This window comes from Bufo bufo, chromosome 1, assembly GCF_905171765.1.
Source record: "Bufo bufo chromosome 1, aBufBuf1.1, whole genome shotgun sequence".
In the NCBI taxonomy this organism is placed as follows: Eukaryota; Metazoa; Chordata; class Amphibia; order Anura; family Bufonidae; genus Bufo; species Bufo bufo.
In genome coordinates, this window is record NC_053389.1 from 240,783,999 (window position 1) to 240,856,087 (window position 72,089).

The window sequence follows — 72,089 nt, forward strand, 5'->3', positions numbered from 1 at the left end:
ACGCCTCTGTGTTAGAATATACTGTCGGAAATGAGGTTTCACGATCTAACTCATATCCGACAGTATATTCTAACATAGAGGCGTTCCCATGGTGATGGGGACGCTTCAAGTTAAAATATACCATCGGATTGGAGAAAACTCCGATCCGATGGTATAAAAGGGACTCCAGACTTTACATTGAAAGTCAATGGGGACGGATCCGTTTGAAATGGCACCATATTGTGTCAACGTCAAACGGATCCGTCCCCATTGACTTGCATTGTAATTCAGGACGGATCCGTTTGGCTCCGCACGGCCAGGCGGACACCAAAACGACTTTTTTTTCATGTCCGTGGATCCTCCAAAAATCAAGGAAGACCCACGGACGAAAAAACGGTCACGGATCACGGACCTACGGACCCCGTTTTTGCGGACCGTGAAAAAAAACGTCCGTGTGCAGGAGGCCTTAGTCTCACTGTAAACGCTTCTGACGAGGAGTTGTGCTGTGTCTGTGCAGAACTGCAAGTCTAAGCAGCCATCTCACTCTGCGGTCATGCTCCGCCCCCCGGTTTTACACTTTTTATGATGTAAGGTGACAAAAAATGGCTTTTTTTACACCGATTTCTTTGTAATTTTTTTTATAGCCTTTACCTGAGGGGTTAGATCATGTGATATTTTTATACAGCAGGTCGTTATGGACGTGGTGATACATACCTAATATGTGTACTTTTTTATTTTATTTAAGTTTTACACAATAAAAGCATTTATGAAACAAAAAAAATCATGTTTTAGTGTCTCCATATTCTGAGAGCCATATTTTTTTTTTTTTTTTTTGGGCGATTGTCTTAGGTAGGGTCTAATTTTTTGTGGGATGAGGTGATGGTTTGATTGGTACTATTTTGGGCATATGCCTTTTTGATTGCTTGGTGTTGCACTTTTTGTCATGTAAGGTGACAAATTTTTTTTTGTTTTAGCAGTTTTTATTTTCTACGGCATTTAGGTGAGGGGGTGGGTCATGTGATCTAGAGTCAGTTGTTACGGATGCTGCAATACCCAATATGTCTGGTTTTCTTGTTTTTTTTGTTACAATTTTTATGTGTTTTATTTTGGGAAATTTTTATTTATTTTTTTACTTGAAACTTTATATTTTTTTTATAATGAAAATGCTTTTTTTTTTGTCCCACTCTGGGACTTCAACTTCTGGGGTCTGATCCCCTTTGCAATGCATTACAATACAACCTGTATTTTAATGCATTGGCTGTCAGCTTTTATGCTGACAGCCTGCCTGTGAGACCTAGCCTAAGGGGCTAGATCTCACAGGCTTCCGTAAAAGGAAAGCCCCGATGCCTATGGAAGGCATCGGGCTTGCCTTCTCTGCCATCGAGTCCTCGCTACTGCAGCGTGGGGTCCCGATGGGGAAGTGGAGGACACCCATACCCTCAGCGAACCCTCTGCGTGCCACGGTCAGCTTTGACCGCTGAATACAAGGGGTTAATACGCCGGCATCGGTGTTTTCACTGATGCCGGCGTATGCAGCAGGGGCTCGGCTGTTCGGTGACTGCCGGGACCCGGCTGATTGGGTGGGTGCAGGAGCTGCATGTTGATGTACGGCACTGGTCCTTAAGTCACGTCCACCAGCACCGTACATGTACGGCGGAGGTCCCCTACGGGTTAATACATGCCAAAATACAACAAATGTCATTAAGACTACAATCGCTGGAGCCAGTCTTGTTTTGTCCATCAAATCTTCTTCTTATTCAACCATTTATTAATTGATTTACTTGTCTACTTTCGTTAGCTTGTTGCATCACTCAATGTTTCTTCAGCTTCTGGTCATGGACACTTACATTCTCCTGTAAAATATTTTCATACACCTTAAAAGTCATTGCTCCCACAATGATCACAAGATGTCCAGGCCCTGAGGAAGCAAAGTAGCCCCAAACCATGATGACCCTAAAGCATGCTTCTCAGTTGGGATGAGGTTTTTTTGTTTTGTTTTTTTCTTCAAGCATAACATTGTGCTAAAAAGTTCCACTTTTGTCTCATCTGTCCAAAGAACATAGCATTCAATAGTATTGTGGAGCTTCCAGGTGGTCTTGTTTTTTGGACAGCAGAGGCTTTCTTTGCGCTGTCCTTCCATAAACATCTTTCAGTGTATTTCTGATAGTGGACACTGTATTCCACAAATTCTAATAGTGGACACATGAACCGTTTACAGTCTTTAGACGTCACACCTCCTTTAAATACTCCATTTTACCTTCCGCCAGAAGGCTCTCTCCATCCAACACCAGCCTCACTGCTCCTGTCCTTCAAGTCCCAAACAGAAGTGAGACATGCTGCCAGTGGGGGAACGATTATGCTGGGTATTTTGTACTTTATGGGGATATTTATTTGCCGCTGTTGGGGAGATATTTTGTGCTGCAACGTGGTATTTATATGGCGAAGTTTGGAAGGGATTTTGGAAAGCACGCTGGTATCAGATGCTGCTGGGGAGGTATTTTGAACTTTATCATGGTATGTGCTGTTGTTGGGGAGGGTAACTTATGTCCCTGACCACCTAATTAGGTGTTTTTGTGTTCCACTTTTATTTCCTTTCTTGTATTGATGGTTTACATAGAGGCATGACCAAGTAAAGCAAAAGTCACCTCTGCAGGGTGCATTGCGCACCATTATTTTTATGCAATATCATATGTGGGCTGGTGGGGTTTCTGTGCCATGGCTGTTTTGTAATCCCAGACCAGCCCTGATGGCTCACTATATAATAAGCAGCAGCAAGCACAATTCATAGAGCAAAGGGAGGGGCCAAGATGGGGCATGGACGCACAATTCTAATTCTTGCTATGGGGCCAATGATTTCTATGTACTCCCAAACTGGAACCAATTCATATTGTAACTTGGGGGACCACTGCACTATAATACTTCCTCCTATATACAAGAATATAACTACTATAATACTTCCTCCTATATACAACAATATAACTACTACAATACTGTCTCCTATATACAAGAATATAACTACTATAATATTGTCTCCTATCTATAAGAATATAACTACTATAATATTGTCTCCTATCTATAAGAATATAACTACTATAATACTGCCTCCTATGTACAAGAATATAACTACTATAATACTTCCTCCTATATACAACAATATAACTACTACAATACTGTCTCCTATATACAAGAATATAACTACTACAATACTGCCTCTATGTACAAGAATATAACCACTATAGTACTGCCTCTATGTACAAAAATATATTTTGTACCGCCCATGGCCGGCGCTATATAGAAAATGCCTATTCTTGTCCGCGATTATGGACAAGAATAGGACATGCTCTATATTATTTGCAGGCCACGGAATAACGGATGCAGACAGCACACGGTGTGCTGTCCGCATCTTCTGCTGCCCCATTGAAATTAATGGGTCCGCACCCGTTCCGCAAACTGTGGAAAGGATGTGGACACATTCATACGGTTGTGTGAATGAGCCCTTAGAAATTGCCCTTTGCAACTGGTAATGAAGATGTTTCGTGGTGCCATATGAAAATGCGCACCTAGACTGCATGGCACCTCCCACAGCAGGAGTCTAGGTGCTTTTCAACTGAAATACCAGAAGATGAGGAGAACATATCATACATAAACTTTTAAAAAAGAAAAAAAAAAGAAAAAGAAAAAACTAATCTCTGGTATAACTCACCTACTTATCACATTAATAACTGCGTTCAATGTAATGTGGGCGTCGCAAGGAGTCCAAGCAACAAACTTATGCCACGTAACCACCCCATCATGTGAACCTGGTGCCACAGTTTATCTTCCCCGTTTGTCCAGGATTATGTTTTTCGTGTTTGATTATGTTATATAAAGTCTCGTTTTGTCTTCTCTGTTCCATTTGACTAGTTTTTGTATGCTTGTGATAATCCTTCTTTATTAATGCTCACAGCAGAAAAAAAAAGTATTGTTCAATTTTAACGTAAATAAATAGAAAAGAAAAGAAAACTGTAGGGACTACACTTCCCAGCAGCCCTTGGTCGTAGCCACTCCCATCCTAGGCTCTATAAAAGGACTGCTCTCACTTATCTCTTCCTCTTTCTTCGTGTAAGTCCCAGATATCGAAACTAGGTCTATCTCTGAACTTCGTCGTTATCTGACAACTCTTCGGCCAGCCGGCCTAACATCTCCGTATCGGAAAATGGCTGTGTCGACAGCAACTGGTCCCAACGGGGACAAACCAACAGAACCAATTCGACCACTGGTCGTCCGGAAGGTTGAGCATCATTCGATTAACAGGTCGTCTGCATGCCGCTGTCGTGACCTTGTTCAATAACCTGAAATAAAATGTAGAATCGTGAAAAGGGTTGGGTAGGGAGGGAAGATACTCGCCTCCTGTCTTCATATAATCAATATTTTCCGTCACAGGCTAGGAAAATCTCAAATTATATATCAGACAGGAGGCTCATATCTTATGCAAGTTCAAAGCTTAACACCTTAGCATCTTAACAAGATTATAATAATAAATAAATGTAATCATCCTAAGACTGACATGGAGACATGGTCCTCCGGTCTGAAATAGAAGAGGCGAAAGACTGTCTCGGAAGACCAGTCGGCCGCTATTAAAAGGTCTGTGAGAGAGCCCCCTGTCGTGACCACCTTAGTAGCCATGGCACCTCTGGAGGAGTGTGCCCCAAACAGGGTAATGTCTATGCCCGCCATTGCCATGGCCGACCTAACCCACCGCGCCAGAGTGGCGGGGGTGACTGGGTGATGAGGTCTTACGTAGGATATCAGAAGTTGAGACAGCCCCTGGGGTCGTAGTTCCGTAGTGCGAGTCTCGTAGGCCTGTAGGCATCTAACCACGCAGAGCCGTGGGTGTGCAGGAAAATAGGGATAAAACACCGACTGTAGGCCCGTCTTGGTTCTACGGACCACCGTGAATTTCACGCCCTGCGGTGAGAACTGGCGTCTGGAAATGTCCAATGCCCTAACGTCAGAGACGCGTTTGATGGATATTAGGCATAGAAGGACCGTTAGCTTAAACGACAATAATTTGAGGGGCAAGGTATCATTGTCCTCCCAGCCTGAGAACATGTCTAAAACCTTGGAGACATCCCAGGTAGACTGGTACTTAGGGCGAGGGGGTCGTTTGAATCTAATGCCTCGTAAGAGTCTACAAATCAGCGGATGTCTGCCGATTGGGAGAGAATTTACAGGGTAGTGGTAAGCTGATATGGCTGACCTGTAAATATTTAGCGAGCTATATGATTTGCCGGATCCGAAAGAATCCGCCAAGTAGTTCACTATGACAGTCACAGGGGCATGTATGGGATCAACCTGCCGTTGATCACACCAACGTACCCAGAGCCTCCAGGCTGATCGATATGCCGATCGAGTCCCGGGGGCCCAGGCCAGGGCGAGGAGATCTCTAGCCGAGTTTGAAAGGTCATCGTGTGCTCTTGGCACCCCGAAACCAACCACGCCAGGAGAATCAGTGTGCCCTCCTCTACCAGAGGATGTGAGCCTTTGGTCGGATGGGAGAGAATGTGTGGGAGCGGAGGCAGAAGCCTGGGGTAGTCCAAGGCTAGTTCCAGCAGGAGAGGGAACCATGGTTGCGTTGGCCACCATGGGGTGATCAATACGACCGTCGCCCTCTGGTTCGCAATCTGCAGCAGTACTTTGGGGATCATGGAGAATGGGGGAAACGCGTAATGCGTCTCCCCCGTCCAGGAGTGTCGGAAAGCGTCCACCGCTGCTGACCCTGGGTCCGGCCTCCAACTGAAGAATCGGGGTAGTTGGTGATTGAGGCGAGAAGCGAACAGATCTATGCCCAGGGGACCCCAAAGTAAGTTCAACCTGACGAAGGTTGGGCGGTGCAAGCGCCAATCGCTGGAGTCGCTGAGGTAGTGGGAATTCCAGTCTGCTACAGAGTTGGAAATGCCCGGAATGTACTCCGCCATGGGGGTGATGTTGCGAGACAGACAGAAGTGCCAAATCTCTGAGGCAATATCTGCTAGAATTTTGGATCTGGTGCCTCCCAAGCGGTTGATGTATTGTACCGCTGCAATATTGTCCACGCGTAGTAAGACGCAACAATTTGATCTTTCCGCCAGAAAGCTCTGTACAGCAAATAAGGCCGCTGAAAGTTCCAGCGCGTTGATGTGTAAGAGGGTTTCGTCCCTGGACCAGGTCCCTCCCGTCGAGGTCTCTCCCAAGCGAGCTCCCCAGCCTCGGCGACTCGCGTCCGACTCTATGATGATGTCCGGGCGGGAATTGAAAATCGTTTTGCCATTCCACTCGACGGCGTGTCGAAGCCACCATTGCAGTTCGACTTTGGCCTCTGTAGAGAGCCGTATCACGTCCGCGTACCGGAGACCCTGACGCAGATGGAGGATCTTCAGTCTCTGGAGGGCTCTGTAATGGAGAGGGGCCGGAAAGATGGCTTGAATGGAGGCCGCCAGCAGGCCTACCAGACGTGCCAGGATGCGTAACGATAAGTAACCCTTGCGTAGTATCGCTCTGATCTCTTTGCGGATCAGAGCTAACTTTGCGTTGGGCAGGCGGAGAACAGCCTGGTTGGTGTCTACCAGGAAGCCTAGGAATTCCATCTCTTGCGCCGGAATAAGAACCGACTTTTCCTGATTGATCAAGAAGCCTAGACTCTGTAATAGGTTGATCGTCCAATCCATGTGGCGATAAGCTAGAGTTTTGGAGCATGCTATGACGAGAATATCGTCTAAGTAAATAATCAGCCGTACGCCCCTGCTCCTCAGTGATGCCACTACTGGCTTCAGGATTTTTGTGAAACACCATGGGGCGGATGATAGGCCGAACGGTAGGCATGAGAATTGCCAAGTGCGCCCCCACCATCTGAAACGGAGTAGGTGTTGGGAGTCCTGATGCATGGGAACGGTGAGGTAAGCGTCCTTCAGGTCCACCTTTACCAGCCAGTCCCCCGGCTGGAGGAGATCTCGGAGGCAATGTATCCCCTCCATTTTGAAATGTCGATAAGCGACATGTTGGTTTAAATCCCGCAGATTTATGACGGGGCGGTAGCCCCCTCCCTTCTTCTTGACTAAGAAGAGGTTGCTGATAAAGCCTGGGGAGGAAGGGTCGACTTCGATCACTGCTCGTTTGGATATCAATTCCCGGAGTTCGTTGTCTATCAGAGCAACGTTTTCTTCCGCAAATCGAATCGGGGTTGGTAGGATACCTAGATTTGGTGGTGACATAAGTTCTATGTGGAACCCTGCAACTGTGTTTAATATCCATGTATCTGCCGTAATCGCAGACCAAGCGTGGATAAAAAACATTAGACGTCCCCCAATAGGTGTGTGAGGTAGTGGAGTGTATGCGGTACTCACCGGAGTATGGGCGGGAGCGAGGGTATCCTCTGTGGCCGCGTCCTCTCCACGGTCTACCACGGGGTGGGAAAAAAAGGTGCTGGTTGCGCCGTTGTGGTATATGGAGGGGGAGCCTGAGCATATTGTGGTTGGGTCGGTCTGTGGAACGGTTTGCCGTTGTTATTGCGGCCGGTAGAACGACCCCTACCTCTACCGGCCCGGGGAAAAACTCTAGAATTTCCGGTTCTCTTAAGTGATGTCTGAGCCTTGTCGAGGCTGTTGAAAAGCCCCACAAACTTGTTTATGTCCTTGGCTAGGGACTCCCCAAACAGCATCCCCTCGGCCGCGGGGCCTGGCTCTGTTTCGGCTAAATGTGCTAATTGCGGGTCAAGCCGCATTAGGATGGAACGTCTGCGTTCGATGGAGCAGGCGGTGTTGGCGCTGCCCACTAAGCAGATGGCCCTTTGGGCCCACCCACGTAACTGTGTTAAGTCGATCGTCTGGTCGTTTGTCACAGCCTGTTCTGACAAGTTGAGGATCTTAGTTAGTGGTCCAAATAGGTCGAGGATCCGATCCTGTATGGACTTAAACGATCGGTCTATCCCCTTTTTGGGGAATTTTCCCGTCTTCATTAAATACTTGGAAAGAATAGGGTCAATGTCAGGTGTCATGACCACTTTCCTTGGGATATGCGGTCGAGGGCATTCCGCCCGTAATTTGTTACGGTTTGACCGCTCAAGTGACCTACGTGCCCAGAACTCCACGTACTGGGACACGTGGGGTAACGGGGACCACTCTCCAGAACGGGGGTGGGAGATGGCATCTGGGTTGAACAAAGGTTCTCCCAGAGCATCAATAATTTCTTTGCCCTGATTATCAGGGGTGGCGTCGTGTAGGATCGCCAGTGCCCCAGCATCCTCTACTTCGTCATATTCAGACTCGGGGACTCCGGACCCGTCCGACTCATCGGATGAATCCTCGTCTGACTCTATGACGTAAGAGTCTGGTTTGGCCCGTTTAGCGGAGCCGTGCCTCTTAGTTGACTCCCTGAGGCCCAGGGGTTGAAGAGAGTCTGCAGGGTGCTTGGGGTGGCAGTCCGTGAGGGGAGCTGCTCTATGCATATTGTTTGCTTCCCTTGCCAGGGAGTCATGTGCCAGCAATGCATGTTTCCTCTTATGCAAGGATTTGCCGCCTTTCATGCGCTGCTCACCGTCTAGTGGCGGCGGTAACGGGGCAGGGATAACGGCCTGCTGCGTATCGGATTTTGTGATAGCTGCAGCCAGTGCCGCTTGCACTGATCTATTAATAATGTCCTGCAATTGGACAGGGCTCAGAAGTTGAGTTGAGCCCAGCGTCAACTCATCCTCATGGGTAGTGATGGGGCCCCCTTCTGCCATAATGATACAGAGTGTCAGGTGAGGAAATAGTTAGGTATATATCTTAAGTTACCTAACTCTATTAAACTTGTGATGGTTTGGAAAATTCCTAGCGATCGCTAACTGGCTAACTGAAAAGATAAGCAGCTCACTAGCTATCTAGATCAGGCTCCTACCTCCGACCACTGGCGTTGACTGGCCTGCGGTGGGAGGTGAAGCTAGTGAGATGGATTTCTTATTGGTTGTTGGCTGAGAGGGGGCGGTCCGGAGGTCCGCCCTTCCCGTCTGTCTGAGAAAAGGGCGCGAAGGGAGCAGGAGCGCGCGCGCATGTAGTAGGCGCGGCTCCTGAGAAGAAGAAGCCGCGCCCGAGTACAGCAGTCGAATGCCCGAGCGAGATGACGCTTAGCAAGATGGCGTCATCTCGCGAGAATGCGGGTTCCGTGAGGGGATATAGGATCGGAACCCCGGGGGGAAGAAAAACGTCCGCACGGTCCGGGTATCCATCAAAGGTTAGGACAACTGTGAGGGGGGGGATGAACGGTCGCTGGTGACAGCATCCGTCCTAATTCCGCGATCAGTGTGAGGCGGCTAAGAAGTAGCAGCAAACGGGAGGGGGGGGGGGGAAACGAAAATAAGGGGGGCGGGGGGCTCCGCCTGCGAATCCCGAAATTAGGAATAAATTAAGGATAAAGCATAGCAAGTAGAACGATGTCTACCAGCATACAGTATAAACAGTAGTGTTAAACGGGAATAGTAGTACTTATCTGTCCTATGCCGTGAGCAGAAAGAAAGAGGAAGAGATAAGTGAGAGCAGTCCTTTTATAGAGCCTAGGATGGGAGTGGCTACGACCAAGGGCTGCTGGGAAGTGTAGTCCCTACAGTTTTCTTTTCTTTTCTGTTTATTTACGTTAAAATTGAACAATACTTTTTTTTTCTGCTGTGAGCATTAATAAAGAAGGATTAATGCATAAGATATGAGCCTCCTGTCTGATATATAATTACTATAATACTGCCCACTATGTACAAGAATATAACTACTGTATGCTGCTTCCTATATACAAGAATATAACTATTAGAATACTGCCTTCTATGTACAAGAATATAACTACTATAACACTACTTCCTATGTACAAGAATATAACTACTATAATACTGCCTCCTATGTACAAGAATATAACTACTGTAATGGTGCTTCCTATATACAAGAATGTTATTACTATAATACTGCCTTCTATGTACAAGAATATAACTACTATATTACTACCTCCTATGTACAAGAATGTCCTCTGGATAGATCATCAGCATCTATTTTTTTTGGGGGGGGGGGGAGCGACTAAAAAATAGCGAATAGACTTTTTTGGACGTGGCGAGATGGAATATGTTTATTTTTTATTGCTTATATATTTTACATCTAAAATTGGGAAAGGGTGTGATTTAAACCTAAGATTTTGGTGTTTTTCTTAAACTTTTTACTTTTTATTTAATAACCATTAGCCACCTTAGGGGCTAGAACTTGGGATCTTTTAATCCCTATTAGCCCCCTTAGGGGCTAGAACCTGGGATATTTAAATTCCTTGTCCTATTCACCCTTATAGAGTTCTATTAGGGTGAATAGGACTCTACACTGTCCCTGGGCCTTGGGCACACAGCAGCAGGGAGCTCACCATGGCAGCCAGGGCTTCAGTAGTATACTGGCTGCCATGGTGACCGATCGGAGCCCCACGATTACACTGCTGGGGCTCTGATCGGAGGCTACCACTGCCACCAATGAGAAGGGGGGGGCGCCTGTGGCCACTGCCACCAATGACTATAATACTGGGGGGCCACTAATGAAGATAATTAACCTTTTAAAGTTTCATTCCAACAAGTCCTTCTTGGTGCGTTATTTTTCTTGTCAGTGTGTGCGTGTACAGCGGCGTCTTAAAAAGATTAAAATAGACAAATCCCAGGAACCAGATGGCATACACCCCCGTATCCTAAGAGAATTAAGTAATGTCATAGCCAGACCCTTCTTTCTGATGTTTAAGGACTCTATACTGACAGGGAGTGTTCCACAGGATTGGCGCATAGCAAATGTGGTGCCAATATTTAAAAAGGGTCCAAAAACAGAGCCCGGAAACTATAGGCCGGTAAGTTTAACATCTGCCATGGGTAAACTGTTTTAAGGTTTGCTAAGAGATGCTATCATGGAGTACCTCAATGAAAGTAAGCAAATAACGCCATATCAGCATGGCTTCATGAGGGATCGGTCATGTCATACTAATTTAATCAGTTTCTATGAGGAGGTAAGTTCTAGACTTGACAGCGGCGAATCAATGGATGTCGTATATCTGGACTTCTCCAAAGCATTTGACACTGTACCACATAAAAGGTTAGTATATAAAATGATAACGCTTGGACTGGGAGAAAACGTCTGTATGTGGGTAAGTAACTGGCTCAATGATAGAAAACAGAGGGTGGTTATTAACGGTACACACTCAGATTGGGTCACTGTCACTAGTGGAGTACCTCGGGGGTCAGTATTGGGCCCTATTCTCTTCAATATATTTATTAATGATCTTGCATAGTAAAATATCAATTTTTGCAGATGACACTAAACTGTGTAACATAACTAACACTGAAGAGGACAGTATACTACTACAGAGGGATCTGGATAGATTAGAGGCTTGGGCAGATAAGTGGCAGATGAGGTTTAACACTGACAAATGTAAGGTTATGCACATGGGAAGAAATAATGCAAGTCACCCATACATACTAAATGGTAAAACACTGGGTAACACTGACATGGAAAAGGACTTAGGAATTTTAGTGAACAGCAGACAAAGCTGTAGAAACCAGTGTCAGGCAGCTGCTGCCAAGGCCAATAAGATAATGGGTTGCATCAAAAGGGGCATAGATGCCCGTGATGAGAACATAGTCCTACCACTTTACAAAGCACTAGCCAGACCACACATGGAATACTGTGTACAGTTCTGGGCTCCTGTGAACAAGGCAGACATAGCAGAGCTGGAGAGGGTTCAGAGGAGGGCAACTGAAGTAATAACTGGAATGGGGCAACTACAGTACCCTGAAAGATTATCAAAATTAGGGTTATTCACTTTAGAAAAAAAGACGACTCAGGGGAGATCTAATTAATATGTATAAATATATCAGGGGTCAGTACAGAGATCTATCCCATCAGCTATTTATCCCCAGGACTGTAACGAACGGACTCGAGGAAAGAAGGATTCTACACAAACATAGAAAAGGATTCTTTACGGTAAGAGCAGTGAGACTATGGAACTCTCTGCCTGAGGAGGTGGTGATGGCGAGTACAATAAAGGAATTCAAGAGGGGCCTGGATGTATTTCTGGAGTGTAATAATATTACAGGCTATGGCTACTAGAGAGGGGTCGTTGATCCAGGGAGTTATTCTGATTGCCTGATTGGAGTCGGGAAGGAATTTTTTTCCCCTTAAGTGGGGAAAATTGGCTTCTACCTCACAGTTTTTTTTTGCCTTCCTCTGGATCAACTTGCAGGATAACAGGCCGAACTGGAAGGACAGATGTCCTTTTTCAGCCTTATAACTATGTTCATATAATATAATATGTACACACACACACTGTATATATATATATTCCTTATGACCAGAGCGTTAGATTAGGATTATATTTACAAAACGGTTTATTCCCACAGTAATGACCTGATTTTTTTTTTTCTATAAATCCATTTTCTTTCGAGTCTTAAAAATGTCCAAATACAACGCAGCGTCCTTGCATTTCATGGGAAGCAGCAGTAACAGGAGTGTCGCTGATTTTTTTCTGCTCTTCCATAAATAAAAATTCCTTTTTTTTTTCCTTTTCGGTCCTCCGTGCAGGATACAGCAGACGGCGCAGGCGCCACGGATTCTGCGGCCTCAGACAGACTCATGTACGAATAATAAAAAAAAAACACAGCATCTTGTAAATAAAGATTTGTCCATGAACTTCAATGACTTTTTTGGCTCCGCCCACCGGACATGATGAATAAAGTTCAGAAATGGCTACGAGCGAGCGTAACAGGCTATTTAGTGTGGTGTCCAGATGACTCCGCCTTCAGCGCCGCTCACTCACACCATGTTGTTACTCTCTCCGGCTTTATCTGCAAGCTGAAAGAAAAGAGAAGAAACAGATCAGGTGATAGAAATCGCCATCCGATGATTCCGCCATCATCTAATAGAAAGATTTCTAATCCAGCAGCTCATAAAAAATGGTGGGATCTGGGCTACAGTCTGGGACGGCTTCTGCTGTGGACAGTTAAGCGGCAGGAGCCATTGTGCAACACTATATTCCATGGGAAGGTACCAGACGTGACGCTGCGCAATGTAGCAGCCGCCAGTACCAGCAACGGTCTGCATATGACAGAATTAGTCATTTAAACCGAGCTCCATATAAGTTATGACTGCGTAATTTTCATCACTTTCTAGATGTGCAGCTATCGTAGCTTCCGGTGTGAGGGTCAGTACGTGACGGTGGAACGCGGTGCTGCGCAGCAGAAGTCGCCTCCTCACTGTAGCCTCAGCCAGTGACAAGATAGTGATGACACGTACACAGCTCCCATGCAGCAGCAATAATAGAAGATGACGTTACTGACCAGCACTGCGCTCCGGATCACTCTAGGTGGGCTTTACGAGGGGAGAAAGAAACATTTTTTTTTTTGAGAATTCCTCCATATGCAGAACGGTGTTACATCGCTCTTAGTACGGTCAACAGGCAACACACCCCCAGCCATGGGGTGGGGGGACCCCTCATCTTTCCCTCCATTTAATATTATACACACTGTCCTGACTACCAGGGGTGGGAGGAGCTCAACTACAGGACAACTCCCGCATCATCACATGGGTAGCAACCACACAGCTGTTGCAAAACTACAACTCCCAGCATGCCCAGACTACCTACAGCAGGTATGCCTAACCTACAGCTATCAGCTTACAGCAGGGCATGGTGGGAATTGTAGTTTTACAATAGCTGGAGAGCCGCAGGTTGGCCATCCCTGCTCTAGACATTGTAATAGATTCGTCAATTCCTCAACATTTAAAGCGGCTCTTTCACCTGGATCAACCCTATCCAACCTATAGCCTGGTAGGGTTGCTGACGCTGATTAAAACAATACCTGGAGCACCAGGAGGCGGGCTTATGCGGTTCGAGCACCGCTCCAGCGACGCCCCTGGTGCTTCATCCTGATGCCCCTCTCCTTCAACTCACACCCCCCTCCCTTTAGATTGAGATCTCATGCCTGCACAACCGCTGTCTAGAACGGAGCATGTGCACATCATCTTCTGCTTCATCCCGATGAGAGAAGATGCATACAACGCATGCGCTGTTCACATCACTGAACCCGGAAGTGGCGACATGGTCAGCTTCAAGCCTGCCCCCTGGTGCTCCAATAGCTCATTAGCATATTTATGAAAGTTCACATTTCTCCACCACACTACTACCTACAGATAAAAGATAGGTATGGTTTTAATCAGCGTCCGCAACCCTACAAGGCCTGGTTGTTTAGGGTTGATCAGGGTAACAGAGCCCCTTTAAGATCTCTGCTTGCTGTCATTGACTGGAAACATTCATTATTTACATCCAGAAACTGAAAACTCAGCCGTGTGGTCCTGAAGCCAACTTAAAAGGGCATACTGGTTGTGACCAGTTATCCCCTATCCACAGGTTAGGGGCCATCGGTGGGGGTCCTACCTTTATGATCCCCCAATCACAAGAACAGGGACCCCATAACCCTCAGGGCCCTCTGCAATGCAGAGCAGCAAGTCGGAAACATGCACTGCAGTCCCATTTATCTCTACAGGAGTTCTAGAAATAGCCGAGCACCTTCTCTTGATGTGTTAGACAGATGAATAAAATCTACTGCTCCCAGTTATCAGCCATTCCGGCTGTAGAGAAGCCGACTGTAGGACAGGAGAATACAATCTATTGCTCCTAGTTATCAGCCATTCCGGCTGTAGAGAAGCCGACTGTAGGACAGGAGAATACAATCTATTCCTCCCAGTTATCAGCCATTCCGGCTGTAGAGAAGCCGACTGTAGGACAGGAGAATACAATCTATTGCTCCCAGTTATCAGCCATTCCGGCTGTAGAGAAGCCGACTGTAGGACAGATGAATACAATCTACTGCTCCCAGTTATCAGCCATTCCGGCTGTAGAGAAGCCGACTGTAGGACAGATGAATACAATCTATTGCTCCCAGTTATCAGCCATTCCGGCTGTAGAGAAGCCGACTGTAGGACAGGAGAATACAATCTATTGCTCCCAGTTATCAGCCATTCCGGCTGTTGAGAAGCCGACTGTAGGACAGGAGAATACAATCTATTGCTCCCAGTTATCAGCCATTCCGGCTGTAGAGAAGCCGACTGTAGGACAGGAGAATACAATCTATTGCTCCCAGTTATCAGCTATTCCGGCTGTAGAGAAGCCGACTGTAGGACAGATGAATACAATCTATTGCTCCCAGTTATCAGCTATTCCGGCTGTAGAGAAGCCGACTGTAGGACAGGAGAATACAATCTATTGCTCCCAGTTATCAGCCATTCCGGCTGTTGAGAAGCCGACTGTAGGACAGATGAATACAATCTATTGCTCCTTGGAGGCAGTCATTTCAGTCTTGAAAAAGGCTGGCAGATAAACTGTTGCTCCCTGTTATCAGCCACTATATGCTGACTGATATAGCCGCTCTTCTTATAAACCGCAAATCACTATTATCACAATAGAGACATAGGAATACGAGATCTCACCGAGCTGATCCCAGGTAGATTCAGGATGGATCCTAGGATGGGGACTCTCCGTATGAAGCCGATCACCACCGGGAAGAATCCCCTGTACAAACAAGAGAGCAGATATTATTTCCCAGAGAGCAGACCCTTCCCCATCTACCATCCGAGAGGCAACCCCTTCAGTGTTACCTGAAGAGCAGGAAGAAGCCGTAGATCTCCAGGACCATCCCAATGAGGGGCCAGCCAATAAGCACCACAAACACTCCCCCGAGGAAGAACGCAGTGGCTTTTACTTTATGTTTCTGGAAGAAGAAGCGGAACGTCCTCTCTAGCCCGATGACAAACGCCAGACCAGCCACAAACAGAACCTGGAACAAGATGGCACATGAGAGTTCCTGTCCCTATCACGTCAGTTATACGTCAGTCACAACCAGAGATTCTCTCACAGTTCTGATGTTCCTTCCTGTCATACTCCTGTCACATCTAGAGCTGCACTTACATTTACATTGTGACATGTCCTATTAGGCTGCACCTGCACTGTGCTGACAGGTAACCACAAAACACTGTAAGTGCATCTGGATCAGAGTAATGAACAGTCCTTGGTTTAACTCTTTCCCTGCCAGGGACATTTTTCGTACATCCTTGCAAGGTGCCACGTCAATAGCCAAGAACATCCTTGCTGTTGATGACTATCTCAGGTTGCATAGCAGGTCTCGTTTTAATGGGGCAGTCCAGAATTTTTATATTGATGGCCTACTCTTCAGATAAGCCATCAATATCAGATCGGCGGTCATCCGCCACCCTGCAGGCTGTTATTTTGTAGCGCTGGCACCTGAACTACACAGCTCTGTGCACTGGACGGAGATGGTAACCCCAGCACTGCAATCACCAGATCCGTACACTGTATTCCGGCACCTACACTACAAGGTAAACACTATTCGGCGGGGGTGCCAAGTGTCAAAATCCTAGACAACCCCTTTAAAGCTGAAACTCTAAGCTATAAAACAATACTGGGATGGTGGTGCTTATAGCTATACAGCAGGATTCTGACAGGTTGTGTCTCTGGCTGTATGGCAGCTATCTTCACAATGCGACATGTATGACCTCCTCACATCCTACAGTGCGACATGCATGACCTCCTCACATCTTACAGTGCGACATGCATGACCTCCCCACATCTTACAGTGCGACATGCATGACCTCCTCACATCTTACAGTGCGACATGCATGACCTCCTTACATCTTACAGTGCGACATGCATGACCTCCTCACATCCTACAGTGCGACATGTATGACCTCCTCACATCCTACAGTGCGACATGCATGACCTCCTCACATCTCACAGTGCGACATGTATGACCTCCTCACATCCTACAGTGCGACATGCATGACCTCCTCACATCTTACAGTGCGACATGTATGACCTCCTCACATCCTACAGTGCGACATACATGACCTCCCCACATCTCACAGTGCGACATGCATGACCTCCTCACATCTCACAGTGCGACATGTATGACCTCCTCACATCTCACAGTGCGACATGCATGACCTCCTCACATCTCACAGTGCGACATGTATGACCTCCTCACATCCTACAGTGCGACATGTATGACCTCCTCACATCTCACAGTGCGACATGTATGACCTCCTCACATCCTACAGTGCGACATGCATGACCTCCTCACATCTCACAGTGCGACATGTATGACCTCCTCACATCTTACAGTGCGACATACATGACCTCCCCACATCTTACAGTGCGACATGCATGACCTCCTCACATCCTACAGTGCGACATGCATGACCTCCTCACATCCTACAGTGCGACATACATGACCTCCCCACATCTTACAGTGCGACATGCATGACCTCCTCACATCCTACAGTGCGACATACATGACCTCCCCACATCTTACAGTGCGACATACATGACCTCCTCACATCCTACAGTGCGACATACATGACCTCCCCACATCTTACAGTGCGACATGCATGACCTCCTCACATCCTACAGTGCGACATGTATGACCTCCTCACATCTTACAGTGCGACATGCATGACCTCCTCACATCCTACAGTGCGACATGTATGACCTCCTCACATCCTACAGTGCGACATGTATGACCTCCTTACATCTTACAGTGCGACATGCATGACCTCCTCACATCCTACAGTGCGACATGCATGACCTCCTCACATCTTACAGTGCGACATGCATGACCTCCTCACATCTCACAGTGCGACATGCATGACCTCCTCACATCCTACAGTGCGACATGTATGACCTCCTCACATCTTACAGTGCGACATGTATGACCTCCTCACATCCTACAGTGCGACATACATGACCTCCCCACATCTTACAGTGCGACATACATGACCTCCCCACATCTTACAGTGCGACATACATGACCTCCCCACATCTTACAGTGCGACATGTATGACCTCCTTACATCTTACAGTGCGACATGTATGACCTCCTCACATCCTACAGTGCGACATACATGACCTCCCCACATCTTACAGTGCGACATGTATGACCTCCTCACATCCTACAGTGCGACATGCATGACCTCCCCACATCCTACAGTGCGACATGCATGACCTCCTCACATCTCACAGTGCGACATGTATGACCTCCTTACATCTTACAGTGCGACATACATGACCTCCTCACATCCTACAGTGCGACATGTATGACCTCCTCACATCCTACAGTGCGACATGTATGACCTCCTCACATCTCACAGTGCGACATGCATGACCTCCCCACATCTTACAGTGCGACATACATGACCTCCTCACATCCTACAGTGCGACATACATGACCTCCCCACATCTTACAGTGCGACATACATGACCTCCCCACATCTTACAGTGCGACATACATGACCTCCCCACATCTTACAGTGCGACATGTATGACCTCCTCACATCTTACAGTGCGACATGTATGACCTCCTCACATCCTACAGTGCGACATACATGACCTCCCCACATCTTACAGTGCGACATGTATGACCTCCTCACATCCTACAGTGCGACATGCATGACCTCCCCACATCCTACAGTGCGACATGCATGACCTCCTCACATCTCACAGTGCGACATGTATGACCTCCTTACATCTTACAGTGCGACATACATGACCTCCCCACATCTTACAGTGCGACATGTATGACCTCCTCACATCCTACAGTGCGACATGTATGACCTCCTCACATCTTACAGTGCGACATGTATGACCTCCTCACATCCTACAGTGCGACATGTATGACCTCCTCACATCCTACAGTGCGACATGTATGACCTCCTCACATCTCACAGTGCGACATGCATGACCTCCCCACATCTTACAGTGCGACATACATGACCTCCTCACATCTTACAGTGCGACATGCATGACCTCCTCACATTTTACAGTGCGACATGCATGACCTCCTCACATCTTACAGTGCGACATGCATGACCTCCTCACATCTTACAGTGCGACACGCATGACCTCCTCACATCTCACAGTGCGACATGCATGACCTCCTTACATCTTACAGTGCGACATGCATGACCTCCTCACATCTTACAGTGCGACATGCATGACCTCCTCACATCTTACAGTGCGACATGTATGACCTCCCCACATCTTACAGTGCGACATGCATGACCTCCTCACATCTCACAGTGCGACATGCATGACCTCCTTACATCTTACAGTGCGACATACATGACCTCCCCACATCTTACAGTGCGACATGCATGACCTCCTCACATCTCACAGTGCGACATGCATGACCTCCTTACATCTTACAGTGCGACATGTATGACCTCCTCACATCTCACAGTGCGACATGCATGACCTCCCCACATCTTACAGTGCGACATACATGACCTCCTCACATCTTACAGTGCGACATGCATGACCTCCTCACATCTTACAGTGCGACATGTATGACCTCCTTACATCTTACAGTGCGACACACATGACCTCCTCACATCTCACAGTGCGACATGTATGACCTCCTCACATCTTACAGTGCGACATGCATGACCTCCTCACATCTTACAGTGCGACATGCATGACCTCCTCACATCTCACAGTGCGACATGCATGACCTCCTTACATCTTACAGTGCGACATGCATGACCTCCTCACATCTTACAGTGCGACATGCATGACCTCCTCACATCTTACAGTGCGACATGCATGACCTCCTCACATCTCACAGTGCGACATGTATGACCTCCTCACATCTCACAGTGCGACATGCATGACCTCCCCACATCTTACAGTGCGACATACATGACCTCCTCACATCTTACAGTGCGACATGCATGACCTCCTCACATTTTACAGTGCGACATGTATGACCTCCTCACATCTTACAGTGCGACATGTATGACCTCCTCACATCCTACAGTGCGACATGTATGACCTCCTCACATCTTACAGTGCGACATGCATGACCTCCTCACATCTTACAGTTTTTTACAGACTATATTTTATTTGCACAAGAACTCTGCTACAGTATGTATTGTAGTTGCAAATTAGAATTATTCTCCAATTTTTCCTAATTATTGTTCACTGCAAAGATTTTATATTTTTATACATGCCGTGTTTTCTGCTCTCAGAAAATGTAGATTTTGGTAACATAGAAGGTGTTTGCCATGTACAGTATATATATATATATATATTATTAGGTGTGCATGATGACCATATATGACAAGGCCGCTGTTCCAGTTTTTTTAAGCATGTACATGCTTGTGGTACACATGAGGTCTGTGCACCTATTATTTTTACATTGTGTTTACGTGTAAACTTCTGCCTGGATTTTAGTTTTAGATGAAAATGTTCAATGCATTAAAAAAAAATATAATAATAATAATAATTCCTTTACGCAAAGTTACATGAAGGTAGACATAGTTGTCAATAGTCCATCAAGGTCCCTGCAATCATCAGGTTGTCTGCTTCCAGGAAGTACATAGGTCTTGGGGTGCACTTACTTTTCAAGGACTGTAATCCCTGTATTTTACAAGCTGTTCCTTTTTAAAAAAAAAATAATTTCCAGCTTAAAACTAGATTTTTGGTCCTCCAGTTCTGGTGATTTTATGAAGATTTGTGCATGTAACTTTAGACCCAAGTGGTGTATATAAACTCTGCACAGGCTGAAATGTTATAGGAGGTGTGCTCCATATAACGTTCCGCTTGGGTCTCACTTTTACCCACAAATATCAACTTTTATGCACATTCTATGAAAATTACGAATTTGACGCAAAATTGCATGAACGTGTCTATGTGTATACAGTACTGAGTGGCATTTTGGCATTGTGCCGGGTGTCTACTTTCAGAAAATATGTCGGTACGGGGGGTGGGGCATTTGGCGAGAGGGTTAAACATGAATTCACCCACAATGCAGTGCTGCAGAGAGAAAGCTCTAGGCAGAATGACGTCTATTTATATGTGTAGCACGGGGATCAGCACTCCAGCTGCTGTGAAACTACAACTCCCAGCATGCAAACATGCATGGTTGTTCTAACTCCCATAGAAGAGAATAAAGGACTCTGGGAGTTGTAGTTTCTGATCTCTGGTGTAGCAGATCAAAATCTTGTTCTGTGTCGTTCTCAATGGTTCCGGTCCGGTCTCCTGCACTGCAACATGTGCCCCCTCCCCCACACTCACGTTTCCTATGGCAAGCAGAGCCTTGTCAAAGAAGAGCAGCATCCCGAAGAAGAGGAAGAAGACGCCGAAGCCGGTTAGGCCCATCCCGATCTCTGCAGAAAGAGGGAAAAACGAGCGGGGGTTAGTTTCTGACTTCTTGTGTGAGGATGATGATGATGCAGGCTGTGCTCCCGCTGCTGATCACTAGTGGGCGCCGCCTTCTGAGCAAAGCCGGCAGCAATCACTTGCAGAGCAGGCACCAGTCATTAGGGGTGTGACCCAGAGAAGTCCATGAGAATCAGTCCAAGGGGGCCAAGTTGAATGAATTGGGAAGGGGGTGGACCTTGAGCACGAGCGTCGTTGGAATCCCTATGGGACAGGGATTTGTGATGTCATCAATATGACGGGTCAGTGTGTGACATCACATACTGACCCCCCCCAACGTTTACACCAGTCAATGGCTACAACTTATGAGGTTGTCAACGTTATTTTAGCGCCAATTTGTTATTGCCATATTCTTTTTCCCGGCTGACTAAACTTTTGATTTCTATTCCTCACCATTTTCAAGATGCGTGTAAAGGAAAGCAGGCGCCCACAGCAACCAATCAGATTCCATTTTTTCAGAGCTCATTTGGAAAATGAAAGGTGGAATCTGATTGGTTCCTTTTGGCAACTAATCCAGTTCTACTTTACACCAGTTTTGAAAAATCTCCCCCAAAGTCTATTAGAAGTCAGCAGAGCTTTTCCTTTTACAGTGACAGGTCCATATTCCCTGGACAGGTGTTTGTGTCAGGGGCGTTCCACTCACACCTGTCACACCGTCACTACAGTCTCACACCTTATCGCTCAGGCGTAGTAAACACACCTTGTGTCATGTGATGTGGTGGAGGGGTCCCAGATATTGTGTATGGGCCCCTGACACTTATATGTGGCCCCTGGACCTGCTGATCATATCCAGTTTCTCTTATCCGCTCGCGCACACAATCCCTGGTGACAGGCGCAGTGTAAGGGTTCCTGCCATACTTGTCTGATGATGACTCCCAGCCAATAGGATTTATGACTCTCATCATACGTCGATAACCAGTTTAGAGGGTCAGCTCCTGGGTCTGATCAGAGTGCATTTATTGGTGATCTGCTTGGCTGCTGGGGTAGAACTACAATTCCCAGCAAGTTCTCAGAGCTGAAGGCTATCACTGCATGCTGGGAGCTACTGTAGAGCCGCAGGTCCCCATCACAGTACAGACAGAGATAATGGGGAGTTCTGGGGAAAAGAACCCTCTTTCCATCTAAGATGCAGTGCCTGTCAGCCCCATGCTGCCCATCGGGCGGCGCTATACAAACAGAACGATAAGCATCTCTTACTCTGGGTGTCGGTAAGGGAGATCATGATGGCGGAGTCCTGAGGGGTGACCGGGAACCAGGGGAAAAAACCGGCTGGACACAACAGCCACGTCTTCCGGAAACACGCACAGCAGCGCCGAGCCGCCAACCAATCAGGACTCTTCGTCACAAACCCCTCCCATCGGCGGGAAGAGAGAATGCGTCGCAGCAGCCAATTGGAGATTGGAGCGGCTCTGTCAGACTGACCAATCAGGAGCGGCGGTTTTCGTGACGCGTAAATAGAGCGCGCTTTGTGTTGTGATTGGTCAGTATTAGAAAAGATGCCGGCTGCCCGCGGCTGCTGGAACCTGCGGGGAAGGGCTGTCATATTCTCCTGCTAACGGCCGGTGCAGATTAGGCTTCGTTGTCTGGGTCCTATCATACATTGTGCCCTTTAGTAATGGTTGCATCATCGACCTGATGGGAATCTCCTGGTAACTAGGTAGGACCACTGGTTGAGCACATTCCCCGTCACCCAGGAGTGCTCCTGGACCCCCACCCTGCCAGTGACAATGGGGGCAGAGCAGCTGCTTTCGGGCACGGTTTGCTGACTGCTTCTTTTCTGATTTCCTAGTGACGTATAGGTGAACATGGCGACTGGAGACCTGTCAGGTTTGTACCACTCCTCATGAGAATGTTGTTGGTCTTGTTCTCCATTCACACACAGAACTAAAGTCACCGTCCTGCTGGTGTCCTGTCTCCGTAGAGCAGTGCGTTATGAAAGTTATAGCGGTGGTCTCCCTTCAGTAAGTGCCATATATCATGTAGAGAAAGCTAATACAAGCCCCTTACTAATGTATTGTGATTATCCATATTGCTTCCTTTCACGACTGGATTCATTTTTCTATCACATTATACACTGCTTGTTTCTATGGTTACGACCACCCTGCAATCCATCAGTGGTCGTGCTTGCACAATATAGGAAAAAGCAGTAGCCTATGTTCGCTCCCATGGTCCCGGCCACCAGAGAGGCTGATGCTTTTTCCTATATTGTGCAAGCACAACCACCACTGATAGATTGCAGGGTGGTCGTAACCATGGAAACTCAGTGTATTATGTGATGGAAAAATGAATCCAGCCAGCAAAGGCAGCAATATGGATAATAACAATATATTAGTAATTGCCTTGTGTTAACTTTCTCTACATGATAAATGCTATTTGCTGAAGTGAGACAGACCTTTAAAGGCTTTTTTTTTTTTTATAGAAAATTCCAGAGTCTTCTGAGGCTACTTTCACACTTGCGGCAGAGGATTCCGGCAGGCAGTTCCATCGCCGGAACTGCCTGCCGGACCCGGCAAACGGATGCATTTGTGAGGCCGATCTGTCTGATAAATGCATTGCAATACCGCTGTCTCTCCGCTGTCATCCGGAGAAACGGATCCAATATATTTTTTTCTCACATTTTTAAAGGTCTGCGCATGCACGGACCGGAAGAACGGATCCGTCAACGCGGCAATTTTAATGCCAGATCCGGCACTAATACATTTCAATGGAAATTAATGCCGGATCCGGCATTCCGGCAGGTGTTCAGGATTTTACCCGCCCGTTGTGTCGCCATCTCCTCACATGACTGAATCAAAGAATAAGCCAGCGCAGTTTTGACTTTCACTTTAGGTATAAACATAGAAGAAAGCCTCATAGAGCGCAGTGCACTACGCATTTTATGTAGATGTGAAGATTTCTTTAAGGCCTCATACACACTGCCGTCGTTGGCCTGTGCCCGTGCTGCAGACCGCAAATTGTGGTCCACAATGCACCGGCACTGTCCATGTGCCTGCCACTTGAATGGGGTCCGCTATCCGCATCCGATGATCCGCACCAAAAAAAAGTAGTGCATGCACTACTTTTTTGCGGTGTGGAGGCACGGACAGGAAACCCACTGAGGCACTCCGTAGTGCTTCCACGGGGTTCCGCACCGCAACTTCCGGGTTGCAGACCCATTCAAGTGCATGAGGCCTAAAGCAGATTCACTTATGGAATGGATGACTAGACAGTTGGTGAATTTCCTTGCTTGTTCCCGCTCCAGCGCTTGTGGATGAACTGGAGAATGTGACCACAGAGCTGCAGGCCATAGAGGTCCAGGTCCAGGAGCTGCTGGAAAGACAGCAGGAGCTGATCCAGAGGAAGAGCGCGCTGAAGAAGAAAATCCAGAGGCTGTCGGAGGACGCAGAGGCCGGAACCAGCGCTGAGGCAGAGTCGTCCTCTGAGAACTGGAACAGACAAGGTGCGTCCTGTAGTCACATATTGGTGGGTGCGGGGTCTGTACAGGCAGTATTATGTGCTGGGTGACAATCCCTGTAAAAGCCGTGATGGCAGCCATGTTGGTCGTAACCCAGCTGTCTTACACTACTGAAGGGCAATGCTGCTTGTTATGCATCAGAATAGGAGAGCCCTGACTGTATAACATGACTGGTTTACTGATCTAAGAAAACTGGGTAATGACTATGGAGCTGTCGCCTAGCTATAGCCCTTAGAGCAAGGTTGCACAGCCCACGGGCTCCTCCTGGGCTGGCACGTTGATCTCACACCTGTGCAGTCAGCTGTGTCTTAGTATAAAGATGGCTGGTGCCAGCCTCTGCAGGCGCGTTCCTTTGCAGTGAAGAAGCATTGGTTTATACTGGCCTGACACACTAGGATGCTGGTCAGCGGTCTCCTCACCTCTGCACCATAGAGAACACAGGAGGTAGGGCAGGTCTGTGCCCACAGCCTGGGAGCACCAGTTGCTGGCACCTGTAGTAGCTACTCAGGAAGACGAGATCAGCCGCCATGCCCTGTAATTTGTGGCACCACATGGCACAGGTTGCTGTCTCATTGTCAGGAAGTTATGCTTGATAGGGATATATGCTGTTGCCTGAGCTTGTTAACCCTTATTGATCACAGATCATATTTCATATAGTTTTGACGTATTTGCTATGTCGATAAAGCCCTCGTGATACATAGACATGAAAGAGCACCAGCTTTACCCTAGAGCACGGAGACTGAGTGATGCTGATCTGAATGTGATGGGAGTCGATGGCTACACAAAGTCTACAGTCCTACGGGGCGCCAGTTGTCATGTGATGTCTTGTCCCAGATCATGATTTTTCAGCATGGCAGTATTCCTATACACCAGGGGTACACAACCTGTACTGCGGTCTGTGTCCCGAAAGGCATGGCGGTGAAAGCTCCAGACCAAACTGTTACCTGCCGGGTGTAGTCCTGAGAGGGGGGAGAGATTCTGTGTGGTGATCTGTGAATTCCTTTGTCATGCTCCACCCCTTGGGTATTCCAGTCTAAGAAATTGATGGTGTATTCTCAGGATAGACCAGGAGAATGTGGGTCCCTGGTTCCCTATTCAGTCCCCAAGGGAGCTGTCTCTGAACTACATGCACACTCTCCTCCTCTATGAGGGGCCAAACATGGAAGTAGTGGACCCCCCATTCACCTAATAGGTGGAAATCCCTGAAGATGTGTGACCTAGTATTTATAGGACATATTTATTTTTGCCCTAGGGAGTTGTATAATCTGACGGTGAATCGGACAAGAAAAAGTTGTGCACTTGTCACTGCAAAATGCAACGTAACATAAAAGAAGCAGGTTATAGAGCAGGAGAAGCAGAGCAGATATATAGGGGGGCATTTATCATGAGGAGAATATTGAAGTCCGTTTTGCTTGAGTCTGTGTTGGAGAACTTTATTCCATATTCATCACATGTCACAGGTTGTCTGATAAATGTGGCTTGTTCTTACACCCAACACTTCTTCTAGAGAAGCTCCTCCAGTTTTCCTATTTTTCCCTCCTAGAGTGAGATTGCGACTTTTAAAAAAAAAAGTCTCAATGAGAACTCTGGAGTGAAACTCATTAACATAGCTAACCACACCCACTTTGCCACCCAGATTACAGAACTGGAGTGAGTGGTGTAAAAAAAAAAAAATTTGCCCAAGCGAGTGTAGAAAGTTGCAAATGTGAGTGCAAAAAAGTCACAAAAGCTCTATTTTGCGGCTTTTTGACTTCTGGAGTGAAGTTACGATAAATCAGGGCCGTGGGTTTGTGGAAAAAGATTCAGTAAAGCCTGGAATTTATACACGTAAATCACTGCTTTTTTTTTTTTTTTTTTGCAGCCCTGTGAAAAGCCATCGGTACACATAGGCAGTATCAGTGACTGACAGCTATCTCTATGCACACTTATACACACAGTGCTATCAATCACTGATAAACCCTCCCTCCTGTACCAGTAGGTATTCACAAGAAGTAAATAAAAAGATATACATTGCAAGTTTTACTGAATCTTTTCCTAGTAAAATATATATCAAACTACGCCGCTCCTCCTGCGCTATAACATGGTGCTTTAAGATTGCACTGCATCTTGTGGTGAGAGGTCCTCTTTAACCTCTTAGGGACATATGACGTACCGGTATGTCATGATGCCCTGGTACTTAAGGACACATGACGGTGATCTGAACTGGGTGCCTGCTGAAATCAATCAGCAGGCACCCTGGGTCAATGCCGAGGGGGAGTCCTGTGACCCCACCCCCTACTCACTGTAGTATACGAACAGGCAATGCATTAAAATACAGATGTATTGTAATGCATTGCATAGGGGATCAGACCCCTAAAAGTGAACATCAGAAATAAAGTAAAGAAAAACAAAATGTTTTAAATAAAATTATTAAAGTAATCAAATTAATAAAGTAAAAAAAGAAGGAAAAAAACGCCCCTTTCCCCTTATTTTATAATAAAAAAACGGAAAAAACAAACACACACATATTAGGTATCCCCGCGTTCGTAATGACCGGCTCTATAAATATAAAAAAATTGAAAAAACTGTGTCACGTTACATCACAAAAAGTGCAATACCAAGTGATCAAAAAAGCGTATGCCCCCCAAAATAGTACTAGTCTAACCGTCACCTCATCCCGCAAAAAATGAGCCCCTACCTAAGACAATCGCCCAAAAAATAAACTATGGCTCAGAATATGGAGACACTAAAACATCATTTTTTTTGTGTTTCAAAAATGCTGGTATTGTGTAAAACTTAAAGGGGTTATCCCATCTTAGACAATGGGGGCATATCGCTAGGATATGCCCCCATTGTCTGATAGGTGCGGGTCCCACCGCTGGGACCTGCACCTACAAGGAGAAAGTGGAGGAGAGCGCACTGCGCATGCGCAACCGCCCTCCATTTCTATGGAGCCGCCGAAAATAGCCGAGCGCTGGCTCGGCTATTTCCATCGGCCCCATAGAAATGATTTGGAGCGGCAGCCGCGCATGCGCGGTGCCTGGTGGTGGACGGACCCCGGGAAACCCGAGGTCCTCCACCCACAACTCTTCCCGGCTCCGTTCTCCTTGTAGGTGCGAGTCCCAGAGGTGGGACCCGCACCTATCAGACAATGGGGGCATATGGGACAACCCCTTTAAGTAAATAAAAATAATACACATACCTGCTCTATAAAAATATCACATGACCTAACCCCTCAGATGAACACTGTAATTTTTTTTTTTTATAAAAACAGTTAAAAAAGCAAATTTTTTTTGTCGCCTTACATCACAAAAAGTGTAATAGCAAGCGATCAAAAAGTCATACGCACACTAAAATAGTGCCAATCAAATCTTTATCTCATACCGAAACAATTGAGCCCCAACACAAGACAGTCGCCCAAAAAATAAATAAAACTATGGCTTTCAGAATGTGGAGACACTAAAGAATAATTATTATTTTTTTAAATGCTTTGTTATGTAAAACTGAAACAAATAACCAAAAAAAAGTTGTCATAACTGTGCCAAAACAGCTATTTCTTGTTACCTTGCCTCACAAAAAGTGTAATATAGAGCAACCAAAAACATATATACTGTAAAATAGTACCAACAAAACTGCCACCCTATCCCGTAGTTTCCAAAATGGGGTCACTTTTTTGGAGTTTCTACTCTAGGGGTGCATCAGGGGGGCTTCAAATAGGACATGGTGTCAAAAAAACCGTCTATCAAAATCTACTTTCCAGAAACCGTATGGCATTCCTTTCCTTCTGCGCCCTGCCGTGTGCCCGTACAGCAGTTTACGACCACATATGGGGTGTTTCTGTAAACTACAGAATCAGGGCCATAAATATTGAGTTTGGTTTGGCTGTTAACCCTTGCTTTGTAACTGGAAAAAATGGATTCAAATGGAAAATCTTCCAAAAAAGTGAAATGTTGAAATGTGATCTCTATTTTCCATTAATTCTTGTGGAACACCTAAAGGGTTAACAAAGTTTGTAAAATCGGTTTTGAATACCTTGAGGGGTGTAGTTTGTAAAATAGTGTCATTTTTGGGTGGTTTCTATTATGTAAGCCTCACAAAGTGACTTCAGACCTGAACTGGTCCTGAAAAAGTGGGTTTTAGAAATTTTCTGAAAAATTTCAAGATTTGCTTCGAAACTTCTAAGCCTTGTCACGTCCCCAAAAAATAAAATGTCATTCCAAAAATGATCCAAGCATGAAGTAGACAGACATATGGGAAATGTAAAGTAATAACTATTTTTGGAGGTATTACTATCTATTATAAAAAAGAAATTAAAATTTGCTAATTTTTTTTTTAAAAAAAAGGTAAATTTTTATTAATAAAAATGAATGTTTTTGACTCCATTTTACCAGTGTCATGAAGTACAATATGTGACGAAAAAACAATCTCAGAATGGCCTGGATAAGTAAAAGCGTTTTAAGTTATCACCACTTAAAGTGACACTGGTCAGATTTGCAAAAAATGGCCTGGGCAGGAAGGTGAAATATGTCCGTGTCCTGAAGGGGTTAAAGAGATAATTGTATTGCTCATGGTCCCTACCATAACTTCTGCACACCAGAGGACGTGTACATGCATCCTGAACCTTTATATTGTGGAGTTGCTAGTGCTTTTCTTTTGTTATTGTCGTCTTCTAGACTTCTCATGGTCACAGAAGGTGAAGGAGGAGCTGCAGAATTCCTTCCAGCTTGATACCTTCCGGAACTTACAGCTCGAAACTATCAATGCCACAATGGCTGGCAAAGATGTTTTCCTGATTATGCCAACGGGTGGTGGAAAGAGTCTCTGCTACCAGTTACCGGCGGTATCCTCGAAAGGTGAGACCCCAAAGTCCTGCTGCTTACTGATGAAAATGAGCCTCTCCATCATGTCTGAGATGTCACTGACATAACACAATAAGGCCTGTATTACACCAGATCATCAGACAATCATTGGTCAGATGGCCAATTACACACATCAACTGTTGGTCTGATTGGACAGATATTGGTCAGATAATCTGTTGGTGTAAAACAGCCCTTACATTATGATCCGACATGAGACCACACACCTTATACTACAGTAACAGCTATTCCATCTATTACTGCTGACAACCAGCCTCTATATCATGTCTGAGAGGTTGTCACAGCCCCGCCCCCTGTTAATGACATCACTGAATATAATAGTAATATAATTACATTGTGATCAGACATGAGATCGACACACCTTATACTACAGTAACAGCTATTCCATCTATTACTGCTGACAACCAGCCTCTATATCATGTCTGAGAGGTTGTCACAGCCCCGCCCCCTGTTAATGACATCACTGAATATAATAGTAATATAATTACATTGTGATCAGACATGAGATCCACACACCTTATACTACAGTAACAGCTATTCCATCTATTACTGCTGACAACCAGCTTCTATATCATGTCTGAGAGGTTGTCACAGCCCCGCCCCCTGTTACTGACATCACTGAGTATAATAGTAATATAATTACATTGTGATCAGACATGAGATCCACACACCTTATACTACAGTAACAGCTATTCCATCTATTACTGCTGACAACCAGCCTCTATATCATGTCTGAGAGGTTGTCACAGCCCCGCCCCCGTTACTGACATCACTGAGTATAATAGTAATATAATTACACTATGATCAGACATGAGATCCACACACCTTATACTACAGTAACAGCTATTCCATCTATTACTGCTGACAACCAGCCTCTATATCATGTCTGAGAGGTTGTCACAGCCCCGCCTCCTATTACTGACATCACTGAATATAATAGTAATATAATTACATTGTGATCAGACATGAGATCCACACACCTTATACTACAGTAACATCTATTCCATCTATTACTGCTGACAACCAGCCTCTATATCATGTCTGGGAGGTTGTCACAGCCCCGCCCTCTGTTACAGTGAATACATAATATAATTTTGTGGGAGGTCCAGACCTGTATGTACACTCATTGTCAAAAATGTAATGCACCAAGAAGGCGCTGTTGGAATGGAATTAAACATTCTATATGTGAATGTAATGCTATATATAAGAGATTACAAAATTACAGATCTGAAATCTACTGAATTACACTGGCATAATGCTGTCAGTGCAATACAATAGATTTCTGGACTTTCTCTGGATCACACAGCATTATAAATCAGTATAATGCTGTGTGATCCTGTCAGAGGAGCACAGGTCAGAACAGGACCCCTCATTGACACATTCTGTTCCTCGCATACAACTCACTCGTGCGTGTCTGGCCTTAGTGTCCCTCATAGCACTACTAGGGGTGACCGACTGTCATATGCGATCGCTCCTCTGATCATCACACCAGCAGGTGGGGCAGTGTGTTGCTCCACAGCAAGGCAGGATTTGAGCACTCAGTACAAGGCCTCCATACTTGAACCCGATCATCATCTCCCAAACAGAACCTGACACCAAACTTCCTTCCTTCTGTTGAGCATCTGAGAAGGGTACAGGCAGAGACAAGGACGTGTAAGGAAAGTGTCACCTGTGTCGGGATGGTGGACAATGAAACTGTAGGAGCTACTCATGCTTGTCAGTGACTCAAACAATCCTCTCTACTGGTGGTCTGTCTGGTTTGTTTGTTCATCATGTGTGCATGCCCACACAGAACCAATGCCCCCTACACCTCTTAACAGCCTAGATGGCTAGCAGTTTGTTGAAATGATCATCCTGCTTCTCTCAGTCCAATGATGTGTTTCCTCTCAAAGTCTACAACTAGGCAAAATCTTTTTGAGTGCATCATACAGGCGTGTCTAACAGTTGGTGATCTCTCAGCAAGAGGTACACTACCCAAAAGAGGCTTCTGAGAGTCTTTTTATAGGGCAGCGGGGGAAGCACTTGTTCCTCTCTAATCGGACCACACCTGTAATCATTTACATATCTGTCTGAGACCTAACTGCATGCTAAGTTTTGCAGCAATTCGACATTCGTATTTAGTGGGCTTAATCAGGAAAGTATTGGGTGAGGGTCTTTTTGTCACCTACACTGCGTGCAGAATTATTAGGCAAATGAGTATTTTGACCACATCATCCTCTTTATGCATGTTGTCTTACTCCAAGCTGTATAGGCTCGAAAGCCTACTACCAATTAAGCATATTAGGTGATGTGCATCTCTGTAATGAGAAGGGGTGTGGTCTAATGACATCAACACCCTATATTAGGTGTGCATAATTATTAGGCAACTTCCTTTCCTTTGGCAAAATGGGTCAAAAGAAGGACTTGACAGGCTCAGAAAAGTCAAAAATAGTGAGATATCTTGCAGAGGGATGCAGCACTCTTAAAATTGCAAAGCTTCTGAAGCGTGATCATCGAACAATCAAGCGTTTCATTCAAAATAGTCAACAGGGTCGCAAGAAGCGTGTGGAAAAACCAAGGCGCAAAATAACTGCCCATGAACTGAGAAAAGTCAAGCGTGCAGCTGCCAAGATGCCACTTGCCACCAGTTTGGCCATATTTCAGAGCTGCAACATCACTGGTGTGCAACATCACAAGGTGTGCAATACCCAGAGACATGGCCAAGGTAAGAAAGGCTGAAAGACGACCACCACTGAACAAGACACACAAGCTGAAACGTCAAGACTGGGCCAAGAAATATCTCAAGACTGATTTTTCTAAGGTTTTATGGACTGATGAAATGAGAGTGAGTCTTGATGGGCCAGATGGATGGGCCCGTGGCTGGATTGGAAAAAGGGCAGAGAGCTCCAGTCCGACTCAGACGCCAGCAAGGTGGAGGTGGAGTACTGGTTTGGGCTGGTATCATCAAAGATGAGCTTGTGGGGCCTTTTCAGGTTGAGGATGGAGTCAAGCTCAACTCCCAGTCCTACTGCCAGTTTCTGGAAGACACCTTCTTCAAGCAGTGGTACAGGAAGAAGTCTGCATCCTTCAAGAAAAACATGATTTTCATGCAGGACAATGCTCCATCACACGCGTCCAAGTACTCCACAGCGTGGCTGTCAAGAAAGGGTATAAAAGAAGAAAATCTAATGACATGGCCTCCTTGTTCACCTGATCTGAACCCCATTGAGAACCTGTGGTCCATCATCAAATGTGAGATTTACAAGGAGGGAAAACAGTACACCTCTCTGAACAGTGTCTGGGAGGCTGTGGTTGCTGCTGCACGCAATTTTGATGGTGAACAGATCAAAACACTGACAGAATCCATGGATGGCAGGCTTTTGAGTGTCCTTGCAAAGAAAGGTGGCTATATTGGTCACTGATTTGTTTTTGTTTTGTTTTTGAATGTCAGAAATGTATATTTGTGAATGTTGAGATGTTATATTGGTTTCACTGGTAAAAATAAATAATTGAAATGGGTATATATTAGTTTTTTGTTAAGTTGCCTAATAATTATGCACAGTAATAGTCACCTGCACACACAGATATCCCCCTAAAATAGCTAAAACTAAAAACAAACTAAAAACTACTTCCAAAAATATTCAGCTTTGATATTAATGAGTTTTTTGGGTTCATGGAGAACATGGTTGTTGTTCAATAATAAAATTAATCCTCAAAAATACAACTTGCCTAATAATTCTGCACTCCCTGTACATTGTCCCCCATTTCTCTTTCAGGGTTCACACTGGTGATCTGTCCCCTGGTGTCTCTTATGGAGGATCAGCTCATGGTTCTCAAGCGCCTGGGAGTCTCGGGCACCAACCTCAATGCTGCGAGTGGTAAGGTCTGTATCCAAGATATGGGTTTGTCTGAGTGCACAGGTCCCTGGGAGGACATCATCCATGCAGAGCACTGCATATCTCATTACCTCTGTGTCTGCGCTGCAGGATCATGTCAAGTGGGTGCATGGGGAGATGATTGACAAGAATTCCCAACTGAAATTACTCTACGTAACTCCGGAAAAAATTGCAAAGAGCAAACTGTTCATGTCTCGGCTGGAAAAGGCGTATCAGGCAGGGCGGCTGGCTCGTATCGCCATTGACGAGGTTCACTGCTGCAGCCAGTGGGGACATGACTTCAGACCTGGTGAGCACACTATAAGCTCCCTGGAGCTCAGGATTGATGATGATGATCAGCATGTGACTGTCTCTCTCCAGATTATAAGACATTGGGCATCCTGAAGCGCCAGTTCCCCAATGCTCCGCTGATTGGACTGACCGCCACAGCCACCAGTCATGTTCTGAAGGACGCTCAGAAAATCCTCTGTGTGCAAAGGCCACTGACATTCACTGCCTCCTTCAATAGACCCAACCTGTTCTATGAGGTATGTCAGGTTTATTAGCTACAGGTTGTCTTGAAGATCAATCGTCCGTGCCAGGATATTGCGGAACTTCTCATCATTGCTGATGTCAATGGGTGTAATATATGGATACACAAAGTCCTCCAGAGTCTTCTCCTCTGTTAAATAGATCAGGGACCCCTCCCCTGCTGTTTGCTCCATACACCAGCTACCAATAAGTGAGGATGCAGTCACTATAAGGGTCCATTCACACGTCCGTGTGTGTTTTGCAAAACACGGACACCAGCAATGTGCGTTCCGCATTTTGCGGACCGCACATCGCCGGCACTTAATAGAAAATGCCTAATCTTGTCCGCAATTGCGGACAAGAATAGGACATGTTTTTTTTTTTTTTCGGGAACGGAATTGCGGACCCGGAAGTGCGGATCCGCAATTCCGTATCTGGGCAGCACATCGTGCAGCCCCATTGAAATGAATGGGTCCGCAATTCAGTTCCGCAAAAATGCGGAACAGAATTGCGGACATGTGAATGAACCCGAAGTCTCCTTTCACATCTCCATCGAAAGCTGCTTTCGGGGATTCGTCTCAGAATTCATTAAAATAGTGGAGAGAAGTGCTGCATGCATGTTCTCCTGAACAGAGGACTAACTATAGTCATTCTATTAGGGTCCATTCACACGTCCGCAAAATGGGTCCGCATTCGTTCCGCAATTTTGTGGAATGGGTGCAGACCCATTAATTTTCAATGGGCAAGGAATGTGCTGTCCGCATTTGCGGATCCGCACTTCTGCATCCGTGCTTCCGTTTCCTCAAAAAAATAGATGTCCTATTCTTGTCCGCAATTTGCGAATCCACAAAACACTTACGGACGTGTGAATGGACCCTTTGGGTTCTGTCAGGCTTAGTTTACTTCAGTTATAGGCCAAATCTAACACTTCACTTCTTTTTGTTCCTCTGCTCCTATAACGCAGCAGCAGAACGGAAATAATAAGCGCAGATATCAAAGCAGCCTAACACAGATATTGTACTCCCTAAATATCCATCATCTCCTGTACAACAAATAGGAAGTTACAGGCGCAAGGCCTGAGGCTGCACTAGTGAAATTCTGGTAACTCGGAAATCGGTGAGCTGCAGTTCGGGTGTGAATAGCCCTGCTCAATATACTGCTCTCAGATCACTGACCACGGGGCTTTGTCCTCCAGGTTCGTCAGAAACCGTCCTCCTCCAGCGACTTTATAGAGGACATCGTGAAGCTGATTAATGGCAGATACAAGGGGCAGTCAGGTGATGTGTGCAGGTCCCAGTGGCCCCTCATACAGTCTGCAGCCTCACACACAATTCCCTGATTGACGATTTTTATTCTTTTTCAGGAATTATTTACTGTTTTTCTCAGAAAGACTCGGAACAAGTTACAATTAGTTTGCAAAAATTAGGCATTCAAGCTGGAACCTATCATGCCAACATGGAAGCACGGGACAAGACCAAAGTCCACACGCTCTGGACTGAAAACAAGATCCAGGTGGGCTCACTTTCATATATCTGGACTCTCGTTACATTATCTGCCTCTAGAAAAGCTGGGTGATGGTGGCAGAACTGGCAGTCTGGGAAAGCTGGATGGCAGTTCCTTCTGAAGCAATTGGTTGTCACACAGTTTTTCCAGAGTCAGTTCTATATAGTTTGTGATTTTTGCTTTATGACTTGTAGGTGGCGCTGTTGTCTGCGCATCATTACTTACTGTAGTCCTAGAACTGCTGACGACTGATGTCATGTCGGGGGGTGCGTAAAATAATGTCCTCACTGACCGTGATGCTGTGTCTTCCTCAGGTTGTTGTGGCCACTGTGGCGTTTGGTATGGGAATCGATAAACCAGACGTACGATTTGTAATTCATCACACAATGAGTAAATCAATGGAAAACTATTACCAGGAGAGTGGACGAGCAGGTAACAAACCTGATGCTTATATCTATTACTGCTGACAACCAGCCTCTATATCATGTCTGAGAGGTTGTCACAGCCCCGCCCCCTGTTACTGACATCACTGAGTATAATAGTAATATAATTACATTGTGATCAGACATGAGATCCACACACCTTATACTACAGTAACAGCTATTCCATCTATTACTGCTGACAACCAGCCTCTATATCATGTCTGAGAGGTTGTCACAGCCCCGCCCCCTGTTACTGACATCACTGAATATAATAGTAATATAATTACATTGTGATCAGACATGAGATCCACACACCTTATACTACAGTAACATCTATTCCATCTATTACTGCTGACAACCAGCCTCTATATCATGTCTGAGAGGTTGTCACAGCCCCGCCCCCTGTTACTGACATCACTGAATATAATAGTAATATAATTACACTGTGATCAGACATGAGATCCACACCTTATACTACAGTAACAGCTATTCCATCTATTACTGCTGACAACCAGCCTCTATATCACGTCTGAGAGGTTGTCACAGCCCCGCCCCCTGTTACTGACATCACTGAATATAATAGTAATATAAATACACTGTGATCAGACATGAGATCCACACACCTTATACTACAGTAACATCTATTCCATCTATTACTGCTGACAACCAGCCTCTATATCATGTCTAAGAGGTTGTCACAACCCCGCCCCCTGTTACTGACATCACTGAGTATAATAGTAATATAGTTACATAGTCCCTCATATGGTTGTTACCCGCACACAGTGAGTGTATATATTTTCACAGGCCGGAATGACCAGCGGGCAGACTGTATATTATATTCGGGGTTCAGCGATATTTTCCGGATAAGTTCGATGGTCATTATGGAGAACGTTGGGCAGCAGAAGCTCTATGAGATGGTCCGATACTGCCAGGACTTAGAAAGGTCAGTTCTTGCAGTAAGGGATGGGAATGTATTAGAGGTGGGGGGAAGTATTGGCTCACCCATCACAGTGACATCATTGCTTCTTAAATAAGAAGACAACCAATATGGCTTCCATCCTTGCTCCCAAAGTTATTGTCGCCTACTGTAGACTTCTATGATTTGCCAGCAGTCATATAAGAGTCACAGTCAATGTTTCATGTGAGGCGTGTTCTCATGTCGTGTGCAGGTGCCGACGTGTCCTCATCGCTAAGCATTTTGATGAAGTCTGGGATTCAACGCAGTGTAATCAGATGTGCGATAACTGCCACAGCAAGAAGAGTAAGTCTGTGCGGGCCACTTATACCCCAAGGATGTGAATGAGCTTGTTTCATCACCACCAGCGAGGTTTGTATGTCGCCAGCGGGTCTGATCTCACCTTCCGTACATTACGTTTCCAGGCTGGGAAAAAGTTGACATCTTGGATTATGGCAGAGACATTGTGAAAATCCTGCGGCAAGCTGATCAGATGGATGAAAAGCTGACACCGCTGAAGCTCATCGACGCATGGACTGGAAAAGGTGCCTCCAAGCTGCGTGTTGCCCAAGTCCTACCCCCAAAACTGCCCCGCACCGAGCTGGAGAGAATCATTTCCCACTTGCTGCTTCAGAAATACATCAGGTAAGGAAAACCCTACCAGTGTGCATAGGCTCAGTCCGCTGCTGTGTTTACTTAGTCACTGTAGCAAACCCTCAGCTGTGAGAAGTAGAATGTAAACTACAACAGCAAGCAGAGTTCATGAACATAGTGGGGAATTAAAACACAAAGCTACAGCGTTATCCATCAATGTTATTTCTATTGGACTGGCCCTTTAATTCTGTTGTATCAGGATGGTCAATATATTCTCTCCTCAGGGAAGATTTCAGCTTCACTGCTTATGCCACGATATCCTACATCAAAGAGGGCCCCAAAGCGAGCGCACTGCAGAGCGAGGAACACTCAATCCTCATCCACATGAGAAGTGCAGGAAACGCCGCGACTAAGGTGACAAGCATTGTGCTATCCCTCTGCCCGCGCTATTACGTTCTCTTGGTGAGGTCAAATCTACCAGGGGTCACACTGGTATGTAGAGCATGTATTCTCCCGACTGAAAATAACTGGATGAACTCCAGTGTGTGAGATTGGGAGATCCAAGCATGAGCTCAAGGATGATGGGAGTGATTTTGTCCAGCGTACGGATCAAACTCGTTCCATCTTAATGATGTTAAAAATTCCAGTGGCTTCTGCCACTTTACTGCAGTATGTTTCGACCTTGGCACTAATATTGGAGCTATGATCGAAATGCGTTGACTGTAATTAACATATTTAAGATGGAATGGTTGGGTAACACTGCTGGAGCGTGGTTCAGGCTGACCAGCTGTTTGTGTCTGCATCTTCTATATAGTGATATATCACGTATGATTTTAGAAGTTTATCGTCTGTATCATTCATTTTGTATTTTGTGTCCTCAAAAGGTAAAATCTCCCAAGTTTTCATCATTGAAGGAGTCTAACTCGACGCACAATAGCCCGGCAAGTACCACAAAGTCACAGCCGAAAAAGGGAGGCGGCGAGCTCAAGCGTCCTCCTCCACCAAGCAGCCCCAAGGCCAAGAAGAGTCGCAGGTCCCCTGACGCTTCCATTGTCATAGACTAATGCCTTTGTAACAAGGCACCCCTCTTCACTATGGGGGTTCAGCTGGTGTCACCATGATCTCTAATGACATAGTGAGTACATTTATACTTACTAAATAGCCCAAAGTGCCGGTCAGGAGCTTGCAGTCACGTGAGGCGCTGTGGGGCTCTGTACATGCTGCATCTTATCTTAGGAATCACCGCACGATCCTGTGCTCAGTCCAGCAGAACTTTCAGCCCGTGACTGGCACATGGAGGAGGAGAGGGCACAGTCCCCTGATGGATGAACACACAAACCACGCTGTATGATGATTTGTATTTGTAATGGTCCTCTACGGATTCAGCTGCCATCTCAGGGTCCTTCCAATGTTTTTAATTCGTTTTATTGAACGAATGAAGTACACAAGTTATACAAAGTACACACGAAATAGCATGCACAACCAAAACAAGTCGTACTATGTCAAGATATGTTCACATTATAGTTAAACAATGTTTCTACATAATATTTGTATCATTGTATTATACAAGATCATAATCGCTGAGATATGGCAGCAAGAGAGTCAGTTAACAATGGACTGCGGGGAAGAGCACCACATTCCCCATATTTGCAAGAACTTGGAGGCACAACCCCTATTCTTATATACACTGCTCAAAAAAATAAAGGGAACACAAAAATAACACATCCTAGATCTGAGTTAATTAAATATTCTTCTGAAATACTTTGTTCTTTACATAGTTGAATGTGCTGACAACAAAATCACACAAAAATTAAAAAATGGAAATCAAATTTTTTAACCCATTGAGGTCTGGATTTGGAGTCACTCAAAATCAAAGTGGAAAAACACACTACAGGCTGATCCAACTTTGATGTAATGTCCTTAAAACAAGTCAAAATGAGGCTCAGTAGTGTGTGTGGCCTCCACGTGCCTGTATGACCTCCCTACAACGCCTGTGCATGCTCCTGATGAGGTGGCGGACGGTCTCCTGAGGGATCTCCTCCCAGACCTGGACTAAAGCATCTGCCAACTCCTGGACAGTCTGTGGTGCAACGTGACGTTGGTGGATAGAGCGAGACATGATGTCCCAGATGTGCTCAATTGGATTCAGGTCTGGGGAACGGGCGGGCCAGTCCATAGCATCAATGCCTTCGTCTTGCAGGAACTGCTGACACACTCCAGCCACATGAGGGCTAGCATTATCTTGCATTAGGAGGAACCCAGGGCCAACCGCACCAGCATATGGTCTCACAAGGGGTCTGAGGATCTCATCTCGGTACCTAATGGCAGTCAGGCTACCTCTGGCGAGCACATGGAGGGCTGTGCGGCCCTCCAAAGAAATGCCACCCCACACCATTACTGACCCAATGCCAAACCGGTCATGCTGGAGGATGTTGCAGGCAGCAGAACGTTCTCCACGGCGTCTCCAGACTCTGTCACGTCTGTCACATGTGCTCAGTGTGAACCTGCTTTCATCTGTGAAGAGCACAGGGCGCCAGTGGCGAATTTGCCAATCTTGGTGTTCTCTGGCAAATGCCAAACGTCCTGCACGGTGTTGGGCTGTAAGCACAACCCCCACCTGTGGACGTTGGGCCCTCATGGAGTCTGTTTCTGACCGTTTGAGCAGACACATGCATATTTGTGGCCTGTTGGAGGTCATTTTGCAGGGCTCTGGCAGTGTTCCTCCTTGCACAAAGGCGGAGGTAGCGGTCCTGCTGCTGGGTTGTTGGCCTCCTCCACGTCTCCTGATGTACTGGCCTGTCTCCTGGTAGCGCCTCCATGCTCTGTACACTATGCTGACAGACACAGCAAACCTTCTTGCCACAGCTCGCATTGATGTGCCATCCTGGATAAGCTGCACTACCTGAGTGTGTGGGTTGTAGACTCCGTCTCATGCTACCACTAGAAAGCACCGCCAGCATTCAAAAGTGACCAAAACATCCGCAAGGAAGCATAGGAACTGAGAAGTGGTCTGTGGTCACCACCTGCAGAACCACTCCTTTATTGGGGGTGTCTTGCTAATTGCCTATAATTTCCACCTGTTGTCTATCCCATTTGCACAACAGCATGTGAAATTGATTGTCACTCAGTGTTGCTTCCTAAGTGGACAGTTTGATTTCACAGAAGTATGATTGACTTGGAGTTACATTGTGTTGTTTAAGTGTTCCCTTTATTTTTTTTAGCAGTGTACTATATTTTCATATGGACTAACAGTGTTCTCCAGTGTCTTCGATTGATTTAGCGAAGGGCCTCTCTCCCCCATCTAATTGGAACTTCTTTGCCGGCCAAAAATAAGGTTTCTCTCAAGAATATTCTGACATAATGGTCACAGGTTTCTTCGTCAGTAATACCAAAAAGACAGAATTTAGGAGTCCTAGGGACTGTATGTCCCAAGAGATTTTTGCGGTGCGGAGGCACGGTTCTGAGCCGTGCCTCCGTTCTGCATCTCCGTGATTGCGGACCCATTCACTTGAAGCGGAATGCACACGGCCGGTTCCCGTGAATTGCGGACCCGCAGCATGTGGGCCGCAATATAGCCACGGGGGGCACACTGTCGTGTGCATGAAGCCTTAGGCCTCATGCACACGACCATTCCGTTTTTTGCGGTCCTCGGATCCGCAAAAAACGGAGGCCGCCAGTGTGCCTTCCGCAATTTACGGAACGGGCGGCCCATTGTAGAAATGCCTATTCTTGTCAAGAATAGGACATGTTATATTCTTTTTGCGGGGCCTCGGAACGGAGCAACGGATGCGGACAGCACACGGAGTGCTGTCCACATCTTTTGCGTCCCCATTGAAGTGAATGGGTCCACACCCGAGCCGCAAAAACTGCGGCTTGGATGCGGACCCGAAAAACGGTCGTGTGCATGAGGCCTTAGAGGGGGGAAAAAGTCTGTAAAAATATGTGGCTAGATAAAACACTTAACCCTTTCACTACTGGAGTTTTATTTTCTCGGTTTAATTTTTATTCCCCATCTTCCTTGAGCCATAACATTTTTATGTTTCTGTTCACATAGCTGTATGAGGGCTTATTTTTTGCAGGACAAGTTGTACTTTCTATTGCCACCATTAAAGGGCTTCTGCACTTTGTTTAAACTGATAGATCATCAGCATCTGATCGGTGGGGATCTGACACCCGGGACCCCCGCCAATCAGCTGTTTGAGAAGGCAGCAGCGCTCCAGCCTTCTCACTGTTTACCGCTGGCCCAGTGACGTCACGACTTGTATCACTGGCCTGGGCGCAGCTAAGCTCCGTTCACTTGAATGGAGCTTAGCCTCGCCCAGGCCAGTTGATACTAGTAGTGACGTCACTGGGCCTGCGGTAAATGGTGAGAAGGCCACGGCGCTGCTGCCTTCTCAAACAGCTGATTGGTGGGGGTCCCGGGTGTCAGACCCCCACCGATCCGATGCTGATGATCTATCCAGAGGATAGATCATCAGTTTAGACAAAGTGCAGAACCCCTTTTAATTATGGCATACAATGTAGTGGGAAGCAGTACAAAAATTCCAAATGGGGTCGAATTGGAAAAAAACACAATTTCTCCACCGTTTTGTTCCCATGGCGTTTCGTTTGCGGCAAAACTGACCCATGCCCTTCATTCTCTGGGTCAGTACGATTACAACTATACAAAACCTATACATATGGGGTATGTCTAAATAGTGTAAAAAAAATTAAACTTTGAAGAAAAAAAAATGTAATTTTTTTTTTTTACATCACCATATTCTGACCCCCAAAACTTTTTTTTTATACTTATATCTACTGAGCTGTGTTGGGGCTCGTTTTTTGCGGGAGAATCTGTAGTTTTTATTGATACCATTTTGGAGTGTGTTACTTTTTGATCGCATTTTATTACATTTTTTGGGGGTAAGAGAAGCAATGAAATTGCAAATTGACCATTTTGATCCTTTTTTGCGTTATGCCATTCACCGTATTTGAAAATTTGTTTTTATATTTTAATAGTACGGGAATTTTAGGTCACGGTGATACCCATGATGTTTATATTTATTGTTATTTAGGTATTTTTTTTATTATATGGAAAGGGGGGTGATTTAAACTTATATATTTTTTTATATATATAACTTTTTTTTAATTATGGAATTTTGAAGCTCATATGAGCCTATAAATTTGTTTTGTTTTTTCATTTTGTACTAATAGGGTTTTTTTTTTATATGATTATTACTGTGAATTGCTAATTTCTTATGTTGGCCTGCTACCTGGTGGCCACAATAAGAATTGCAGCATGAATACTCTCAGCCTCGTCAGTGTTAGGGCAATCGGCCTTTCTCTATGATTGCTGGGGTCTAAATCAGACTGCAGCGTTTTATGTGTGCACAGAGAAAACTGATACAGACACAATGGCTGAATCAAGTAACCTGTTTATTGTTTCAAAACGTACTCCTTATAGCAAGTTTATTGGCTGTCATCCAAAGGCACAATACAGCTTGCGTGTCTTGTTAGCAAAACCAAATTCAAGAAAAGTTATTATGCAAGGTTTTGAGGGACCACCAGCCTCAGCTCAGGTACTTCAGATGGACTAATCCCACCTGCCAGTGTAAATCCTGGATTCCCTGAGGGTGATGTGGTCATCCGGATTGTCTCAATAATCTCGATACTGTCCCTTTCTTGTATACATTTTATTGACACATTAAAACAACTTTAATAATATATATAAATATATATATATATATATATAAATAACTACTTGAACCAACCGCCAAGACCTTTGAACCAATTTCCAGGATTTAGGAATGAAAATGTGTCACCCCACCAATTAGCATTCTTGATACTGTGTGCTTCTAGCCACTTCTCGCGCATCTCCTTCATTTTCTCTATTCCTGCTTTTACCCGGAGATTACTTTGGGGGTCTATATAATGGCAGCAGGCGGGAACTATTACCTGGCACATTCCTCCTTCCTTGGCAGTAAGATAATCCAAAACTAGGGTGTGCTGGTTGGTTACCACAATTAGCTGGGACTGAACATCATTGGTCTGGTTTAGCATCCCAACACATCCCATCCCATATAATCTGTGGCCGCCACCAACTTGTCCCACATCTGCATTATCATTGGATAGATAAACGGAGTACTAAGGAACTTGTTTTAAATACTCATCTCCACTACATGAGGTCTTCCATTAGGTCTGGGATTGTTAGCTGCAGCTAGTCTATATAGTGTATGTTTAGGCACAGCATTTATGTTAAACTTATCATGTGACAGTATAAATGTGGCTGAGGTCAACCGGACAAGAGTACAGGCTCCAGGTGGAATCCACTTATATGTTGCCACTCCACAAGCAAAATAAAGATCACCAGGAAGAGTATAGTTATAAGCTCAAATGATAGAGGAGAATACAGGCAGCCGCAGTGACTGCTATAGAACTAAAGTTGAGGCTATCACTTTCTGGCCTCCTGATCGATAGGACGTTTTTGCAGTTCATATCGGCTAGCTCTGACCACAGTACTGCAATGGCCAGATAAGGCATAGTCTTTGAACTCACAGGACTGTGAGTGCAGATCCAACAGTTTTTTATATTTATCCGCACCTGTCATGTTCTTCAACATGACCTGATGATGCTTGATAAGGGCATTGTCCCAGTCATTTTTCAGGTTTACATGCAGAGCTTGGATGCTCAGAGACAGGACTACCAGTACAAGGGTCCTCATCTTCAGGACTCGGCCCTTTCTTGCAGTGTGAGGCATGAAAACAGTTGGGTTTTCCCTCTACTTTCACTGGTGTGTGTGTAGTCAGCAGAACTTGGAAAGGACCATCAAATCTGGGATCCAGGCCTTTTCTCACATGCCTATTTATCACCACCCAGTCACCTGGTTGCAGACTGAGTTCCTTCTACTGAGTCAGCATCTGGAAGTGAAGCAAACACTTGTTTATGCGTGTGTTCTAACCTTTTTGTGAGGGCCTGCATGTAACTGGTCAGACTATCATTATTCATCTGCAGCTGTTGAGGGAAGTACAACCCTAGCTTCGGGGCACTGCCAAACAGTATCCCAAAGGGGGACAATCCTGTCTTTCTGTTTGGTGGTGTTCTAACTGAATACAATGCTAGGGGTAGGCATTCTGGCCAGGGTCGGCGAGTCTCCTGCATGGCTTTCTGGATCTTCAGTTTCAAGGTGCCATTCAGGTGCTCAACTCGGCTGCTGATTTGGGAATGGTAGGCCGTGTGAAAGGCTTGGGTCACCCCTAATGCCTGCATGACCTCCTTCATAACTTCTCCTGTAAATTAAGAACCTCTGTCTGACTCAATGACCTCAGGAACACCATACCTGCATATCAGTTTACTGACCAGTTTTTTGCAGTATTCTTAGCACTTGCTTTTGCTATGGGAAAGGCTTCTGGCCATCCTGAAAAGAGATCAACACACACAAGAACAAATTCATATTCTCATATCTTAGGCAGCTGTATATAATCTATCTGCAGTCCCTGGAATGGGTAAAGTGGTCTGGGGGTGTGCTTGCTTGGAGTCTTCACCACCTGGCTGGGATTGTTCAATGCACAGACCATACATCCTTGCACAAATCGAGCAGCTGTTGTGGAGAACCCTGGAGCAATCCACCCTGCACTTACCATAGCACCTTTTGAGAGATGGGTAGGCCCATGGGCCTCCTGTGCCATAGCTGGATACATGGGGCGGGGCAGACACGCTCTGTCCTTATTTCCCCACAGACCCTCACCAGCAGGGCTAGCTCTTTGCTTAGTTTACAAGTCTTTTTCCTCAGGTGAGTCTTGCTCAAAGAACTTGATAAGAGTCTCTCTGGACACTTCCACTGGTTTCAAGGCTCTTACCAGGGTGGCTTCGGCATTCGATGGCTGGAATGCAGCTTGCTTGGCTGCCTTTTCTGCCCGATCGTTGCATCTTGCCTCTGTCGTGATGTGGTTGGTATGAGCCTTTACCTTTATGATATCAACTTCTTCAGGTAGTAACAAAGAGTCTTTGTTCCTAATTGGCTGGCCTGCTGATGTCAAAAAGTTTCTGTCTCGCCATATTGGTCCATAATCATGCGCAATACCAAAAGCATACCTGGAATCCGTGTAGATGTTCGCCTTCTTCCCCAGAGCCAATTTACACGCCTCATTGAGTGCCTTCAACTCTGCCTCCTGTGCAGACATGTGTGGAGGGAGTGGTTCAGCAATGGCTACCTTATGTTGTGTGACCACTGCATATCCAGTGTGGAACCGGCCGTCCTCTCCCATTAAACCTGCTTCCATCTACAAAATACTCAAAATCAGGGTTATCAAGGGGTTTCTCATGCACATGATGAAAACCAGATGTTTCTTGTTGCATTAACTGCACACAGTCATGTGGATCTTTTTCAAACAAATCTTGCTAAAATTTACTAGTCCCACTACCCGTTGCCATTTCTGAATCTGTAATTGATAACAAAGTAGCAGGATTCAGAGTAGTACACCTTTTAAAATAAATATTATCCAGCAAGAGGAGGGCACATTGTAGCCTAAGGGTACTTTCACATTAGCGGCAGGCTGTTCCGGCAAGTGAATAGCCTGTCGGATCCATCCTGCGGCTGGTTCACGTGTGCCCCTGGACTGCCGCTCTGTCCCCATTGCCTATATTGGGGGGGCGATGGTGGAGTTCCGGTGGCAGCGCACGGCGAGAGGCAGCCGGACTAAAACTACGACATGCAGTACTTTTAGTACAGCTGCCTCTCGCCGTGCTGCCGCCGGAACTCCGCCCCCATTAGAGTCAATGGGGACCGAGCGGCAGTCGGGGGGCACACGTGAACTAGCGGCAGGACGTATCCGACAGGCTGTTCACCCGCCGGAACAGCCTGCCGGACTCCCCTGCCACTAGTGTGAAACTAGCCTAAGTTGTCTGGCCATGGAAGTGTGTTTTGGCTGTACCTGTGTAAGAATGCCCTGGATATCATGAGAAGTTAGTGTTAGACTATCCAGTCATTGTACAATCTCTGAAGCTTTTTCAATCATTGTCTGCACTGCTGCCACCGCCCTGACGCAAGAAGGAGCGCCTCTAGCGACGGGGTCAAGGCGGGCTGAAAAATATGCCACAGGGCGTTGACGGTCACCATGTTTTTGGGTTAGGATAGCAGTGCTGTGGCCTTGCATCTCAGAACAGAACAAATTAAATTCTTTGTCATATTTTGGAATACCCAGGGCAGGGGCGAATAAAATACTCGTATTGAAATGATTTACAGCTTCCTAAGTGAGATTAAAGTGCTATGTGGACAGGCAATCATATAATGGCTGCATGAACATAAAAGCATTTCTGATCCAGGGACGGCAATATGATACTAGACCTAGGAACACCCTTAATCCTTGTGCTCCTCTGGGGACCTGGATCTTGGCCACCACTTCTTTCCTGTCTTCTGTGAGGTGGCGAGCCTCATGTGAAACACAATGACCTAAAAATACCACTTTATCTTTACAATACTGTAGTTTGTCACAAGAAGATTTGCACCCGTTGTCTGCCAGAAATGTCAGCAGGGACAAAGTAGCCTGCTCACACACCGGGCGAGACTCTGCGCAAAGAAGCAAATCTTTAACATATTATAACAGTACCACAGTCTGAGGAGGTTCCCAGTTAACTAATACAGACTGCAGGGCTTGGGTGTGCAGTGCGGGTGAATTCTGTTCACCCTGTGGTAACACTGTCCAGGTATATTGATTGCCCTTAAATGTAAATGCACACAAGTACTGGCAATCTGGGTGTAGGGGAACACTGAAGAAGGCATTAGCTAGATCAGTAACAGTGAAACATGTAGAATTGTGCGGTACTTGTGACAACAAAGTGAGGGTTTGGCACGATGGGGGTCTGAAGGACAGTCACCTTGTTCACTGTCCGGAGATCATGCACCATACGGTAGGTGACTGGCTGCCCCTTCTCCTCATCCTACCGTAGCAGCAGCACCAGGCTGACCTGGCACACCATCCTGTACGTGAGCCGCTGGGGAGTGGGAACAACCTTGGTTCTGGTTAGGACCAGATATAGTCCCACAGACCCTACAAGCTTCAGCCCAGTCTGGGTTTTGGTTACCACAGACTCGGCATGCCCAGCCCTCCGGTCCATTACCAGAGAGTGTATGGCCGGACACTGTCTTGGGATAGAGAGGAGGATTAGTCGCACCAGAGTCAGTCTTGGTGTCATAGTACAGTCGCCCTTTATACACTACAGATTTCCATCCTTCTTTACACACCTGTTCTACCACTCTACACCATGTATCAACTACTTCTTCACATTCATGATCCTTTATCCTTCCATCATGGGTCCTCTTGAATCTTTCCCATATCCCTGGGTCAAGATTCCCATATTTCATACCTGCTTTTTCCAACACTTTATCGACATTCTTCAAACCTTCTTTACCTCCTATATTCTCCACCAATTGTTTGGCCGACTTGTACCCCTTTAGGTACACTCCCTGACTTACCTAGCTTAATAAATTCAGATGTCTGTATTTCCCTTGTTTATATCATCGGTACTTCCTCACTGCACCCTGTTAGTGTATACTGAACAAAACAAGATTCCCCCAGGACAAGCTTTTACCCCTACTCAACAATGTCTAATAGGGTTCCAAGGTTCCTGGTTCTTTTTCATTGCATTCTCAGTAGTATATATATATATATATATATATATATATATATATAATCCAAATAACAACAGCTACATTAATGCAGATACCCAGCACAAGACCAAAGCTTTCCCAGTCAATTCCAACGTCCATGTCTCATTGACCAACAATCATAGGAATCATGAGGTTCTTGCCTACAAAACAGGCTCGACTGTGAGTAGACTTTTATAACTTCCCCTCAACCTCGAAGGCTGATTTTCAGACAACAGGAGACACAGATGATTGTAAGAATAAGCTTCTTACCTTTTATAGCGCTGTTTGTTATTTGTGCGTCCTTGTCCAAGCCTCCGCATGGTTTCAATGCCTCGGGGAAGAGTCCACTAGTCGAGCCCCACGTTGGGCGCCAAGAATTGTTAGGGCAATCGGCCCTTCTCTATGATTGCCGGGGTCCAAATTAGACTGCAGAGTTTTATGTGCGCACAGAGAAAACTGACACAATGGCTGAATCAAGTAATCTGTTTATTGTTTCAAAACACACTCCTTATAGCAAGTTTATTGGCTGTCATCCAAAGGCACAAGACAGCTTGCATATCTTGCAGGGCTGTCGAGTCGGTAGATAAATGTTCCGACTACTCAGTTTTATGTACTTCCGACTCCCACTCCTCTGTATTAATATGCAAATGTATTTTATACATTCCTTGAGGGAAAGAAACGCAACCTACCACAGGACTACTGGCTGGGAAGCCAACAGTCTACTGTATTGCACAGTTTAAGCAAAAGACAAACACAATGAAAACAAAGTTTTTTTATTAATTTTTTTTTATTATTCAATCAAGTGGCTGGATAGTAGCAGCAGGCATAAACATCAGGAACAGGATCTTTACAGGAATTTATCTGCTGCTGAAGATAGGGCAGTGGGAGGATCCAGGAAGGGGCATTTATTCTAAAACATGATTTTCCTAGGAGAATCCCATAGTCATGTTTAAAGTTTAAGCTAAAAATCTGAGTTTACAAGTTTTTATAGCCTTAGCTAAATGACAGCAGTTTTTCCAATGGTTTACAGCTTCAGTCTTGAACTATTGGCCCTCCATTCTCTTCACTTATACAAGTGTCTCACTCTCTAGTCCTGCAAAAAACATATTTATTTAATCCCTTATCAGTGAGAGGCTAGGTTACACATGGACGCTGTGTTCCCTGTAAAAGCAGAACACAACACTATGGAAAGTATAAGTATTGCAGCTCCTAATTGTGCGTTGCGTGCCATATAGTGAAGCACATGAAAAGCATGCTTCTTCACGGTCACTTAACGTGTTCGTTTTGCGGTTACGTGAGGCCCTGCATGCATTGGTCTTTATTCTTACAGTAGAGAAGTCATTAATTATAAAACTTTTTGTGAATTGGGACATTTAAACTTGCTTTTTTTTCAATTCCAATCTAAATTTAGTAGGAGTCGGTGCATTGTTTGCCGACTCCGACTCCACAGCCCTGGTATCTTGTCAGCAAAACCAAATTCAAGAAAAGTTATTATACAAGGTCATGAAATTGAAACAAAATGTTATTTTCAGGGAACAGGACACAGATAGTTTGGGGCATGTGAGTGCCATGTCAGCATTCTTTATTTTTCCACCAAGACACTTTGTACTCAGAGACAAAATGGATTCCCATCCCTCACATCAGCGAGGTTGATAGCATTCAGAACAACTACCGACAGCCCCATTGGCCGCAGGGGGTGTCGTTAAAGCTTCCGGGTTTTTGCGCATTTTGATGCCGTGATCTGACTTGATCATGGCATCTATAGCCTTTAATTACCGCGATCGTCATGATTTCCAGTCACCGTAATTAGCCGCAGGTCTCTGCTGTTTGAAACAGCAGAGACTTGCTGGCCATGATACCCGCTGCACGTGAGTGGGCGCCATGTTTGCACATCGCTGTACGGCGCTGGTAGCGAAAGGGGTAAACTGACACAAAAATTATGTATGAGGGAAACCTAAAACCACCTGCTCACAGGGCGGATAATCCGCGGCATAATACAATACCGGCTAAGAAGAAGTGATCTGCGGTTCAAATTTTCATAGCCGCATCATGTCTCTTGTTCGTACTGATTTTCAGTGCAATTTTACCCTTTGCAATGCAAAGATATAGGGAAAATCTATAGTAACACGTGCGGATACAGAGTAACATCCGGGCAAAAAATTCTCTGTATGAACCCTAAAAGGATCCTTTACCTTGGCAGTTATGGAGAAGGAGGGTTCCGACACCCCTGCCGATCAGCTGTATGAAGAGAATGCAGTGCTCGTACGAGTGCCCATTGAAGTGAATGGCACGGTAGAGCTGTTATTACATTGCTCCGTGTTCATGGCAAGCAGGTAAACAGTGTTCTCTTCATACAGCTGATCAGCAGGTGTGGCCGCAGTCAGACCCCTGGTGTTCCAATACTGATGACGTATTCTGAGAATAAGTCATCAATATAGCAAAAGCGGAGAACTGCTTTAAAGGGAACCTGTCATCAACTTTATGCTGATCTCACTGAGGGCAGCATAAAATAGTGACAGTGGTGTGCCACACATCAGCTTAAAGTAAGTGGTTGCTGAGAACCAGCATCATAATCATTACAGCCCAGGCCTTGAGAAGAGTCACATCTACCTGAGAAGAGTCCTGGTTATTCATAATCTCCTGCTCTCCCGCCCATCTGCTGATGATTGGCAGTTCTCTCCTAGAGAGAATGGAAGAAAACTAGGTATAAGACTGTCAGTCACCAGCAGGTGGGCGGGAGAGCAGGAAGTCATGAATAACCAGGACTCTTCTCAGGTGGCCGGACTCTTTTCCAGGCCCAGTCTGCAATGATTGTGATGTTGGTTGTCGGCAACCACTTACTTTTAACTTATAAATGACAGACCGCTGAAATCAACTCACCTGTCTCTACTTTATACTGCCGTTAGTATGGGCAGCATGAAGGTGATGACAGGTTCCCTTTAAGATCAACGCATGGTTCAAATGTATGTATATTATCAGCGTTTTACATGGAAGGCTGGGCTCTCACCTCATGTGGAAAAACCACACAACGCCTCCGTTTTGTGATGTATTTATCAGGTACACGGTTAAAACTAAAAACGTAACCACAGCATAAACCTGCAGTAATTCCTGCGCAGTTTAGCCACATCATTTGAACCCCTGATGCTCACAGCTTCTCCCTCCCAGGAGAGATGGCATTGTACACTCGGGATAAAACATGAAGGAGGAACCACAGCCGGGGAAAGAAGAAATCGGGGCTGTACAGGTCTCCGGAGCCTGGGTGATCAATCTCTGCTGATATGGCTCAGTCTATAGATCACGAGAGCAGTGGCGCCCCCTCCAGGAACGGGGAGTACAAACATGAACCTCCCCTTCCGCCCAAATGGACACCTGTAAACAATGGACTGTGTCATCACTGTCTCTTCTAATCAAAGTAGTCTTCAATGTCAATGTTGGGATCCAGCAGATCCTCTCCGTACGCTGACAGATCCATCTGATTCAGAATCAAGTTCTCAAACGTTTCCTCCAGGTCGGTATCTCCAATTAACACTGCTCCCATCATGCGTCCGTTCTGCATTACCACCTTCACATACTCCTGGCCCTTGGTGCAGCGCAGCAGCAGCTCGTGATCGGTGCCCAGGCCCTGCGCATTGTACTTGCCTAACAAGATCACCTGCGAGGGAAAAAGTCATCAGTATCCGCAAATACTAAGAATATACCTGTGTAAGGCTCCATTCACACGTCCGTGGTGTGTTGCGGATCCGCAACACACCCGCCCGGCACCCCTATAGAAATGCCTATTCTTGTCCGCAGCTGCGGACAAGAATAGGACATGTTCTATCTTTTGCAGAGCTGCGGACCCGAAGATCGGGGCCGCGCTCTGCAATTGCGGACAGCACACTGTGTGCTGTCCGCATCCATTCCGTCCCCATAGAGAATGAATGGGTCCGCACCCGTTCCGCAAATTTGCGGAGCAGATGCAGACGTGTGAATGGAGCCTAATGAAAACTGATAACTGGACCCACAAGAGGACAGCAGCTATACGCCTCTCCTCCAAGAGGAGGAATCCCCCAGCTTCCCACAGACCCTGAATGGCTTAAGCTACTTTCACACTGGCGTTTCTGGGTCCGCTTGTGAGATCTGTTTCAGGGATCTCACAAGCGGTCCAAAACGGATCAGTTCAGCCCCAATGCATTCTGAATAGATAAGGATCCGTTCAGAATGCATCAGTTTGGCTCCGTTGCGCCTGTATTCCGCTCTGGAGGCGGACACCAAAACGTTGCTTACAGCGTTTTGGTGTCCGCCTGACGATACGGAGCCAAACGGATCCGTCCTGACTTATAATATAAGTAAATGGTGATGGATCTGTTTTCACTGACACAATATTGTGCAACGGATCTGTTTTGGACTTACTTTTTTTTTAAAGAATAATGCAAACGGATCCGTTCTGAACGGATTCAAGCGTTTGCATTATCGGTGCAGATCCGTCTGTGCAGATACAAGACGAATCCTCACCAAACGCAGGTGTGAAAGTAGCCTTACTGATCGGCATATCACATTCAGCCTGTGTACGGTATTTGTCAGTTTTCACTTTAAAGGAAATCTGTCACCTGGATCATCGCTATTCATGTAAAGATATTGCCTAATAGTGCACAGAACCCCATTTCCAGATGTACCTTTCTATCTATCTTCAGAAAAGCCACTTCGTTTGGTATGCAAATCAGCTAGTAAGGTGCCCAGATATGCCTCCATCTAGTGCCCAAGCACACCTTCTCCTCACTCAGATATGACGCCCCTGCTGTACCATGCCCGCCCACCCCGCTACTATGTCACAACCAGACCTACCATCTCCTTGCTCGGCACATGCCCAGTTCCGTAGTTGAGGCAGATGCCCTCAGTTGGAGACGAGGAATGCAGGTGCAGGAAGTGTTCGCCACTGCAAATCCGCAAGATATGTTAGAGATGATGCAAGGAGACGGTGGGCGCAGTTATAGGATTGTGACTGAGCGGCGGGGTGGATATGGTGCAGCAGGGGTGTCATATCTGAGTAAAGTGAAGGTGTGCTTGGGCGCTAGATGGAGGCGTACCTGGGCTCCTTCAAGAGAAAATAACGCCCCTCTGGGCACCTTACTAGCCGATTTGCATACCGAACAAAGTGGCTTTTCTCAAGATAAAAAACAAGAATCATAGAAACAAAGGTACATTTGGAAATGGGGTTCTGTGCACAATTGGGCAATATTTTTACATGAATAGCGATGATCCAGGTGACAGATTTCCTTTAATGGTGCATTCATACGACCGTATGCGTTTTGCTATCCGCAAAACACAAACTCCATCAATGTGCATTCCGCATTTTGTGAAACGGAACTTCTGGCCCCTAATATAACAGTCCTATCCTTGTCCGTAACGTGGACAATAATAGGACATGTTCTATTGTTTTGCAGAATGGACATGTCATTTCAATATATTTTTTTTTGCAGCCCCACAAAAGAAAAAAAAAAAGAAACTGGAACAGATGCAGGGAAAAAAATTAATTTGTTTACGTACATGAGCCCTAAGGGCAATTTCAGCCTGAAGTGTGTTCCATGTGAGAGCGGTATTTCCTGGACTGAACACACAGCATTATAATGATTTCTAATGCTGCGTGTTCCAGCCTGACCTTGGCTGTACAGCATTGTACTGACAGCATTATTTGGCACCTCAATCCGCACCAATCTGAACAATAAAATGTGTCACATGCGGATTATTAGGCTAGGGCTCAACGACGACACTTGTCGCGGCCAGGATCACAGAGTGGCGGCAGTCCTATAGAAATGAATTTAGTCGCTGAGACAGTCGCAAGAAATACAACACGACTGGATTTCTTGCAACCGTCGCACAGTGATTCCATTCATTTCTATAGGACCACCACGCCTTAGGATCGGTGTGCACATATGAGGATATGATATAATCAGCAATGCTGTGTCTATGGGGGGGCCCTAGTAATCAGTAAATGTCAGCGCTATGTGAGGCTCTGCAGGGACCTATCGCTGCTAGCTGTCGTGCACGGTGGATAATACGCACCTTATAGTTGAAGAATTTTGTGACGTGGGCGAAGAGTTCAAAGCAGAAATCCATTTCGATAGCTTCGTCCAGTCGGTCAGCCGCCATGCACTTTGCGGCATACCAGCCCATCTGCCGCGCCTGAGTCCAGAGCCTCATCTGTCAGAAACCAATCCTATGATCCGTTATTCAGGCTGTGTTCACACATCTAAAGGATTTCAATGCTATTTTGCAGAAAAATGCTGCAAAAATCACACCGCAACATGTGAATACAGCCTAAGGCCTCATGCACACAACCGTGATGTTTTTTTGGGGTCTGCAAATTGCGGATCCGCAAAAAACGGATGCAGCATGTGTGCCTTCCGGAACGGAGCAACGGATGCGGACAGCACACAGAGTGCTGTCCGCATCTTTTGTGGACCCGTTGAAATGAATGGTTCCGTATACGGAATCAAAATTTGGCCCGTATATGGAACGCAAAAAACGGTCATGTGCATGAGCCCTAACACTGTGGCCGCGGTCACACTGGATGGCAGTGATCACATTGTGCCTCTGGGTGACACATTTCCCTAATGGATGCAGATGGTGCTGTACCTGCTGCCAGTGGGGGCTGGGCGTCCAGCCAGCGGTACATACATCCCCAGCTGCATACACGTTCTTCACCGATGTCCTCATGTGATCATCGACCCTCAGTCCTCCATCGTCTCCTAAATCAAACTGCAAAGCAGCCATTGTTACAGCCATGAAATATTTACAGTCTCACTGCTGGCGGACATCTTGTATTCTGCTGCCACCAGTGCCCTGCGACATCGCCACACTGTGATTCAGAAACCCAACAGCGAAGATTGCGTAAAACCCTAATAATCTCCATTCTCACATTATTTCCACTGACAAACGCCTCAACGTTGGGGAACACCCCAGTGGCGCTGACGATGAAGTCACAACCGTAGATTTTACCATTGGTCAGTTCAGCGTATACCGGCCAATCAGCTGAAAAACAAAGACAAATCGGACAGGGGTGTGTAAACTAATGCAACACACTGAGGGGCAGTACATACACTGAAATAGGTGATCGGGAAGATTCTACTTCCAGCAAAAGCTTCATCGACTAAACAACACTGCAGTGACCGACATCTACAGTTCCTGGACGCACCACTAGAGGGCTCCAGAGACTGATGAGATCTGCAGAACAGGGACACAATTCAATCTCTCTCTGTTATCAGCTATGGGGGAGACTTTCTTATCAAAACGCTGCAGAATTCTGGGGCAAGTTACTAAACAAAGGGTGCGGCTTAGTGGGAGATGGGTGATAACGGGGAGCAATAGACTGTAGTCTCCTGTTCTACAGCCGGACTCGGGCAGATTTACTAATCCTAATTTTCAGAGAGTGATTTATCCCAGCACCTTTAGACTCTCTAATATGCCTTTGTACCACCTATCAGGGGGCTCACTTTGCGCCAGAATTCGGGTGCACATTGACGCATCTTAAGCCATGGGTAAAGGCTGAATGTAGGCCCGGTGAATAAAAAGGATTCAGCCCTGAAGCCTGCAGAATTATGAATGCAGCTCTGGAGTATAATATTTCAGGCATGTGATGAGAACAGACTTTATATAAAAGGATCCCGTAAGTGGGTGTAGAGCTAACAGAGTACAGACAGCACCCTCCCCCTACCCCAGGCAGTACTTACCTGGGTCAGAGGTGGCGCCGTCTTTCATGCCTCTAGACACAGGTAATGATGGAATATTTAAGGCCTTGAAGTCCTGGTGTAGGAGGATCCTCTGGACCTCGCATTCTGCCTCGATGTGGACGCAGCGCGAGATCTGAAGGAGAGATTAGAGGTGACCACACGGGATGGACACCTCAGGGGGCAAGTTCCCCCCCCCCAGTGTTCAGGTACCAACCTCCTGACAGGCTTTGAGATTCATCCCTTCATGCCAGTCCGGACCCAGAGCGCTGCCACGCCAGCTGTCCTCCTGCCCTGAAATCAAGAACAGTTCAGATTACAGCCACGGAGCGGCCCCTCGCCCCTAACGTACACATCTCCGACGCTCACCTGCGCCCCCCTCCGTGGTGTATTTCATCCTTCTGCAAGTCAGGGGGGTCTGCGGTTTCTCAGAATTTAGTTGTGGAATGAGAAACTCTGCCGCGCCGGCGTCAAAGAAGGTGTTTCCGATGGATTTATCTTTAATGGCCCAGACAACTTCGCATCCTTCCATCTCGTAGCTGAGGAGACATTGACCGGGAGCCATGAGACCGTCCCCCGACTATGCCAGGCCCCGCCCCCTGCGACTGACGCAATAAAGATGCCTTGATGTGCTCAGCCGGGAAGGACTGTTTACCAGCCTCTACTAAGCAGCTTGCTCCACTGGGGGGGCGACCTCATTATTACCTCTGTACATAGGCAAAGGCGCAGAGAAATGTCCGAAATACAATCTCCTTGCTGCAGTAATGGACACAATGACAAGTTCTGCAGCTTTCCAATATACTATCCCTCGTCATTTTCATGATCTCTGCTGGCTGTCAGTGAATTTGGGCATTCTTGTTCATATGGGGTAGAAATCCTGTCCTGATCTAATACTCCTCAAAGCTGTGGGTTTGTTACAATGTATCAGCGCGCACAATCCTCTCTAGACTCAAACATGCTTGGCTGTTCTTGGAACTCCTATAGAAGTCAATGGAGCATGCTGGGAGTTGTAGTTTCACCACAGCTGGAGTGCCGGAGGTTGCTGACCTCTGCTCTAGAGGGATACATGGAAAATGATGGTCAGAGGTGGTGGCGCAGTACAAAGCCGCACTACTACTGCATTGGTGCACTGTCAGGGCCACCTTCCTACAGATGGTATTTACCGCCCCCCTGGTCCTAACTCAATTCCGTTATTATACGTCACCAGGCGTGGTCTCTACTTACACTAGCTCCAGCGCTATCCCGCCGTTCCCCACGACCAGCACCCGCCGCGCCTTGGCCAGATGCTGCTGGAACATCTGTAAGACGGACAGAGATGATCACCGGGTGAGCCAGTAACATGGTGTGGAGGGAAGGGGGCAGGAAGGTAGGTACGTACTTGGGCGCTGTCTGTATCACGGATACCAAGCACATATGGATTCTCCTCCACAATGAGCCGGGGCCGGGCTCCAGCACACACGCACAGCTGCTCGTAGCTGTACCACGTGCCATCCTCTGTGATCAGCACCTGCAGAACATCACACAGGACTTCAGGAAAGCTGGGTGGCGACCACAGCAGCTGCCATTACCACTCACACAACTGATGTAGCCACACAGCGCCAGAAGTCTGGGAAAGCTGGGTGACACGAGGACCACAGGGTGGTGTCTACCCCCATGTGTGGTAACTTCATGGCTACGAGGTCCCCGTGCTACCACATAAGTGCACCCAAAAACCACGATCTCAGGGTCATGCTAATGGCGCTCACCTGTTGATCCGCCTTTAACTCCTTCACCACTGAGTGCACAACTTTGATATTTGGATACTGAGACTGCAGGGCGCTGCTCGTCTGCTCCTCCACATCAAACTCCTCCAGGGTCCGGGTGACCTAAGACATGACACAAGTGTACAGGGATCACACCGCCCCCCACAATAAAAACTGTGACATCAAATACAACACAGAGGAGCTGCTTACCTGCTTTATATTAGTCACAGCCTTAACAAGCGGAGCTGCCGTCAAGAGGTACACCACCTCAGCGGGACACTGCAGCGACAGCTGAAAAACGGAATGTAATAACCGCTCTCCAGATACATGTAATATTAGACAGGAGGTGACATCACCGCTCTCCAGATACATGTAATATTAGACAGGAGGTGACATCACCGCTCTCCAGATACATGTAATATTAGACAGGAGGTGACATCACCGCTCTCCAGATACATGTAATATTAGACAGGAGGTGACATCACCGCTCTCCAGATACATGTAATATTAGACAGGAGGTGACATCACCGCTCTCCAGATACATGTAATATTATACAGGAGGTGACATCACCGCTCTCCAAATACATGTAATATTAGACAGGAGGTGACATCACCGCTCTCCAGATACATGTAATATTATACAGGAGGTGACATCACCGCTCTCCAGATACATGTAATATTATACAGGAGGTGACATCACCGCTCTCCAGATACATGTAATATTAGACAGGAGGTGACATCACCGCTCTCCAGATACATGTAATATTAGACAGGAGGTGACATCACCACTCTCCAGATACATGTAATATTAGACAGGAGGTGACATCACCGCTCTCCAGATACATGTAATATTAGACAGGAGGTGACATCACCGCTCTCCAGATACATGTAATATTAGACAGGAGGTGACATCACCGCTCTCCAGATACATGTAATATTATACAGGAGGTGACATCACCGCTCTCCAAATACATGTAATATTAGACAGGAGGTGACATCACCGCTCTCCAGATACATGTAATATTATACAGGAGGTGACATCACCGCTCTCCAGATACATGTAATATTAGACAGGAGGTGACATCACCGCTCTCCAGATACATGTAATATTAGACAGGAGGTGACATCACCGCTCCTGTCTAATATACGTTATATTATACAGGAGGTGACATCACTACGTTATATTATACAGGAGGTGACATCACCGCTCTCCAGATACATGTAATATTATACAGGAGGTGACATCACCGCTCTCCAGATACATGTAATATTAGACAGGAGGTGACATCACCGCTCTCCAGATATACGTTATATTATACAGGAGGTGACATCACTGCTCTCCCGATATATGTTATATTATACAGGAGGTGACATCACCAGTGTCCAGATATGTTACAGTATATTATACATTAGGTAACATCACTGCTCTCCAGATAAGTTATATAATTCATCAGTGGCACCACTGTTTTCAATATATAAGCTATACTATAAAAGTGCTGATGTCACAACTCTCCAGATATCAGTTATATTATATAGTCGTGACATCATCACTCTCCAGATATATACTGTACTATCCAAGAGGTGAAATCACCTCTCTACAAGTTATGTTATACAACAATGACAGGCCAGAAGAATGATTATCCTAGACTGTAATGAGTGACGTCACAGTTGACAATATATCTTGAGAATGCTATGTGCAGTCCTCTCCCTGTCTCAGGTATAACTGCTGACACCCCCTCGGGTCTTACTTGCTCTGCACAGGTGACTCCAGCTATTCCACCTCCCACCACCACGAACTTTCCCTTCACAGCGGCCGCCGCCATACTTCCGTCTTCGGGTGACACAGGCACAAGAGGGCGCGCTCTCCTCACGTCAAACCCCTCCCATTGGTCTACAGCTGATTGTGTATCTCTGGTTTCCCTGGTAACAGGTGCACTGAGGACGCTACAGACACCAGAGGGAAAGCCGTAATATAACGTGTCGCACCTAGCACTAACTGTGACCTTCGGGAAGATGGCGGACACCTAATCTTGACTTGTTCCTGGTAGTGTAGGAGATTCATGTCATAAAATGTGTGAATTCGGGGCAGCAGAGATGGAGGCAGAGCAGGTCTGCTTTTGCTAATGCAAATCATAGGAGCAGACAGGTTAAAAGCAAATATTGCAACACGCTGAGAGGAAATGTGGAGGAAGCCTCCACATGTGAACTGCTCCTAAATGTCCTGGAGTCCTTGGGGGTCACTTACTAATTTTACTGCACCAGATTTTGGCTTTAAGAAATTTTCAAGATGTAGTGACCTGCGAGTGGCGGGGGCTTGATGGCAAATTTACAACATTTACGCCTGAAAAAGAGGAGGGAAAATGGGTGCCGGGAGTTGGACCCCCACTGATCACATGCTGATGACCTATCCTGAGGCTAGGTCATCAATCTAGAACAGTTGGGCAGCCCTGCTGTGGAGGCCATGGAATACCCAGACAAGCCTCAAATGAGAGACAGCTCAGCTGTTAGCTCATGGGGGAGGGGAGCCATTTCATACTTTTATCTGGTTCTGAGAGAGGTGAGTAACAACCAGTATGGCTGCCATGACTGCTGCCAGGCAGTCTCTGTAGAGTTCTGACTGGTTTGGCGTTGGTAGGGACAACTAGCCCCTTCCCTTCACTGATAGGGTCCCACTAGGGATACTCAAAGCCATTCTCCTCAGGGGACCCAACCTGGAAAGCCGAGAAGAAACAACTTCTCACCACCATCTACCACCAGGTGGTCCGCAGTACCTTAATCCAATGAAAACTGCAAGCGGGACATGGTCCAGGGTATAAGCAATGTGTACACCTTCTAATAGAAGACCAGTACGACCATCTTGACCACCGATGTACCTTGTCTTGTACAGCACACAGATCGCCAGGGCTCAGGAGTTGTGTTCGCTCGATTAGGACAGGGGCATTGCTGTAGCTGACAGCTAAGCACCTGTGTAACTGCCTGCATGGAGGATAACTCCAATGGCGGCCTAACCCCTTAGATGCAACAGTCAGCAAAAGCAGTTTGCAGAGGAAGGGTGCTCCCTCTCTCCGTCCGATGCGATTGATTGGAGCCTATGCTTGCCATGGCATTTCCGTATCCAGAAGAACTCGCCTTACAGCTTAATTGTGATTCTGAAATGGCACAAGCTCTGCACAACATATTAGGCACTGAAATGCCATATCTGTGGAAGACTTGGAATTTTCACTTTCCACAGTGCATTCATTTGTGCAGAATACCTGTGATGTCAAAATCTTCACTTCACCCCTTTATAAAGGGGGTGTCGTTTCCAAAATGGGGTCATTTATTGGAGGTTTCTATTGTAGGAGTACCTTGGGGTCTCTACAAATGTGACATGGCGCCTGAAAATCATTCCAGCAAAATTGACTCTCCAAAAGTCAAATGGTGCTTCTTCCATTCTGAGCCTTGCTGTGTCCATACTCAGTAGAATCTGTCTATCAATTTAAAGGGGTTGTCTCACTTCAGAACCACTCGAGAACCATTTCATCAAAATCTACCCTACAAAAGCCAAATAGCACTCCTTCCCTTCTGAGCCATGCTGTGTGCCCGTACAGCAGTTTACAACCATGTATTCATGAAAAAATGCACAACATATTTTGGGGTGCTTTTTTTCCTGTTACCCCTTGTGAAAATGAAGCAACATTTTATTAGAAAAAATGTACCATATTTTTTCGCCCATAAGACGCACCTAGGTTTTAGAGGCGGACAATAAGAAAAAAAAAAAATCATTACACCTCAGGTCAGACCACCAATTGGACCCCCAATATGAATCAGACCTCAGCTCACAGCCCCAATCGGATCCCCAATTTTAATAAGACCTCAGCTTAGACCCCAATGTGAATGACCCCCAATCATACCTCAGATGAGACCCCCATGCCTCATATCAGTCCTCCATGCCTCATTTTAGTCCCCAGCCATATGTAATCAGCCCCCAGCCATAAATAATCAGCCCCCAGTCATATATATAATCAGCCCACAGTCATATATATAATCAGCCCCCAGCCATTATTCAGCAGCCTCCCAGCCATTATTCAGCAGCCTCCCAGCCATTATTCAGCAGCCTCCCAGCCATTATTCAGCAGCCTCCCAGCCATTATTCAGCATCCCCCCAGCCATTATTCAGCATCCCCCCAGCCATTATTCAGCAGCCCCCAGCCATTATTCAGCAGCCCCCAGCCTCAGATCACAAAATAAATAAACCACTTACCTCTCCTGCTCCTGGACGCTGCCACTCATCTCCTCCAGTGCGATCCTCTTCATCCTGCCGTCGGCTGTGCTGTGAACTGGCACGCACAGCGTGAGGTCACAGAGCGCCCTGACGCTGTGCGCAGCCACTGCACAGCCGAGGACCAGGAAGCGGTGAGTACAGAGACTTCACCGCTTCCTGGTCCTCCGGTACTAATGAGCGCTTCCATAATGGAAGCGCTCATTAGTATTCACCCCATAATGGAAGCGCTCATTAGTAATCACCCTATTAGTATTCGCTCCAAAAGTGCGTCTTATGGGGCAAAAAATACGGTAATTTTTCATTTTCAAAACCTAAAAATTCTAAATTCTATAAAACGCCTATGAGGTCAAAGTGCTCACTTTACCCCTTGATAAATTCCTTGATGGTTGTAGTTTCCAAAATTGGGTCAATTTTGGGGAGTTTCCTTTTTGGGGTACCTCAGGTTCTCTTCAAATATGACATGATGCTGAAAACCATTACAGCAAAATCTGCCTTCCAAAAGCCATATAGTTTAGTGCTCCTTCTCTTCTGAGTCCTGCTGTGTGCCCATGCAGCACTTTATGACCACATGTGTCTCTGTAACCTGCAGAATCAGGGTAATATTGAGGTTTGTTTTGCAAAGGAAGCAATATGGATACTAACAACACATTAGTAAGTGCCTTGCATTAACTTTCTCTACATGATAAATGGGTGCAGACAGCACACATATAACATTCGTGTGCTGTCCGCATTTTTTTGCGACCCCATAGAAATGAATGGGTCCGCATTTGATCCATAAAAAATGCAAAACGTAAATACGTTCGTGTGCAGGAGGTCTAAGTGTGTATACATATGTACATAGCTCTCAGTCACTGATAGTTGACCGGGAGCGGTCTTAAAGGGCTGTCTCACTTCAGCAAGTGGCATTTATCATGTAGAGAAAGATAATACAAGCCACTTACTAATACATTGTTATTCTCCATATTGCTTCTTTTGCTGGCTTGGCTCATTTTTCTATCACATTATAAACTGCTCGTTTCCATGGTTATGACCGCTCTGCAATCTATCAGCAGTGGCCGTGCTTGCACACTATAAGAAAAAGCGTCAGCCTCTCTGGTGGCCGGGACCGTGGGAGCTCACGTAGGCTGGTGCTTTTTTCTATAGTGTACAAGCACGACCACCACTGATGGACTGCAGGGTGGTCGTAACCATGGAAACTTTCTCTGCATAATAAATGCTATTTGCTGAAGTGGCAAAAGCCCTTTAAGTTTTCCAGGTGTGATTTATTTTTTTCATTTTCCAGTAGTGTATTTTTCTATTTCATTTAACACATTTTTTGTTTAACTTTATTGTGTTTTTATATTTTATTAAATATTTTTTGTATTTATTTCAAATTTTATTGGACATTTTGGATGGGCTTTGTTTTATTTTTCCTGCATTCCTATTTTTCTCCATGTTGGCGGCTCAATCATCCCCTTCCCCATTATATCTGTAATATATGTTTGATACATTACTTTGTGCTCGGTCATTTTATTTTGTCCTTGTATTCTTGCAGCAGGCATCTCTATGTGTGGCCTCCAGCTTCTCACGAGCAGCAATCAGAAGACATATTTCCTATTTCAGGCAGTTCCGGTGGAGAATAACTATGGCGTGTAACTGGTAGTGTCGGTGAAATCTTAATAGCCAAGGCGATGTGGCCCGCAGCAGTAAATGGCATTTGTCATCACAGCAGAGGCGGCCGGTCACTTGTTATTACTGTTCACACGGACTCCCACCATCACTGCTCTCATAATGAATTGTTTAACGGTTTGCGTCACGGCAGCGAGATACATTTTGTGGTTGGTGTGCCCATCATGAAGTGACAGGACAATTAATCTCACACATGTCCGGCAATTTGTTCTGGCAGAGAAGGAGATCACAGCCCGGGCACCACGTTTTATCACAACACTCACTGCTCCGCTATATAGTGGTGCTATATGACTCGAACCCCATCTAGACTTTGCATACAGCACTCCATTCCTCCTTGTATAATGAAGTTCTACAACTTTCCTATCTAGTTCTCAAATGGATGTCTGATTACAATGTATTTAGTTATGTCGGTGAAGGTGGAGAATTATCAGATTATCAGGAACTAATGTTTTTGCAAACAGTCGTTCCTGACAATCTGCCCGTGAAAAGGGGCCACGATCCCAATGAATTAAACGCTGGTTCATCAAGTGATCCTGTTTTTCATGCAGGCACCTAAATTATCGTTTCTGGGCAGCAGATCGTTCGGTCTGAACAGTGATCGGCTGCCTAGAAACAGTGCAGCTGTATGAGGACGAGTGATCACAGAAGCAATCCCTCGTCCTCACATTGTGGAGGTGATCGCTGCATGTAAACAGGGGGCGGGGCTGTGACAACCTCTCAGACATGGTATAGAGGCTGGTTGTCAGCAGTAATAGATGGAATAGCTGTTACTGTAGTATAAGGTGTGTGGATCTCATGTCTGATCACAATGTAATTATATTACTATTATATTCAGTGATGTCAGTAACAGGGGGCGGGGCTGTGACAACCTCTCAGACATGATATAGAGGCTGGTTTTCAGCAGTAATAGATGGAATAGCTGTTACTGTAGTATAAGGTGTGTGGATCTCATGTCTGATCACAATGTAATTATATTACTATTATATTCAGTGATGTCAGTAACAGGGGGCGGGGCTGTGACAACCTCTCAGACATGATATAGAGGCTGGTTGTCAGCAGTAATAGATGGAATAGATGTTACTGTAGTATAAGGTGTGTGATCTCATGTCTGATCACAATGTAATTATATTACTATTATACTCAGTGATGTCAGTAACAGGGGGCGGGGCTGTGACAACCTCTCAGACATGGTATAGAGGCTGGTTGTCAGCAGTAATAGATGGAATAGCTGTTACTGTAGTATAAGGTGTGTGGATCTCATGTCTGATCACAGTGTAATTATATTACTATTATACTCAGTGATGTCAGTAACAGGGGGCGGGGCTGTGACAACCTCTCAGACATGATATAGAGGCTGGTTGTCAGCAGTAATAGATGGAATAGCTGTTACTGTAGTATAAGGTGTGTGGATCTCATGTCTGATCACAGTGTAATTATATTACTATTATATTCAGTGATGTTAGTAATAGGGGGCGGGGCTGTGACAACCTCTCAGACATGATATAGAGGCTGGCTGTCAGCAGTAATAGATGGAATAGCTGTTACTGTAGTATAAGGTGTGTGGATCTCATGTCTGATCACAGTGTAATTATATTACTATTATATTCAGTGATGTCAGTAATAGGGGGCGGGGCTGTGACAACCTCTCAGACATGATATAGAGGCTGGTTGTCAGCAGTAATAGATGGAATAGATGTTACTGTAGTATAAGGTGTGTGGATCTCATGTCTGATCACAATGTAATTATATTACTATTATACTCAGTGATGTCAGTAACAGGGGGCGGGGCTGTGACAACCTCTCAGACATGGTATAGAGGCTGGTTGTCAGCAGTAATAGATGGAATAGATGTTACTGTAGTATAAGGTGTGTGGATCTCATGTCTGATCACAATGTAATTATATTACTATTATACTCAGTGATGTCAGTAACAAGGGGCGGGGCTGTGACAACCTCTCAGACATGATATAGAGGCTGGTTGTCAGCAGTAATAGATGGAATAGCTTTTACTGTAATATAAGGTGTGTGGATCTCATGTCTGATCACAATGTAATTATATTACTATTATACTCAGTGATGTCAGTAACAGGGGGCGGGGCTGTGACAACCTCTCAGACATGATATTGAGGCTGGTTGTCAGCAGTAATAGATGGAATAGCTGTTACTGTAGTATAAGGTGTGTGGATCTCATGTCTTATCACAATGTAATTATATTACTATTATACTCAGTGATGTCAGTAACAGGGGGCGGGGCTGTGACAACCTCTCAGACATGATATAGAGGCGGGTTGTCAGCAGTAATAGATGGAATAGCTGTTACTGTAGTATAAGGTGTGTGGATCTCATGTCTGATCACAATGTAATTATATTACTATTATACTCAGTGATGTCAGTAACAGGGGGCGGGGCTGTGACAACCTCTTAGACATGATATAGAGGCTGGTTGTCAGCAGTAATAGATGGAATAGCTGTTACTGTAGTATAAGGTGTGTGGATCTCATGTCTGATCACAGTGTAATTATATTACTATTATATTCAGTGATGTCAGTAACAGGGGGCGGGGCTGTGACAACCTCTCAGACATGGTATAGAAGCTGGTTGTCAGCAGTAATAGATGGAATAGCTGTTACTGTAGTATAAGGTGTATGGATCTCATGTCTGATCACAATGTAATTATATTACTATTATATTCAGTGATGTCAGTAATAGGGGGCGGGGCTGTGACAACCTCTCAGACATGATATAGAGGCTGGTTGTCAGCAGTAATAGATGGAATAGATGTTACTGTAGTATAAGGTGTGTGGATCTCATGTCTGATCACAATGTAATTATATTACTATTATACTCAGTGATGTCAGTAACAGGGGGCGGGGCTGTGACAACCTCTCAGACATGGTATAGAGGCTGGTTGTCAGCAGTAATAGATGGAATAGATGTTACTGTAGTATAAGGTGTGTGGATCTCATGTCTGATCACAATGTAATTATATTACTATTATATTCAGTGATGTCAGTAACAGGGGGCGGGGCTGTGACAACCTCTCAGACATGATATAGAGGCTGGTTGTCAGCAGTAATAGATGAGATAGATGTTACTGTAGTATAAGGTGTGTGATCTCATGTCTGATCACAGTGTAATTATATTACTATTATATTCAGTGATGTCAGTAACAGGGGGCGGGGCTGTGACAACCTCTCAGACATGATAGAGGCTGGTTGTCAGCAGTAATAGATGGAATAGCTGTTACTGTAGTATAAGGTGTGTGATCTCATGTCTGATCACAGTGTAATTATATTACTATTATATTCAGTGATGTCAGTAACAGGGGGCGGGGCTGTGACAACCTCTCAGATATGATATAGAGGCTGGTTGTTAGCAGTAATAGATGGAATAGCTGTTACTGTAGTATAAGGTGTGTGGATCTCATGTCTTATCACAATGTAATTATATTACTATTATACTCAGTGATGTCAGTAACAGGGGGCGGGGCTGTGACAACCTCTCAGACATGATATAGAGGCTGGTTGTCAGCAGTAATAGATGGAATAGCTGTTACTGTAGTATAAGGTGTGTGGATCTCATGTCTGATCACAGTGTAATTATATTACTATTATATTCAGTGATGTCAGTAACAGGGGGCGGGGCTGTGACAACCTCTCAGACATGGTATAGAAGCTGGTTGTCAGCAGTAATAGATGGAATAGCTGTTACTGTAGTATAAGGTGTGTGATCTCATGTCTGATCACAGTGTAATTATATTACTATTATACTCAGTGATGTCAGTAACAGGGGGCGGGGCTGTGACAACCTCTCAGACATGATATAGAGGCTGGTTGTCAGCAATAATAGATGGAATAGCTGTTACTGTAGTATACGGGCTCATTCAGACGGCCGTATGCTGTCCGCAAAAATGCGGATCCGTTTTTTTGCGGATTAGATGCTGTCCCATTCATTTCTATGGGGCCCTTTTTTTCCATTGCACGGCTCAGCAAAAAAATGAAACATGTCCTATACTTGTCAGTGAAAATCAGGACATGGCCCTATTGAAGTCTATGGAACAGCAAAAAAACGGACCTGCATTTTTGCAGACAGCATACGGCCGTCTGAATGAGCCCTAAGTCTGATCCCAGACCCCTTGTTGTCTCCCATAACGATGAGTATATGATGTGCAGCTGATGATCTAGGATTCCAGGTGTGGGTGGATGGCTTTTCCATCCTGCCAGTTTCCTGGGGTGTCAGTGTACTCCCGGCACTAGTTAATCATTAGTGACACTCTGGATTTAAAGTGTGATTATCACCTTGTTAATTATACACCAGCAAAACTGAATTTCTTTAGCCCTGTCAGGATCCATTTGTAGAACGTGCAGCATGCAGGGCAATGTTGCTGACAGCCAGGAATGGGGGATCCCGCTGCTATTACGTTTCCTGGGCCTTGGTCTGAGGCATCATTGGTAATGTCAGTTATTAGGATCATTGGGTTAAAGTGCTGTCTTCTGTACATAAAGCTTCATGCTTCTATCCTGGAAAGTTCTGCCGCTTCCTTTTATTTGTGTTTTCATGCAATGTATTATCTGATTATAACTTTGTGTATGATTTCTGGCCTGTTCTATACAGATCGATCTTGTGCCCCTCAGATTTCTTGTACCTTCAATAGCGCCAGGGCATCTGCTGCTGAGAGGCATATTCCAGACAGTGTTACCAATTAGAGTTGCATCGGGTATCAAGGTAGCGATACCCAATCGATACTTTTAGACCCAGACCAATACGATACCTGGTTTTACTATTTAACGATACTAGGCCGTGCTGCTGCGCAGCCTAGTATCAGAGAACATGGCACTCGCTGCTCTCAGTGCGCACCATGTTCTCCTCAGCAGCACAGTGGAGAAGGAGGCAGTCCCTCCCTCCCCGTTGTGCCGCTGCTGCCACCAATGGGAGGTTAGTACTAAGGAGGAGGGGAGGGGCTGTGGCCACTGCGCCACTAATAGATGTAATAAGCACATTAATTCAAGTGTAAGATGCGGGTGCCGGCGGCGGTATCACATGCCCTGTCATAGAGGCCAGGTATCTGATACCGCTGTCAGCACCCACTGCCTACACTTGAATTAATGGGTTAATTATATTAATTGGTGGCGCAGTGCACCCCCTCCCCAATTCTCCCAGTGTTATAACTATTATAATCATTGTGCGCCCCCTCAGCCCCCTAAGATTTAAAGTAATTTGTGGCAGTGGCCACAGGGTCCCCTCCCCCCTTCTTCATTGGTGGCAGTGGCAGCCTCTGATCAGAGCCCCAGCAGTGAAATCGCTGGGCTTCGATCGGTTACCATGGCAGCCAGGATGCTACTGAGGCCCTGGCTGCCATGGTAAGCTCCCTGCTGCTGTGTGTACAAAGCACAGGGCAGCAGAGAGAGTGTAAAGTCCTATTCACCTTAATAGAGCTGTATTGGGGTGAATAGGACAAGGGTTCTAGCCCCTGAGGGGGCTAATAGTTAAGTAAAAAGTTAAAACAAAAACACCAAAATACTAAAAGTTTAAATAACCTCCTTTCCCAATTTTACATATAAAAATATGTAAACAATGAAAAAATTAACATATTACATATCGCCACGCCCGAAAAAGTGCAAACTATAAAAATAATAAAAAATATCTCCTATGAGGTGAACGCTGTAACACATTTTTTAGTCACCTTATCCCTCCAAAAAATAGGATAGGCTATTATTGTCTGGATGTTCCAAAAAATGCGGAATGTACGCTGCTTTTTTGGTGTTTCCTTTTTTTGCGTCGTATTGAATATCGCAATACTTTTTTATGGTATCGAAATTGAATCAAAATTTTGGTATTGTGACAACCCTATTACCAATTATAATGTTTTAGCCCCTGTCCCATAAGCCCATGCTTCTATTAAAGGGGTTATCCCATGAAAAGTATTAATTTGAAATAAATAGGGTAATATACATATAATAAAAACATATTTTTTATGTACATTTTCGTCACTGAAATCGTCCCCTGCTGTTTGTCCTTATGATCCACCTTCTGCTGCATTCACTGGTGAACTGATAAGCTCAGTGGCTTTCATTCATTCACCCCGACTTCTAAATTCATATACGGTATAGCTGTATCTCCCTAGACATCGGAGAAGGAAATTGTGGGACCATTACATACCTTATGTATCTCTGGGGCTATAGATGAGGGAAGGAGTTAAAAGAGCCTAACTGCTGGTAGGGTTGCCACCTTTCCCAACAAAAAATACCAGCCACGTTAAGCCATAACCCAAAGGGGTGTGTGGCTGTGGGCACGGCTTAACACGGGGGGTTAAGTTGCTATCATACTGTGGCTCCCAATAATATTAATGCCCGCATTAGTGCCGCCCATAATTAATAATGCCCCCATTAGTGCCCCCAGTAATAGTAATGCCCCCATTAGTGCCCCCCAGAATTAATACTGTCCACATTAGTACTCCCCATGTAATAGTAATGCCCCATCAGTGCACCCCAGAATTAATGCTCCCACTAGTAAGAGTAATTGGCCCATTAATTCCCTCCAGTAGCAATAATGCCCCCATTAGTGCCCCTCCAGTAATAATAATGCCCCCATTAGTGCCCCCAGGAATAATGACCCCATTAGTGCCCCCCGTAAAAATAATGCCCCCCAGTTACAATAATGCCCCCATTACTGCCCCCCGTTAAAAATATGACCCCAATTAGTGCCCCCAGTTAGAATAATGTCCCCAATTAGTGCCCCCAGTTAGAATATTGCCCCCCCCATCTAGACTAATGCCCCCATTAGTGTCCCCTTTTCTGTTTCTGCAACACTGCCGGCCTGTGTGGGAGGAGCCTGCAGCCTGGAAATCTGCATAAGCTACGCCCACACAGTGCTGCAGAGCGATCTGTGTCTGCAGGGGGAGAGAGGACTGTGAACTTCAGGAACTGGACAAGGTAAGTAGTTACTGTGTTTTTTTTGTTTTTTTTTAACACAGAGGGGGCACAATGGAAGTTTCTACTCTGGAGGGGGCACAATGGGTATTTCTACTCTGGAGGGGGCACAATGGGCATTTCTACTATGGAGGGGGCACAATGGGCATTTCTACTATGGAGGGGGCACAATGGGTATTGCAAATGTGAAGGGAGCACAAAGGGAATTTCTACTATGGCGGGGGCACAATGGGCATTTCTACTATGGAGGGGGCACAATGGTCATTGCAAATGTGAAGGGAGCACAAAGGGAATCTCTACTATGGAGGGGACACAATGGGCATTTCTACTCTGGAGGGGGCACAATGGGCATTGCAAATGTGAAGGGAGCCCAAAGGGAATTTCTACTATGGAGGGGGCACAATGGGCATTTCTACTCTTGAGGGGGCACAGAAGGCATTGCTAATGTGAAGGGGAAACAATAAGCATTTCTACTATGGAGGGGCACAATGGGCATTTCTACTATGGAGGGGCACAGAGGGCATTACTACTCTGAAGGGGGCACAGAGGACATTATTACTGGGAAGTGGGCACAATGGGCATTACTAGCACAGAGGGCATTACTACTATTAAGGGGGCACATTGGGCATTATTACTATTAAGGAGACACAATGGGCATTATTACTGTGAAGGGGATACAATGGGCATTGCTACTATTAAAGGTCATTATTACTGTGAAGAAGGCACAATGGGGATTATTACTATGAAGGGGGCACAATGGGGATTAACTGTGAAGGGGCACATATAGGGCATTACTACTGTGAAAGGGGCATAGAGAGGGAATAACTACTGTGAGGGGGGCACAATGATGGCATAACTACTGTGAAGGGGGCACAATTAAGGGATAAGTACTTTAAGGTGGCACAATGTGGGCATAACTACTGTTAGGGGTACACATCTGTACAAAACTACTGTGAAGGTTGTACTGTCAGGGGGTACGATTTTTTTTTAAAGTATTGGGGGGGATGCCAAAGAAAGGACCCGCCCCGGGTGCCAACTGCCAAACAACCTAGGCACGCCACTGCCTGCATGTCCCACTTTCAACTATATCCTGTGTCCTGAGGACACAGATCCAGTTGAATAGAATAATGAAGCAGAGAGCAGTCAGCTTACTGCTTCACCATTCCCGTGCTGCTCGTAGTCCAGTGCATGCAGGTGCGGTGTATTGACATCATTACGCCTGCTGCGCTCTGCCACAAACAGCAGAGCACAGAGCGGAGCGGCTCTGTTGGTCAGGGATATGATAGGTGAGTTTTTACACCAATACTCTGTGAGGGGAGAGCTACATAACCCTGGAGGGGAAGACAGTAAAAGGGGCATAACTGTGTGTGTGTGGGGGGGGGGGGGGGGCATATAAGGTGGCATAAACCTTTAAAGGTGGACATCTCAGTGGCAAAACTGTGAGGGAGCCAGTAAAGGGGGGGGGGCACTTAACTGTTTTGGGGGGACATCTAACCAGGCATAACTGGGTGGGGGGGCCACCTAAGGTACATAACTGATGGGGCACTAAAAGGGGCATAACTTTGGGGGCCATCTAAGGGGTCATAATTTGAGGGGCTATCACTGTGTTTGGGGGGCCACCTAAAGGGGCATCACTATGTGTGGAGGCACTGTGGGGGAATAACTTTGTGGGAAGGGGTCTAAAGGTGTATAACTCTGTGGGGGTCCACTAAAGGGGGCATAACTGTGTGGGGGGG

General features: G+C 45.8%; 3 protein-coding genes across 5 annotated transcripts; 1 reads left to right on the forward strand and 2 right to left on the reverse strand.

Annotated features, from left to right (window-relative positions):
• Positions 1-12,342: 12,342 nt before the first annotated feature.
• On the reverse strand, positions 12,343-22,565 carry GOLT1B (golgi transport 1B). The gene is made up of 5 exons (XM_040437829.1): positions 22,449-22,565; positions 21,108-21,199; positions 15,621-15,799; positions 15,453-15,534; positions 12,343-12,821 (listed from the first exon to the last, which is right to left on the reverse strand). Exons 1-5 carry the CDS (start codon positions 22,471-22,473, stop codon positions 12,783-12,785), a joined length of 417 nt encoding a protein of 138 aa, XP_040293763.1. The 5' UTR covers positions 22,474-22,565; the 3' UTR covers positions 12,343-12,782.
• Positions 22,566-22,737: 172 nt separating this feature from the next.
• Positions 22,738-38,753, forward strand: RECQL (RecQ like helicase). Of its 3 annotated transcripts, XR_005779895.1 has the most exons (16): positions 22,738-22,908; positions 23,041-23,078; positions 24,493-24,690; positions 29,358-29,537; positions 33,317-33,423; positions 33,527-33,725; positions 33,797-33,963; positions 35,142-35,223; positions 35,310-35,458; positions 35,764-35,881; positions 36,676-36,814; positions 37,041-37,132; positions 37,252-37,471; positions 37,705-37,834; positions 38,305-38,555; positions 38,657-38,742. XR_005779895.1 is itself a non-coding variant. In XM_040437843.1 (15 exons), the coding sequence occupies exons 2-15, from the start codon at positions 23,057-23,059 to the stop codon at positions 38,482-38,484; spliced, it is 1,983 nt and encodes a 660-aa protein (XP_040293777.1). In that variant the 5' UTR covers positions 22,738-22,908; positions 23,041-23,056; the 3' UTR covers positions 38,485-38,753. The 3 variants fall into 3 exon arrangements, 2 of the variants coding, with proteins under 2 accessions (XP_040293777.1, XP_040293784.1); XM_040437843.1 differs by having other exon boundaries at positions 38,305-38,753; XM_040437850.1 differs by having other exon boundaries at positions 22,761-22,813; positions 38,305-38,753.
• A 12,326-nt stretch (positions 38,754-51,079) lies between these two features.
• On the reverse strand, positions 51,080-59,353 carry PYROXD1 (pyridine nucleotide-disulphide oxidoreductase domain 1). Its single transcript, XM_040437867.1, has 12 exons — positions 59,241-59,353; positions 57,703-57,783; positions 57,496-57,615; positions 57,129-57,257; positions 56,975-57,048; positions 56,120-56,289; positions 55,968-56,044; positions 55,754-55,886; positions 54,943-55,055; positions 54,660-54,782; positions 54,087-54,224; positions 51,080-51,696 (listed from the first exon to the last, which is right to left on the reverse strand). The coding sequence occupies exons 1-12, from the start codon at positions 59,313-59,315 to the stop codon at positions 51,448-51,450; spliced, it is 1,482 nt and encodes a 493-aa protein (XP_040293801.1). The 5' UTR covers positions 59,316-59,353; the 3' UTR covers positions 51,080-51,447.
• Positions 59,354-72,089: the final 12,736 nt, after the last annotated feature.

Coding starts and splice junctions, on each gene's coding strand:
- GOLT1B (XM_040437829.1), bottom strand. CDS start 22,473: ATGATCTCCCTTACCGACACCCAGA. Junction 21,200..22,448: donor CTCCCTTACCGACACCCAGA/GTAAGAGATGCT, acceptor CTCTTTCTGCAG/AGATCGGGATGGGCCTAACC. Junction 15,800..21,107: donor CTCTGCTTGCCATAGGAAAC/GTGAGTGTGGGG, acceptor ATCTTGTTCCAG/GTTCTGTTTGTGGCTGGTCT.
- RECQL (XM_040437843.1), top strand. CDS start 23,057: ATGGCGACTGGAGACCTGTCAG. Junction 29,538..33,316: donor ACCGGCGGTATCCTCGAAAG/GTGAGACCCCAA, acceptor TTTCTCTTTCAG/GGTTCACACTGGTGATCTGT. Junction 33,964..35,141: donor GACCCAACCTGTTCTATGAG/GTATGTCAGGTT, acceptor TTTGTCCTCCAG/GTTCGTCAGAAACCGTCCTC.
- PYROXD1 (XM_040437867.1), bottom strand. CDS start 59,315: ATGGCGGCGGCCGCTGTGAAGGGAAAGTTCGTGGTGGTGGGAGGTGGA. Junction 56,290..56,974: donor GGGATAGCGCTGGAGCTAGT/GTAAGTAGAGAC, acceptor ATGTCTCCTCAG/CTACGAGATGGAAGGATGCG. Junction 56,045..56,119: donor CACCACGGAGGGGGGCGCAG/GTGAGCGTCGGA, acceptor TCTTGATTTCAG/GGCAGGAGGACAGCTGGCGT.